Raw genomic sequence first — 72,089 nt, 5'->3', positions numbered from 1 at the left:
GAAGGTATTGTCCCCCAACAGATGACCTATCCGTAGGCTAGGAGTTCGAATCCTACCAAGGGTGGGATGCTCACGTCACCTCTTGGTCAGTAGTCGTAAATCCACGTACGGTTAAGGTGTCCCCTTCCGTGAATTGGACACGGCTCTTTGTGGAGGAGGGACAAAATCCTCCCTTGAGGACAATACCTTCCATTGTTGAGAGACTGAATCGGCATCCCCAAGAATGACACTTCAAAAATTTCTCCCGAAAGAACTGATCTCCCTCAATAATATTGTGTTTGTATTTTGTTTTCTTATGTTGTGTTATATTTTTAATCTTTTTTTCAAATCATATTTGTGTGTTTTATCCAAAATTAATAAATTATCAAATCTTGATAAGAGGGATGTCTTGGGAGACAAAGATACTAAATCTCATGCCTATACCAACCTATTGATTTTATATTTATATACGTCTCCTGTGGTAAGTGAAGATGGTCCCAATTCATTTATCTCTCTTCATTGGATTACATATCCACTTGGACTTACCCATTAATCAGTAATTTCTTTTCTCCCTAAAAGTTGATAATTATCGTCCAATATCCTAGTCCTGTGAACAAAATTATCTGATGATGATAATCAAATATGATATGCCTGATTGTAATCCAAAGTGACCCGCCCATGTTCCATGAGTTGAAGTCCTCGTTAGAAAGACCATTTCAAGTTCAGCATTGTTTCAGCAATTCAAAAGTTAATAATTAATACAAACATATAAATGCACCTGCTGTCATCAACTAACCTCATGCAGGTTCACCTGTTTCATTTACTTCACCTAGTTAGTGCTTTATATTGATCATCCCCCTCATTCTTCTCAACTCACACACCTTCCAATCTTTCATTCTTTGCTGTTGAAGTAGTAATATCTATAGCATACAGAGATGGAGAGGCAAAGAAGCAAGCAGGTTTGTTTGTTGATGTGGGTTTTGGTTGCTGCCTTGTTCTCCCACAACATGGTCATTGCAGTGACCTCCACTGGCCTTGGTGAGCAGAAAAACTACTATCCAGCTCCTGACCCTCATGCTGGAACTCCCCCTTCAGGTTTCACTCTCTTTGAGAAACTATATTCAGCTGTTGGTTCATACCAGTTGTCTGATGTTTTCCTTTTCTTGTTGCAATGACATGATGCTGACTCTATTTGGTCTAAGTGCAGGTTCACATGGCACACCACCATCTTCAGGAGGTGGATCACCTCCCTCTCATGGAACCCCATCACATGGAGGTGGTTACCACCCTTCACCAACACCATCAACGCCTTCGGGTGGAAATTGTGGAACTCCCCCACATGACCCTTCAACTCCATCAACACCATCACACACTCCTTCTCATGGTACTCCACCATCATCTGGAGGTGGTAGTCCCCCATCGTATGGAGGAGGCAGTCCCCCATCGTATGGAGGAGGCAGTCCCCCATCATACGGAGGTGGCAGTCCCCCATCATATGGAGGTGGCAGTCCCCCATCATATGGAGGTGGCAGTCCACCAACTACTCCTATTGATCCAGGAACTCCAAGCATTCCCTCACCTCCATTCTTTCCTGCTCCAACTCCACCAATTGGTGGTACATGCGAGTAAGTCATTGTAACTTCTAAATAGTTCTTTTGTCATCAAGTTAAGATACTAACAACTCACATTTGTTACTTTCAGTTTCTGGAGGAGTCACCCCACACTGATATGGGGTCTGCTTGGTTGGTGGGGCAGTGTAGGCAACGCATTTGGCGTGACCAACGCTCCTGGACTTGGAACAAGCATGAGCTTGCCCCAAGCACTTTCAAACACACGTACTGATGGACTTGGGGCGCTTTACCGGGAAGGAACAGCCTCATTTCTCAACTCCATGGTGAATAATAGGTTCCCATTCTCGACTAAGCAAGTCAGGGAGACTTTTGTTGCAGCACTTGGTTCAAACAGCGCTGCAGCAGCTCAGGCTCGTCTCTTCAAGCTTGCCAATGAAGGCCACCTCAAGCCAAGGACCTAAGCAAACACCTTTTGGTTTGTCAGTTTCTTGAAGCATTTTATCCACTAGTGTGTGCTACTTAGATTTTATGTTCCTAGTATTCGACATCTATAATGCTACAGCTTTCATTTGGATAGATACTGTGTCTAGAACTGAATGTTAAGTTTATGTTTTCTTATTTTAAATAAAATTTAAGATATTTGTTTAAATTTCCTCCTACCACATACTCTACACTGACAGAAACTGCATCAAAAGTTGGTCACTAGCTAGGCCACTGGTGAATGAAACCATAATTTCAAGCTATCTGAGACAATCAAAATAAAACATGCATCTAGCGTTTCTAGATAGACGTTCTAAACCAAGCAAATTACATGGTTAATGATTCGTGCTGATGCATCCATGTTTATGGAGCATGCGTGCATGGCGAATTCAACAAAGGGAGCGTGGTAAGAATAAATGGGAAGTGAATGCACATTAATGACCCAAATACAGAGCAGTGGAACTTGCAGATAGCCCAGTGTATTTCATTTATTATGTAGTACAGCTGTAGGAATTCCATGAACCATATTTAAGAGAGAACTGAACAGCAGAAACTAGAATATTATAAGAACAATTAATGAGTTACTTTCACAACTAAAGTAGTATTAAGGTCATCAACATAAAGAAAGACATAAATCTTCTTTTTGACAAAAAGTTCTAATGCCAATCCTGGTTCGCTACCAATTCATTGAAACAACGTCACAGTTATGGGATTCTGTCTCAAATGAAGGTAAAAGTTAGGATGGTCAACAGGAAAACAACTCTGAAGGAAACCCAAAGGAAAACATACCTTTTGCTTGTTATAATGACCAGTAAGAAATCGTTTACACAATTGATAAACAAGGAAAGTGAACAATTATTTGGGAGGCAACTTAAGCACCAGCTGATCATGAGAAATTACTGCTCCTTAGTATTCTCGACTTTCTTTCCTACGGGTTGCAATCATGATTGTATGGAAGAAGTGAAAATTGTTTTCATAGATTCCCATCCAGTGTCTGAATACCTCGTAGTACTTGCATTCATGTTATCATTGTAGCATTCAGCCAAAAATTTCCTACTCATCCATTCAAGGAATGCATATAACTGCAGCCATTTTCTAGAATTGCACTTAACTTTTGGTAGTAGTGAAATCAGATTGCAGAACCCTGCGAGGCATATCTGATTCACCACTATAGAGAGAATAATTTTGTGCCCATAGATGATTTTTCAGGACATCTCAGATGCCAACGTAAATATTTCGGTTTACCCTAGTCTTCCAGAAAATGGAAGAAGGGTAAAACAGAAAAAAGCTTAGTAGTTGCATATGCTAACAGCAAATCAACAGTAACAAACAAGCTAGTTAATGATGATACAAACAATTTCCAAAAGATGTAGCTCGAAATCTTTTATCATTTACTTCTTGTCCTACCTTAAGGAAACATTATTTTAAATATTTCAACAAGTTAATAAACATATATGGCTACCAGCCTACCACATGATCACGACAGACGCGGCAGCTCCATAAAAGCTTCACCAAGGAAGCCAGATACATAATAAAAAACAAAAGATATTTAATAAGATGTAATAGGTGGAAGATACAGCTACAATATAAAGACCATGTGAAACTAAATACTTGATAGGTGTAAGATAACACCCATTGATGCTCCCCTCTATGTGTAGCTCAACATGAACTTACAGTGAACAACCTCACTGAGGATCGTCAGTTTCACATGGTTTAGGCAGGAAGAACTTAACAAACACTTGGGCTCTATATCATGTTAAGAATACAACCTAAAACCATATATAACACGCCTTGACAATTTTCATGTGTAAATTTATCCATCCATTGGTAAGAGAATTTCAATTAGAACATATCTATGTTCTTTTGAACATTTTCAAAATTTTTTTTACATAGTTACAAATAGATCAAGGGTTACCAGTTTGCAAGACAATAGAAGAGTTAAAATCAATGCAAAAAATAAAGGCATACCAACCCATATTCGGTTAAATAGAACGCGGGTATGATCTCTGCAAGGCAAGAAAAATTACCGTAAAAGGCCAAGTCAAAATGGCATTTTAGTAACTTGAAACTATGTTGTTTCGACTCTTTTTTTTTTTCCTGAAGTACTCATGTCTGGTAACCATATCAAATGTATATCCGGAAAAGGGTATAGGGATATGGTCCTCTAAGAACTCTGAAAATACATGGAAATCTTGGAAAAGTTTGAATAAACACGTGTCCGACAAGTCTTAGTAACATAGACTTGAAAACATTTACATTAAGAAAAAAGAAAATGCTTGCTGAAAGTTTATTGATGCACAAGCAGAATTAGCACATGAGCTTATGTAATTTTATTTTAATTTTCAAAGTATGATGAGGTGAGATGGTGCATTAATCAGGTTGGGTATCTCATGTAAATTGAAGAGCACCACGAACATCGAGCATGGAGTTGCTGATACTTCCTTCAAGATCTACTTAACTCTTTGAACCTTTAAACCTCTTTAGATGGTTTTTTGATGCAGACACCAGACTGGACTGAGCTGTAAATATAAAATGCTTGAATAAATGAAGGCAGCAACCAAAATTCACTATGACTCCCAGAGCAACATAATTCCAGTGACCTAATTCTAGGTGCATTTTTAATGCCAAAAAACTCTAGAAGTCTAAAGGAAGAAACAGAACGGAGAGATCGTGGAAAGGGATGTCAGATGGTAGTCCAAAACATAAGTTCAAACTTAAAAGTGGAAGCCATTGTCTCACTTAACATCTATTAACAACTCAATATGGAAATTAGTATCAAGACCAAGGTAGCAGACAATTTATACGTACTCAAAGGGTCCAATATAATTTTATAAGCTTTCAAGGTACACAGACAACAAATATAACTACCTGCATCAAGCTGGCACAAAAATTCACGTATTAAATCTCTCTGTCCTATCTTAAAAGGCAAAATAGAAAAGGAAAGGATTCTTATCGTATCTTTTCTCACCAGATTCATGTAGCGACTGCAATGGTTGCATCAAACTGTAATGAAATTTCCAAGAAATTAGAACAAACAAATGCCGTTTGCTGAGTGAGTAGTAAGTTTCTTTAGTTGCTTTCTTAAACAAGACAGAACTTCATAGGATATTTATTATCAAAACAAAAAGGAAGGTTTTATATATATAAAATTAAACCATCACTGGCATTGACTTGATAATTTATAGATCAGAGTTGCACTTTCATCCTGATAATAAATATCCAATGAGCAAAGACATCTCAATCTTCTCCGATAACACAAGCTTCAGAATGTAAGTTTGGGACATATGCAGTCTGCAAACACACTTTTACATGCTCTACAAATTTTAGGGAGAGATGAAGTGTAGCACAATAAAGTATTTATATGCAGAATGTTGAAATTCTCTTGGAGCTCAAGCAGCATGGACAGAGTAAAAAATTGACAGTGACTAGCAAATCATTTCTCATATTTAGAGTAATAAGACCTTGCACTCAAGTAAGATTCAATTCTATCCATTTTCAGAGATCAACCATCCCCATATTACGTATTAATTGATAAAATCAATTGACAGTTGAATGCATAGCAGTCTTAGTATGTTTTTTTCCTGAAAGAAGTTTTAGTATCTTCAAGCAGACTAAAAATATCATTACCATTTGATCAGTGTGTCTTGCATTGTACTTTGGTGATTAGAAACGTCTGGAATGTGTAATAGAAAAAACCTTGGAAAGAAAAAGTACCTAATAATATTGAGTTATTAAACACAACACCAATAAGCAAGCTCAATCGCATACTTATGCAACGACTATAGCATATATATATAATCCCATATGTTACTCATAAAACATGAACTTTCCACTCTCCATGGAAGTTTTGCACTTTTGTTCAGAAATACATATCTAAAGACTCTAGGTTCCCTTTTCACTTCCAACACAAAGTTAATGCTTGCTTGGGTGCTTGAAGTGTTAGCTACTGCATTTTCATTTTCTAATCGTTAGCATGGATTAAGTTCTAACCCAAAGTCCTACAATCCGGACTACATTCATCTATGATTTGTAACATAGTAAGTTGATTCTTGCAACTTGGGAAAGGATAAGTTAGTAGCTGTTTTCCCCTTTCATGTCTGGGTTTCTTGTCTTTATTTTTTTTCAAAACTCCAGAATAGATAATCTACAGATGCCCTAGTAAGGAGAAAATGGCAAATCAAAAAGTAAATAGATAACAAAAAGATAATTCATTCAAAGCAAGCACAAACAGACCCCTTAAAGGAAACAAGGGATACTTTGCAATTGCAGATTTATATAATTATATGTAATATAATAGTATAGTGATCAAATTTGAATGTTTTCTTTCCAACACACAGCTAAATTTACCTAATACATAGTGGATGTTGCAGTTTGGTTCAAGGTAGTAACTTTACATCCTAGTCTTCAGTTGTTTGAAGACAAGCTTCAAGCAATAAACAATTCAGTCCAGCTCAAATTCAGGGATTGTTACGATGAGTTGTATGTACGATCACTTTTGACAGTCAGTACTTTGGTCAAACAGAAAGAAAGGAGAATGTGGCACAATTGAGTACTGTTCAGGCCATATGAGACTCAAACCATTTAAAAATCTCTTCAGATTGCAAACTAGTCATTTCATGATAGGCAAATGCAAGATTTAGCTCCTCCTCAACGGGATGCACCAAATCCTTTTCTAGCAAATTAGGCTTACTATCCTGGAGAGCATCTTTCCAACGTGTCGCACGCCCATCCCGTTTCATATACCCATTCTCGTCGACAAAGCCTTTCTCCCTGAATAAGTTGAACAAAGTAGCAGAAATAGTCTGATCAAGACCTGGGATTCTATCAAACAAAAAAGTTGGTGACAGAGGCAACTCCATGCATTCAATCTCTGCAACATCAACCCCTTTATTTCTCAAAACTTCAATGAATTCAGTTATTTTTTGTTGCCTGCGTAAATCTTTAGGCATGTGCACAAAAAGGGTCGGTGGATAGTCCTCTCTAATGTCCATGTGATCAAATAATCCTTCAGCAATCACAAGTGTAATACTACTAAACTTCAAATCATTAGCAATTGCAGATACAAAATACCCACCAGAAGAGGCCCCCAAAGCCACAAGAGGAAGCTTTCCAAGGTTCTGTCTCTTAACCCACCATGTTATAATATCTTCAACAATCAACCTTTCTTCCCCAAATGCCCAGCACCTCCCTGCACTTGATATAGTCAAGACAGCAAATTTACGAGCAAGAGCATGAAGCACAAGCAGCCTTTCCTCAGGCAAACCAACACATTCAGGACATTTAGGAGACTTATCCCAAAAATTAACAGCTCTACCACTACATCCATGAGCTAGAAAAAGAACAGCCTTAGGCGAATCGGGTATTTGCCATATCAAATCCGTCCCATTCCGGAATTCTCTTTTTGGATTAAACTGCACCAAAGACTCAAACCTATTCCATTTTCTCTCCGGTGGCAGTCCGTATGCCTGAATCCGTTTTTCATCATTTCTGTGGAAAAGGAACACTAATGCTACTGAGACTGATACCACAAACATAACTGGGACCACAACCGGGTATTTTTTTTGTCCATGCCATGCCTTTAACTTTGTTCCACGATTCAGCATTGCTGACAACAGATTAACAATAACAGGCTTGAACACTTGTAAGCCTAAAGTCTAATTGAAACAATTCACTAATAAATTGAATCTAAGAATAGTCTAAAGTCTCAAAAAGGGTGGGTGTAATATAGATATTAAAGGTTGGACATTCCAAGATGTTATTTGTAGATCGCAAAAGATAGAATGATAGTTGAAGAAGTGAAGAAGTCAAGACCTGGAAAATATTTGGGAGGGTAGTTGGAGATCTAATCTTCTGCTTTCCGAATTTCCAGAGAGCTTAGCTTCCGTTTCCAGTTCTTGCAGCTTTTGAATGGGTTAACCTGTTATCAAAAGGTTTAGGGTAAAGTACAAAAATGTCAATAAACTATTGATTTTGTTCTATTTTAGTCACTTAACCATTAATTATTTCAATTTAATCACTAAACTTTTTGAAATTAATATTTTAGTCCCTTGTAGTTATGAGCGACAGGAAGTTGACTTGGGCTTTTTTTTTGTCTAATAACAAATTTACCCCTCAATGTTTACAAATTTTGTCATTTTAATTCATTTAAATTCTAAAATTTCAATAAATTTAACCATCAACATTTACAACATGGCAAATTTGAGTCCAAAGTCTCAATTAATTAATCATCATAGTTGTATTGAACGAGGCAATTAAATCTATTTCCTCATATTCTAATACGATATTTTAACAAAATTAGAATTAGGTTGAGAAAATAATTTAATGGAGTTAATTAATTAATTAATATTTTAAGAATAGAAAATTAGCTATTAGGTTGGTTAAATGATATATGTTGGTTAGAAGTCCAAATAATACATATAATTATACCAGTACATGAGACGAGCCCAATATATCCATCTCAAATGAAAGGGGCAGCAAACCCTAGTATCCATTAGGGTATGCCATCGCCCCTTAATATTTCATATAAAGGAATATTGTATTTTTCTATTAAAATATCATTATTTAATAACATATTGTTCAAGTAAAACTTTTGTAGATTTTTTCTTATAAATAGAAACTATGAAATAACTTAATTAACACACCATTTAGGGGTTATTACTCTATAGGAAAATAATGACAATTTATTCACAAAATAAATTCTATTTTCTACTAAGGTCAAAAGGTTTTCTAATTTCTCATAGAGAAGTTAACTTTCCCACTTAATTAAAGTTTTTATCATGTGTATTCAATTGGCGTTGTGTGAACCCACACTTAAAGTAATCCAAAGTTCAAGAAAAGCAAAGAATTGGAATGTTTTTGTCCAAATAGGCAATTATATAGTGCCTTGCCAAATTCGAGATTGTCATCACTAAACAACCTCTACTTCATCATAAGTACTGCAACATGGTATCAAAGCTGAGTAATGATTTACCTAGAAGCTTGGTCAGTTGGTTTTATGACTCAAACACATGCAGAAATTAGTAGTGTGCATCTAACGTTTATGCCTCAAGACCAGGCTAAAAAGGATGACCAAAACCCTATTGTTATTGATGAACATGGTAAGTACTCAAACCATAAACAAATTGGTATAATGATATTTCCTTGAAAGGCTCACTAAATTGCCTGATGGTATTTTACAACAAAGTTGGCATGATCAATTCTGCCTAGAAATTGTTCGACAAAATGCTAGAACTAAAATGTCGTCCTACTATATTAAATTGTAGAACTAAAATGCTAGAACTAAAATGCCAGAAATTGTTCGGCATTTACCCCTTCTTTACTAGTCACATTACAGAAAACAAAAGCATAAAAAATCAACATTGTAACAACAAATGAGAGGTGAATTCATTCTAAAAGTCGAAATGTAAAGAGATTTTGAATGGGAGAAGAAATAAAAATGTGGGTTTTGAATAGGAGAAAAAAATCTTCCAAAGAGAAGCACCGATGGTGGAGAAGAGGAGGAAATATACAGAAAAAATAATGATAAAAATTAATCCCATAATAAAAAAACAAAAATATACAGAAGAAGAGAAGAAAAAGATAAACTCACCGGTGGTGGAGAAGAGGAACAAAGAACTAGAGACTTCTTCAATGGAGAAGAGGAACAAAGAACCAGTGATGAAGAGGAACAAAGAACCAGTAGAGGAACAAAGAACCAGCGATGAATAGATGAAAGCAAAGTGCTTTCTAGATGAAAACAAAGAACCAGCATTGTGTTTGGCTAAAAAAGTAAAATACCAGCCTAAAAGCACTTTTTGGCTGAAAAAGCTGAAAAATTCTGCTTTTTCATCTGCCCAAAAGCAATTCAAATAAGTTGAAAATTTACTACCACTGAAGTCTGTTCTTTATTGCTTTTCAGGGAAAAGCACTTTTACATGCAAAAGTTCATCTGGAAAGCAATAAAGAACACAACCTAAGTCATGAATCATATGGATATGGTTAAGTCGTTTCCTTTTTTATGCTTGAGCATGAAATAACTTAGTATTAGCGTCCCCATGTCAGAGCCAAATAATTTTTGACCATTGTCTCCAATAAATAGCTTCCTGTGCTAAAAATTATTAAGGGCCCGTTTGTTTACATGTTAAAAATTTTACGAAAAATATTTTTTGGTCAACGAAAAATGACTTATAGAACAATGTAAAACAAACTTTTTTTCCTGTAAAATGACTTACGCTTTTGAAAAGCGTAGGTTATTTTCCCGAAAAGAGTTCCTCTATAGGTAATTTTATTTTTATATAAAAATCAACTTAAATCAAGCTTAATATTATTATATTGAAAATAGTTTTTATTTTTATTTTAAAAAATATTTAAAATATTAATATAAAATATTATATTTTCAATATCATTAAACATACATAATTATTTATTTATATTTAGTCATATAATAAATTATTAATATAATTAATATATTTATTATTTTAATAAATTATTTAATATTTTAATTTTATTTTAATAATAAATTTAAAAATAATAATTTTAAATAATATTCTTTTGAAAATATTCAATATTAATATTTTAATAAATATTTCTTACAATTATAAATATATTAATAATAAATGTTTGGTAGTATAAAAGTTCAAATATGTGATAAGTCTATGTACTCTTCACAAATTTTTAATTTAGTTTCGTACTTTTATTTTCAAGAATTTAGTCCCTCTACTTTTTAGATTTGAAAATCAAGTCCAATTGTTGACATTGTTAATTTTTTTTCAATTTTGTTGATGTCATATTTTTAAATTAAAAATACTCGCTTGGTAGTTGTCGAAACCTTTTTTATTTTTGAAATCGACTTAACACGATCCCACCATGTGTAATGATGTTTTTAATTAAAATCACTTAAATAAATTAAAACATGTGTAAGAGACCTTCTCATCTCGAGGTAACCAAACAAAAAGGTCATGTCCCATCAGTTGGGACACGACATCTCGAATCCTCAAAAATAAGCTTGCTCATTATTTAATTATTATTTAAATCTCATGTGTTTTAGTTTTAAAAAGGATGTTCGATTATTTAGATTCAAAGAGAAGGTCAAACCCCGTAAGTTAGGGCACAACTTCTTGAATCTCCAAATACCGAACATTGCCTTGATTTTAAAATTTTCCTTTTTTATGCATCGAGTAAAAACAAACGTAACATTTAAAGCAATATGCATTTAACTTATTTGGGCATAGTATAAAAATGGATAAGTATATTTAAATACGGTTCATGGAGATTGGCCAAATGAAGTAATATAGTGGCGAGTAAAAAAAATAATGATATTAACATGATAGATGAATAAATAAATGAACAAATAAAATAAAAAAAATGTCATGCTAATTAGTAATGATAATGAAAATATAATAGAAGTAAAACATCAATTTATGGTAATAACAACGATATTAAGGTCATGATTACTACCATAACATTAATATAAATGATAATAATAATAATAATAATAATAATAATAATAATAATAATAATAATAATAATAATAATAAAAAAGGGATAAAATAAAATGCATAATAAAATAAATAAATAACAAAGATTTTGAATGTTAAAATAAAAGATATAGTAAATAAATATGCAATATTAAATACATGAGGGATTAAATCAAAATTTAAACGAAACATAAAGCATAAATTATAAATAAATAAGAAAAAAGGAAATAAAAGACTAAATTAAAAATATAATAAAATTTATCGCCTAAATTACAAAGAAACAGAATATAAAGGATTAAATCAAAATAAAATTTAAATTATGGGGCAAAATTTAAAAAATAAAAATAAATAGGACTAAATTAAAAAGATGAAAAAAGTAGGGGGCCAAATCTATAAATAAACCCCCTTTAGAAAACGCACGGATCCTAAGGGGGTCGGGTCAGGTTGGCAGATTATGCTCAAAACGACTCCGTTTTGGAGTTTATGGAACCAGGCCAAAACGACACCGTTCCAATACCTTATTTAAGTTAAAATTTTCCCCAAAAAATCATTTTTACTTTGTTTAAAAAAAAACCCCTTCCTCCTTTTTTTTTCCTCTGAAGTTTTTTCTTAGGCTGGCCATAGGGACTATCATTTTCGGTGACTGAAAAATCACCAAAAAATCCTCCTTTTAACCCCCTTTTTATAAGGAACCCCATTTTGGGGTTAAAAACACTAAAATCTCGACAAAATTGGGTCGAAAGTAAAGAGAACTTTCAGTTTCTTCTTCCCTCCAACAAGGCCCTCAAACGGAGCCCTAGAGGGACTCCAAGGCTTCTTGAGCCGGAGACGATTCTCACTAACGGTCGAAATAGGTAAAAAACTCCTTTTATTAATTTTCTATTTGTTTCGAAAAATAAATAAAAATAAATCAAAAGAATCACCTTTTTTGTATTCGATTTTTGTATTTTTGATTGCTTGTCTGTAAAAAATAAATACATGGTTGCCATGGCTTTTATAGCCGAATATGTTACACTTAAACTGTTGTTTTTTATTGTTTTTCTATTGTTCTTTGCGTGTTTGTGTCTCTGTCCTTGTGTTTCCTTTTTGCAGGTGTCCATGGTCAACGGCGACAACGAGAGGTGCTCCTTTGCCATTGTGGTGCAATGGCGGCAGGGGTGCATCAAGCCTCGGGTGACGAGCACACCGACGTGACATGAGGAGCGATGCCAAATGAGACTAGGGTTTTAGGTTTTTTGAAAAAAGTTTAGGTTTTTGGGCCACTGGGCCTCCCTTTGTATTTGGGCTTGTAATAATTTTTTGGGGCTTTCGAGCCTTGTAAATGGGCTGTTATTATTACATTTTTTTACTGTTGTTTTATTATTGGGCTTGGGCAAAATTGGGCTCTTACAGCTGCCTCTCTTTGCTAATTGTCGTGTAACGGGAATGGAGTAAAGACTTTAAGAAGGGCCAATTTTGTCTGGTCTTATCGAATCTCGACTTCTTTGGTGCTTCTCTTTTTCAAGTAGCCTCATTCTAACCCACTACAACTTAAGGGGTATAGGAATTGTAATTTCAATCTACCCCGCTGCAACTTCAGGGAGATGAGATTCGTAGCTTCAATCTGCTCCACTACAACTTCAGGGAGATAAGATTTGTAGCTTGTAGCTTTAATTTGTTCTACTACAACTTCAGGGAAATAAGACTCGCTATGGTAGATTTAATCCGACCCACTACAACTTAAGAGGTATAGGATTTGTCACTTCAATCTGCTCCACTACAACTTTAGTGAGATAAGATTTGTAGCTTTAATCTGCTCCACTGCAACTTCAGGAAGATAAGATTTGTAGCTTCAATCTGCTCCACTGCAACTTCAAAGAGATAAGATTTGTAGCTTTAATCTGCTCTCCAACACTTCATAGGCCGTTCTCTTAAGTAGATGTATATGAATGATATTTGTATGAATGCAAAATGTCATTTTCAAGAATGATCCCCTTTTTAGTGCTTAGGTTGACATTGTTCGTTCTTCATCAATGTTCTATCACTGACGTGTTACAATACCTTCTTGTTCAGATCTGGTATCTTTGACAAAAAACCCGAAGAAGTGATCACAATTTAGGCTATTCGTTCCCAGATATTTTCAACCCTTAGATTTGGTTAGTTCTAACTAGTAGTCCTGTTTCAGATCCTTATACTATTTAGAAACCTTTTAGAGCAATATGCAAAAATCCTTTTACTTGAATATTGTTAGTCTATTAATCGTTATTTCAATGTAAAAATGCTTGAAAAGGTTGTAACAATGGACAAGATTAAAATCTATTGGGAGCAAAGCTCGAAATAAATAGATTAATCAAAATAGAAAACATTATTAAAATACAAAATGAGTAAGATGAAAATAGGTGCCCTAAATATCGCAGCATGAGCTTTTCTACACAAACTTCTTGAAGACCATTTTGAGCCTGATATGTGTTTAAGAGATCTAGAGTATTTTGTTGATGCCCCAAGATGTAACGTTTCTCCTTCCAAGAAGAGACAACTACCACATGCCCAATCTTCGATCCAAATTTGAGTTGCCCTTTCCTGGGTTTTCAACTCAAAACCCCTTTGGTATCAAGACTCCTTTTGTGAGTTTTCGCATTCGCCTCTTTTTTTTCAGGTGAAGTATTTCTTGACTGAATCTGAATTCACAGGATTAGGCAGGTTCTTGCCATCCATCTAGGTTAAAATCAGTGCTCCCCCAGAAAAGGTTTTCTTTACCACATAAGGTCCTTCCCAATTTGGCATTCATTTCCCTCTGAAGTCCTTTTGTATGGGCAGGATCTTTTTCAAAACTAGGTCTCCCTCATGGAATTCTCTAGGGCGAACCTTTTTTTCATAAGCTTGTATCATTCGTTTTGGTACATCTGACCGTAACGGATAGCTTTCAACCTCTTCTCTTCAATCAAGTTTAACTGATCATATCGAGATTGGATCTATTTTGCTTCATCTAACTTCAACTCTGGCAAAACTTGGAGAGAAGGAATCTTGACTTTTAATAGGTAAAACCACCTCCATTCCATAAACCAATGAGAAAGGTGTTGCCCCAGTGGAGGTTCTAACATATGTTCGATAAGAATAGAGGAAAATGGTAATTTCTCATGCCAATCTATATAAGTCTCTGTCATTTTCCCCACGATCTTCTTAATGTTCTTATTGGTTGCCTCTACAGCACCATTCATTTTTGGACGATATGGTGATGAGTTGTGATGTTTGATCTTGAATTGACTACAGACCTCTGCTATCGTGCTATTGTTTAAATTTAATGTATTGTCAGATATAATCCTTTTTGACATCCCATACCGACATATGATCTCTTTCTTCAAGAATTTACTGATTGCTAACTTCGTGACATTGGCATAAGAAGTGGCTTCCACCCACTTAGTGAAGTATTGATAACCACAAAGATGAATCGATGCCTATTAGAAGCTTTTGGCGAGATCGGCCCAATAACATCTATGCCCCACATAGAGAAAGACCATGGAGAAGTCATAACATGAAGAGGTGAAGAGGTACATGAATTTTGTCTTCATAAATTTGGGATTTATGACATCTTTTGGCATAACTGATACAATCCCCTTCCACGGTGGACCAATAATATCCGGATCTCATGATTTGGGTGACCATTGTAAAACCATTAACATGTGTTCCACAAACATCCTCATGGACTTCTTCCAAGATTTTCTTGGCCTTAACAACGTCCACACATCTTAATAGTACTTTATCCTTTCTTCTTTTATATAGGATCTCCCCATCTAAGACATAGTCATTGGCCAGTCTCCTCAATGTCCTTTTATCATTCTCGGTTACCTGATCAGGGTATTCATGATTCTTTACATATCGCAGTATAACGGGGTACTAAGGGTGACCATCATTTTCTTCTTCCTCGATGTTGTAACAATGGGTCGGAGCCTCATAAATACTCATCTAGATAGGTTTTACATCCTCTTGTTTGTTCACTTTGACCATGGAAGCTAAGGTAGCTATGGCGGTAGCCATTTGATTTTCATCTTGTAGAAGGTAACAGAAGGTGATGTCATCAAACTCCTTAATTAACTCAAGGACCAACCTTCGATAATTGATCAACTTGGGGTTTCTCGTCACTCATTCTCCTTTGAGTTGATATATCACTAGTGTAGAATCTTCATATACCCCCAGTACCTTGATCTTACATTCTATGGCTGCACGGATACCCATGATGCATGCTTCGTATTCTGCTATGTTATTTGTGTAATCAAAATCAAGTTTGTTGGTAAGAGGATAATGATCTCCGTCTGGAGATACTATAATTGCCCCGATTTCGTTACCTATAACATTTGAGGCTCAGTCAAAATTTAGTTTCCAAGGATATTCTTCTTGAGCATCTTCTTCGGTGGTTGCAACATACATCAGATCCTCATTTGGGAAATTAAAATTCAAAGGCTCGTAATCTTCTAGAGCTCTACTGGCTAGAAAATCTGCTATTGCATTTGCTTTTACTGCCTTCTGGTTCACATAAATTATATCAAATTCAAAGTAGAATTTGATACATCACTCCCGCATTTTTCAGTCCGAATGACATCACTTTATAGCAAAATGTTCCCTACATGGTTACGAATGTGACCTTTTCCATGTCTTCTTGATGTATCTTTATCTGGTTGTATCCAGAAAAACCATCCATAAAGGAGAACAGTGAATAACCTATTGTGTTGTCCATTAAGGTATCGATGTGAGGCAACGAGAAATTGTCCTTTGGGCTGGCTTTATTTAAATCCCTGTAGTCTACACACATTCATACTTTTCCATCTTTCTTAGGGATGGGGACTATATTGGCTACCCACTCCGAGTATTTAACTACTTGTAGGAAACTAGCGTCGAATTATTTCTTGACCTCTTCTTTTATTTTTAACAGGACATCAGCCATCATCCTTCGAAGTTTCTATTGAACCGGCTTGTATTCTTCCTTTTTGGAGAGCTAGTGTACCATAATATCAGTGCTTAGACCAGGTATATCTTGATATGACCATGTGAAGACATCTTTGAATTCTTGGAGTAACTCAATGAGGCATTGCTTTGTCTCTGCAGTGATGCAAGCTCCGATCTTCACCTTTCTCTTTTCTTATTTGTCTCCCAAGCTCAACTTCTACTGACTCTTTGTAAGGTAAGATTTGTTTCTCATCTTGTTCTACTATCCTTAACAAATCAGGAGATAGGTAACAATCTCGATCATCTTCAAAGTCCTAAGGTTCCTCTAGACACATATCTTGCTCAAAAGGAGATTCTGAGTTAGTAGCAGGGTCACTCATGTCATTAATATTTGGAGACATGTTATAGGAATGAAAGAAGATCCAAAGAACAAATAAATCTAAAAATAATTATCTATGTGGTATGAATATGAATGAAATGAAAAAAAATAGAAGAATATTTTCCAAATGGGACACAAAGATCATTTTGTTGAAATAAAAAAGTGGACATATGCCTTTTTCACAAAAGGATTCTTGTTGCTCCCAGGTTTAAAGCAATAAGTGTGTTTTGAATATTACTCTGAATTAGTTCTAAAAATTACAGGGATCTCTTCTGCAATCCAATTATTCAGAACACTTCCGGGGATATAAGGACAAATGCCTGATAGATTTTTTTCCCCAATTCCTTCTTTGGACATGGCATTGATGCTCAGATTTCCTAATATTCCTTCCACAATTTTGGTTAACAAGCTCTCTTTTTCTGCCATCTTTCGTTTAAGATAAATGATTTCTCCTAACATGAACATTTTAGATATATGGGGAAAGATCATCAGTTTCCATATGATCTCTCCCCCTCTTAGTCATGCTCTTCTTCTTTCTTGCTTCTTTTTTATCTCCTTCTTCTTTTGTCTCGCATTTGACTTGTACCCTAAGCCATTGGTGCTTCGATCTTTCTTGAAGGTATTTTTTGAGTCCTCTTCCAGGTAAAGCTCCTTTCTCAACTGTTAACTACAGACCCATCCTCGTGGTTCTGGATATTTTTGGCACTGGGATCTTGTTTCCTAACGAATGATTCTAATCCTCTGTCAATTCATTTCCTAACGAATGATTCTAATCCTCTCCCATGTTCCCAAGTAAACTAAAACTCGATTACTGGAATTTCTATAATCTTACAATCAAGAATGTTGTTTTGAAACCCACCCAACCAAGCAATTAGATAGTTACCACCTCCCTATTTATCACTCACTAAAAGTAGGTTGTTGAAATCATCAAGGCAAACCTAAGGTAAAGTACAAGCTCGAGAAAGAAACCGAAGCAACTCTCAACTATCTTGTTTTTATGCAGCCTCAAGATACCCATAAAAACCAGTAAGCGAAAAATTGTCACCTTCACCATCAATATGATTTCTAGAAAAAACTAGTAATTGAAACATTATAATCCTTATTCCAAATGAAGGCTAAGCCACCACTCTGCCCAACTTTTCGACATAGAAAAAATAGTTAAAATTTAAGCTAACATGAAGTTCTTCCAATTTATTAGACAACACAGGAGTTTCAGATAAAAATAAAAAATCAAGCTTATTCAACTGTACAAGGTCCCTAAGGGACAAAGTTGCTTGAGGATTGCCCAATCCTTGACAGTCCCAAGTAAAACAAACCATTGCTCCTAGCGGGCCCCGGGAAAGGGACCGAGCGATTCAAAATAAGTGGAGATAATTGATGGAGACAACTAGTGAGCTTTTCCTTCAACAGAAACCTAGTCATCTACATCAACAATGTTTCCTCTTTAGGTCTTTTTTTAATAGCCTCGACATCCATCAAACTATCCTCTAAAGGGATGTCACTTTGCATGGGAAAGTTGCATGAGCCATGCAAATTAGTTCCACTAATATTAGATGAGGGCCCACACCACTACTTGAGTTTATGATCTGTCATAATTTGATATGTCAAATTAGGCTCCTAGTGTCACTTAACGAGCTTATTCTTAAGGAATTTAAGGGTATTTTTTTATTAGTTTAGCTTAATTTTAGATTTCCAATTTAATAAGTGTAAATACATCTTTTTACTCATTTTTTTATACTCAAATTGGTCAATTGTGTCATTGGGGACCCTAATGTCTATTTGAGTGTTGTAGGTACTTAACGGTGGCTCGAAATTATGCAAAAACATTATTGAAAAAAAGGGTATCATGACATCGGAGTATAAGAATCGCAACACCTTTAACAGGCTTGGGATGAAGACCACCTACAGTGGTATCGCAATATTCACCTTCCAAGGGACACCCCATTTTAATACTGATTATAGTGTCGCAATATCTTACCTTGGGTATCACAATATCCACGTCATGTATGGGACAAAAAATAACCCCAGGGGTAGTCTTTGTCCAACTGAAGCACCAATTAGATAAAGATCGTTCAAGGGCATTTTGGTCACAACATAGGATAAGATTTTGCTACTTAAAACAATCAATTTTGGTTGAGGAGAGAGGACACAACTTGTAGGTTTAGTTTAACTTAGTTTCTTTTAGGTTTTCTTCTTCATTTATAGGGTTTTTTATTCTTCATCTTTTTTAGCTGTAGAGTTTATTTTTCTGCAATCTTTTTTCTTTTTCCTGTAACTCTTTAAGTTAGTTAAGTTAGTTATCATTGTATATAGAGTTTATTTGCACTTTTAGTCTATTTCCTTTGCTTGTAATGACATTTCAACTTTTAGTTTAATGTATTTTAGTTTCCTTTAGTTTCAGTTGTTAAAAACTTTATCTTTTTGTTTTTTTTTTTTGTTCTTGATTTTACTGTTGAATGTTCATCTTTACTTTGTTTTTAAGTTTTCTAGATTAAAAATCTCAAGTGCCATATTTTTCTTAAGCTTTATGTTAATGGCTACCATTTCCTTTTATTTCATGTTTATTAGCTTAGTTTTTGGTAGGGTAACTAAACTCTAAGGGGGTTGGTTGATGGAGATGTGGGTAAGCTGATTTTTGGATGAAGGACTAAGTTGTAATAAATTAGACTAAATTGAATAAACCTAAAAACTTAGGTTATGATTGATACCCCTAAGGGAATATCTAGGAAAGTGAGACTGAGAGGTAATCTTGTTGAGCATCAATTCGTTAGTCACGAGTTAGCTGGTGAGATCGAGAGATAAACCAAACTAATTGGTTTAATTTGGTAAAATTGAGATTGAGAGGTAAAACGAAACCACTTTAGGAGTTTAAGCAATTTAGATCCCTAATTCGAAGATTAGTGAACCACATCAAAGTCAATCAACCACTATTTGTTATTCATTGGTTAATTTAGTAACTTTACATATTTTACAATATAGTCCTCGCGGTAATTAGTTGGCAAATTAGTATAATTATTCTTGATTTTATGGCTTGCCGTACTATAGTGTTTAGAAATTAGTTAGTTAGACTCTTAATTTTGCATGCTTGTAGCTAGAATTTGCTCAATCGTTGACTCTCTTGGGTTCGATCCTTAGAGTACTCCGTACCTTTTTGTGCAATTATATTACAACTAACCTGTCACACTTGCAGACACCGGACGTTATTATATTCTGATTATTCGATTGTTTTCTTTAATTGTTGATTTCCTCTTGTCATTTGTGAGGGCAACGAGAGGGCGGTTAGTTGACCACGACAACATTAAAAAATGATATGGTGAAGTGATTGAATCTGTTTGGGATACGACTCTCCCCACATCTTGCATTTGAAATTCTAATTTCTTGAAAATCAATCCCCAAATCTCAATCTCCCAAACTTTTCCATTCACGTCATCGCTATGAAGTCGAGGCTCTCGATTAACACCTAACATTTGCCAAATCTCCTCCGACCATCCTTGAACCACCTCACCCTTAGGAGCCTCAAGCAACTTACCACAATAATATTCACTATGCCCAATAATTCCGGATATATAGCAAACCAATGGTATATATTTGTAGTTAAAAGACACCTCAAAAGAAGTTATCACCCTGAGCAGGAATCTTCTTCCTGTTCATAAGCAATCCCTTTAAATTAAGACGAAATCGAATTTGTAGAAAAATGTTCATAAAATTTCGATAGTTGTTGACGACGAAATCAAGAAACTGACCATGAGATTTCCTAGATTCTTAGCCAAACCCTATGAATCGTAGCCCGACAGCAAATCATAGACTTGAACCCAAAAATTGGCAAATGAAAAATCAACTTGCTCTGGATTCTCTCCCCTCGCAAGTTGGTGTACGAAAAGAATGCGATTGCATTAATTATTGTTGAAGTTTGGGCTTTAAGCATCTTACACATGATTCTTTCTTTTGATTACTCTTCTTGGCCGAAGCCTAAAACCTTGGGTAGCTAGGGTGAGGTGAAGGCAACTATATTAATTATATATATGTATTCACATTTTTTTGTTGCGCTCATGTTATTTTTCAAAGTTTTATACCCAACTACTAAATTTTATGTATATTTTGGTGTGATGTTCATGTTTTTCATTTTAATTATTTAAGTTGTGTATGCTATGCCCCAATTCATCCATATTTAACTGTATGTATATTTTAGCACGTTGTGCTTGTGTGTCATGTTTATGTTACTTTCGTTTTGTAATATTTTATATACTTTGTCATAATGATTCAATTTAGATAAATTAAATTTTTATTCGTATTATGTATCAATTTATATCATATTTTACATAATTTATCATACAGATTCAACTTGTAGAAAAACTATCTATAAATGTATACATGTTAATGATATTTGTGTCATATACATATATATTTTATGACATCATGAGCATGTGCTTTAATAATTTTACGCTTTTTATTATGTCTTAAATTATGTCATATTTTCCATAGTCGTGCATAATATTTTAATTTTAATTTTAAATTCATTTAATTAAAATTACATCATATATATGATTAAATGCTTAAATAAAACATAATCCCTCAATCACAATAATACACACTTAAGTATGTTTAAACTCACATTAACATAAATATTATATTCAAAACTTTAATAATGATACAATTACTTAGCATATAACTTTTTATTGTCTTTTTATTATGTGTATTTTAGTAAAAGATTGAATTCTTTTATATTTGTCTTTTACCATTTTATTTTTAATTGTTCATTATTTTCATTTTTAATTTTAAATATTTTGATTTGGAGATATTTTATGAATTACTACCCCATTACAAATGTGTAAAACATTATTTCTTTTCATTATTATTATTATTATTATTATTATTATTATTATTATTATTATTATTTTAACTCACATAATGTCAAATTTAACCCTTAATATTATTTTTTGTTAATTTGTCTCTCTTTTTTTAACTAAATTCGACCCTTAACATTTTAAAAGGAGTGGAATTCACCATCAACATTTTATAAAAAGTTGAATTTAACGAAAATACTCACTAAAATGTTAAAATTTTAGACACGAGTATAGCAATCCACATGTACTTCATGCTAATTTTGTTTGAATTTTTACGAAGTTTTATAGTTTTTTTATTTTTAATTTTTAATTTTTAAATTTTCTTTAATAATTTTTAACTTATTTGTTGATATAAGACAAATAGTGCCAAATTAGCGTGAAGTATACGGGAACTGTCATGCGGATTACCATGCCAACATTATTAAAAGTTATTTTAGGTTGTGTTTGCTTCACTGAAAACAACTTCTGGAAAATGATTTTTGGAAAATGAATTGATTTTATGGAAAAGCTGATATTTTATAATGTTTGGATGATTGTACGTAAAATATTTTCCATTTTTACTAAATTTCCTTAAATAATTTTCTGAAGTTATTCTTAGTGAAACAAACACAACATAAATTATATTTGTTACAAATTATTATAGTATGATTTCTTTTTGACAATCAAAATTTATTTTATGATAAGATAATATTTTATAATAATTAATATAATATAATATAATATAATATAATATAATATTTAAACTTAATAATAAAAATGCTTAATTAAAACTTAATTTAAATTACATATATTATTTATATATTTATTATTAAAATATTATTATTAAAATAAAGTTGTAATATTAAATAATTTATTAAAATAATAATTTATATTAATTATATTAATAAATTATTATATTACTAAATATAAATAATTAAATATGCATGTATAATAATATTAAACATTTTAATATTTTTACAAATTTTAAAATTAAAACAAAAAATTATTATTAATATAATAATATTAGACTTCATTCTAGTTAATTTTTATATAAAAATAAAACTACTTATAGATGAGTTCTTTTCCGAAAAGTGACTTATGCGTTTCAAAAGGGTAAGTCAATTTATAAGAAAAGAGGTTTATTTTTGGTTGACCTATAAGCCATTTTTCGTTGACCAATTTATTTTTCATGAACTAGACACAATAAAATGTAGAAAACATTTTTCGCAAATCATTTCCCGTGGAACAAACACACCAAAAATTAAAAAAAGTATAATGCCAAATTTAACTCTCAATGTTTACATCTTCTATTAGTTTGGTCCTAGTTCTTTTCTTTTTCTTTTTTAAATTAAATTTAACCATTAACCTTTTAAAAAGAGTCAAATTGTTTTTTTAATCATTTCAAGGAAATGATGGCTAAAATTAACATATCATCGACATGTTTGGTGTTTTGTTCAAGATATGAATTGTCACGCCCCGAAATATAGGGGGTTAATCGTAATAGATTAATAAGAAATATGCTTAGGTCTAATAGTTAAAAGCTTGCTTCCCTCCCTTGTGAACTTGAGCCATTTCATCTCCTTTTATTTTTAAGAAACATAGGGTAAAAGCCACATTTGGAATATCTATGATCAGAAGTTAAGATTCAATAAGAAATGGGTGATAGCCTAACGATTAAGAATTAGTCTGTATGCTAAAGGTCTTAGGTTTGAGCCGCCTTCCTTTTATTTCTTTTAATTTTCAGCAAAGCCTTGTTTAAATGCCCAAATTGCCGCCCTGAAATTTACATGTGGTAGGTGTCTAGATTAAGCAAGAAATTAGCTATGGGCCCAATGGTTAAAACACTAGAGCCCCTCCAAACCCAAGTTTGAGTCCATTCCTTCCCTTTTTATTTCGTAATTTTGCCAAATACGCCCAAAATATATATATGCATATGATTAAGCGTCAAAATTAAATAAAAAAAATGAGCAATAGGCTCAATGGTTAAAGCATTAGTACTCTTTGAAGCCAAGGTTCGAGCATTTTCCTCCTTTCCCTATTCATTTTAATTTCAAGTTCGGCGGAACTTTGAAAAATTGCATGTGACGTCACACTAGGAATTTAATCAATTCCTTTTCCTAATTAGAATTCATATATTGTCTTACCTCAAAATTCCAATAGAATTAAATTCCACCATCTTTTTCTCTTCTTTTCCTAATTAGATTTTCATATTGCCCATTTTCAAATTCTAATAGAATTTGCTCTCCATCTTTCTATTTATTCTCTTTTTCTTTTCTTTGCCTTTTCTTTACATTGTATTTTTCACCCTAATTGTTGATAATTATTTTGCTTACTTGAATCAAATCAATCCTCTGTTTAATCGTTTTTCTATTGGTTTTGTAATTGCCGTTAATAGCATCCTGATCTTTGTCAAGAAACAAACCTGATTTAAGTGAATCAGATCAAATTTGATCATGAGGAATGTCGATCAAACTCCCGGTGAAAGGTGTGTGTTCTTTTACAAGTTAATCGAGGCAAACTATGTAGGTTGAGGGCCACACAGTCTCTCACACGGTCATGTGGACCACATGGCCATGTGCCCTTGTAAACCTTAGGTTAGTTCATGACCCACACGGCTTGTCACACGGCCGTATTCCCCCTGTAGGTTATTTTTTTTTTAAATTGTCACATGGCTACAATTTGTTACACGGCCTGACCACACGATCGTGTAACCCCCTGTTTTACTGTTTTTCCAAAAAATTTGTGAATTGTTTTGTTTAGTCCCTATACAATCCCGAACTATATTTAGAGTTTTATTACTCACATTTGAACCCCTGATAATATGAATAATTGAAAGCTATGATCTGAATGACTAGATTATTACTGTTATATGCATAATATGTGAACAATACATGCCTATTGTCTCTATATTACTGATTGTATGTTCAACATGCCTTTTAATACCATTAAACCGAGTACATGTTAAGCATGACTTTGCTACCGTATTAACTTGAACTACAGACTCGACATACAGATAACCCCCCATGTTAGGACGCGAACTCAACATACAAAGGGCTCAGCTCTACTTAATTTCTATTAAGAAGAATTTCAGATTTACTATTTGAAATTTCTGTTATTTTGAAACTATATTGCTTTATTAATTTGTGGCATGATTCTTAAGCTTAGGGTTTATTTAGCATGCATGATATTTGATTTGAAGTTAGGATGTTGAAACATGGAATTAGGATTAATTACGCATATAATAATTCTGATTTTACTTAATTAAAACTAAGTATAATATTACTTTTCTGCTGCTAAATTATAAATAAATTTTGATGAATAAATAAAAAAATTAACTAAGTTTTCAAAAGTAGTCACTTGTTATAAGGAAAATGTTTTACTTAATCAGTTTTGTTAACTCGTGAGTTTTTCTAAAAATAGGTTAAGTTTTCTTCTAAGATAAATAAATGTTTTAAAAAGTCTGTTTTATAAACTTCGATAGTCAACTGGGTCATTTCGATGATCAATGTAATCTTCCAAACTCGAGCCAGGTTGGGGAGGTTATATGAATGTTAAGGCCCTTTATAATTGTTTAAGAAATAATTTTCATTGATTTGGCTAGGATTTTATTTTAAGTAAGGTAAGTTAATTAAAAAATTATAATTTATTAAGAGAGTATTTTAAGATTATCTATCTTAGTTTATTTTCTTTATTAAAGAAACATGTTAATTTTTTTATAAATTTATAAATTTAAAATGTGAAAAAGATATTTGTTTTTTCATTGTTGTTTTGATTTTTTAATTCTTAATTATTATATTATTGGTATTTTTAGTGTTTTGACCAACATAACCTATAATTACTCCTTATATATTCTGGTTATGATTGTATTTTAGCTAAGTTAATAGATAATTTTATAATTTATTGAGATACTGCTTTAAGATAGTAAATCTTAATCTATTTTCTTTATTATTATTTTATTAAAATAGTATTTTAAGTTAGTAAATATTGATTTATTTTTACTTTTATTTATTAATTTTTAAAGAAACAGGTTAAGTTTTTATATTTTAATATATTGAAAAAAATCTCTTCTTACTTATTTAAAATTTTTAATTATTTATGAAGATTGTATTTAAAAATATGATTTTAAAATTTTAATTACTTATAGATATATATTTTTGAAAATTTCATTTAAGTAATTTTCAATTTAATTACTCTCAAAGGGTTATATTACAAATTTAAAATTATAAATACTGGGTTAGAATTTTACTTTACAACTTTAGTAATAGAAAAACTTTTATTAATTTTTAATTTTTTTATGACATGTAATTTCAATACTTTAAAATTTAAAATTTAAAATAATATAAAATTAACCTTTTTTTTTTTGGTGAAAAAAGAAACTTACAAACCTAAGTTACTGAATTGGAAAATATCGTTCTTTTCTCCAAAAGCTAGTTAGGCTATAAGATTAGCACTTTAATTTTGCTCCTTAGGAATGTAGCGTAGTAGCCAACTGCTTTTTTGGAATAGGTTTATTTAGACGCATTTAACTAAGATAAAATATTCCTATACATTACAAATAAATTAATAAAAAATTAAGCATGTAAAGATTAGGATTATATTTGAAAATTTTTATCCAAATAATTTTCAAAATAAGATAATAAAATTTTATTTTTGATTTCCTTTATATATATTTGTAAAATATTGTTTTTTTATTTTTTTATTTTTACTTCCAAAGTTTCGGATTGTCCCTCCCAACAATACTAATTGAAAATATTGAAAACAATTCTATCCAATTTCAGAAATCATCCATTCTCATATCAAGTATTAATTGATAAAATCAGTGGAAAGTTATACATTTATGATTTGTAACATAATAACTTAATTCCAGCAGCTTGGGTATAAATAGATCAGCTGCTGCACTAGAAAGGAGAAAACAGCAAATCAAAAAGTATATATAGATAATACATAAAGATCATTCATTCAAAGCAAGCAAGCAAACAATGGACATTTTGCAATTCAAAACATAAAGTGAATAATAGTATTCAGTGTAATGAAGATTGGTTTGTTTCCCACATACAGTAAAATTTACCTAATACATAATGGATCCTGCAGCTTTACATCTTAGTCTTTGGTTATTTAAAGACAAACTTCAAACATTAAACAAATTTGTCCAGCTCAAGTTGAGGTATTGTTACTATGAACAGTGTATCACCCATCACCTTTCACACAGTCAGTACTGTGGTACAATAGACGGCTGCTCAGGTCATATGAGATTCGAACCATTTAAGAATATCTTCGGATTGCAAACTAGTCATTTCGTGATACGCAAATGCAAGATTTAGCTCCTCCTGAACAGGATGCACCAAATGGTTTTCCAGCAAATTAGGCTTACTATCCTGGATAGCATCTTCCCAACCTGTTGCACGTCCGTCCCGTTTCATATATCCATTCTTGTCGACAAAGCCTTTCTCCCTGAACAAATCGAACAACATAGCCGAAATAGTCTGACCAACACCTGGGATTCTATCAGACAAAAAGGTTGGTGACAGAGGCAACTCCATGCATTTAATCTCTGCAACATCAACCCTTTTACTTCTCAAGACTTGCATAAATTCAGTTATTTTTTGTTGCCTATGTGTATCTTTTGGCATGTGCACAAAAAGGGTAGGTGGATAGTCCTCTTTGATGTCCATGCGATCAAATAAGCCTTCAGCGATCATAAGTGTAATACTACTAAACTTCAAATCATTAGCAATTGCAGATACAAAATACCCACCAGAAGAAGCCCCCAAAGCCACAAGAGGAAGCTTTCCAAGGTTCTGTCTCTTAACCCACCATGTTAAAATATCTTCAACAATCAACCTTTCCTTCCCAAATGTCCAGCATTCCCCTACACTTGATATAGTCAACACAGCGAATTTACGAGCAAGAGCATGAAGCACAAGCAGCCTATCCTCAGGCAAACCAACGCATTCAGGACATTTAGGAGACTTATCCCAGAAATTAACAGCTCTACAACTACATCCATGAGCTAGAAAAAGAACAGCCTCAGGCGAATCGGGTATTTGCCATATCAAATCCGTCCCATTCCGGAATTCTCTCTTCGGATTAAATTGCACCAAAGACTCAAACCTATTCCATTTTCTATCCGATGGCAGTCCAGGTACCGGAATTGGGTTTTCTTCATATTTGTTGAAAAGGAATACCAAAGCAACTGAGACTGATACCACAAACATAACTAGGACTACAACAGGGTATTTCTTATGCCCATGCCATGCCTTTAACTTTGTTCCAAGGTTAAGCATTACTGACAACACACAAAAAATAACTTCTAGGAAATATAAAAATCCCTAAGTTGGAATTGAAACGATTCACTAATAAACTGAGCCTAGGATTAGTCTAAGAGATCTTAAACGTTAAGGCATTCCAATATCTTCATTATAGAAGGTAAAAAATGAATATTTCAAATCGAAAACGATAGGATGATAGTTCCAGTAGTGAAGTAAAATACCTGGAAAATAATTTGTTGGGTTCTGTAATTTCGGGATTTCCAGAGATCTTCGGCTTCCGTTTTCCTTTTTTGCAGCTTGGAAACGGGTTAAGGCGTTTAAACTAGAAATCAACGTATTAAAATTTGCAATTAGTCCCTCTACTCTTCAGATTTTAAGTTCAACAATTAACACTGTTAAAATTATTTTGTTAACATCTCTATGTTTTAGTTACATGCTTACAAAGCGAGTATTCTTTTTTATTTCAAAATATCATACTAACAAATTTAACAAAACAATTAGCAGTGTTAATTCCTAGAATTAAAATTAAAATGATTAATTTCCAAATTTACTGAAGAGTACAAAGACCTATCGTGTATTTTAATTGTATTCTTTTTAAACATAAGTTGGTATTTTAAAGGTATAACGATAAATTGGTTAAAATATTTTATTAGTCTCTATACTTTCACAAAATTTAAGATTTAATCCTTGTACTTAAAAACGTTAAAATAAAGTCTTCTTGCTTTTTCCATTTTAAAAATCTCAACCTAGTCACTAAAATTGTAAGTATTTGTTGTCAACTTGAAATTTTGATTAAGTTGTCCTTATATGACATGGCATATGATTGATAGAAAATAAACATGGTAAGTGATAAATTTTAATGAAATTACCAACGACAATAATGATTGGGTTAGAATTTTAAATTGAAAAGTAGGAAGATTGAATTTTAACTTTTAAAATACATGGACTAGATCTCAAATTCTATACAAGTATAGGGACTAATAACATATTTTAACCCAATAAATTTATCTCTAAACGTTTACCTCTTCACTTTGGCCTTAATTTCTTTTTTATCATTTTGATCCTCAACTTTCAAAATATTTTTTAAATGGAACAGTAAAAATTTTAACAATCCTAACTTGACTTCATAAAAATTCTAAAAATAAAATTTATTAGAAAATTCAATAAAAATTAATAAAATCCATAATTTTAGTTTAAAAAATTATTGAAGTAAATTTTCACGGTTGTGCCGCAGTTGTTGGCTTGGTACCCGCCTGAGTAGTTTTTCGATCTAGATTTTGGTGGTTGTCGGAGCTTTGTTGTTGATGGGTCCTTTAGTGGGGGAGGAGTGGATACCGGTTCTGACAACTTGCTACTGCGCCTTGGGTTCTTGTTTTAGTCCTAACGTGTCATCATTCTTAGGCCGAATGAGAATGGTTAATATCTACTTTCCTGTTTGAACTTGTTTAAAGTATATAATTGATGTTTATATTTTTTTTAGAATTTATATTCTATCAATTACATTGGTATTTCCGTACTAGCACTATTACTTTGCGATGATGTGATATTATTAATCAATTTGGTAATGGCACGGAATATAAAGTAAAAGCTACAAAAAATCTTTAAAAATATATAAATTAATAAAATAAGTATATATATATATATATTTTTTTTTTTACATTAAGAATGAGCTTAAATAAATAGTTATCCATATACATCTAAATCTAGACATCAACTTGTCCAAATTTATTCTAGATGTATTTTATAATTTGTAGTAGTTTATATATTTTTAAGTTTTTAAATAAAATATCAGTTGTTAGTTATTATTATTTTTATAAATATATAATTTATAAAAATATCTACAATTAAAAATATATAAAAGCTTTTATAATATATATATATATATATATAAAAGGCTATAATTTGAAAAATATATAAAATTTATAATATATAATATATAAATAAAAGTTAAAATTTATAAATTTATGAAAATATATAAATATATAAAAAACTAAAAATTTATAAATTTTCTAAAAAAAATATAAATATATAAAAGAATTAAAAATCTCATATATAATGAATCTGGGCAAATGGTTGTCAAGATGCATTTGAATTTGAATTTATATATGCCATATTTCATACTAATAGGCTACCACGTATCACCACTGGATTGACTAATAGTGTTACATTTAAGTACCTACTAGTGTTACGGGTAATACGATTATGTGGGCAATTCGAAGCCAAGAATTGTGAATCAAGAGAATTCTGTTCGAAGTAAGTTAGAATGTGGGCAAGAGAGAGACACAACTTCTTGCCACCAAGATGTACCAATGAGTGGGACAGTTCGAGTTAAGAAGCGACGTAAGCTGAGATAAAAGTTCCAAAAGAAGGGAAAAGCTAAGGCATCGAGACGAGATCGAGGTGAATCAAGTCAGTGCCATTCCGAAGGCGCAAAGAGGGTGTTGCGAGAATGGGTGTAACGCCCCAAAAATCCAAGTATTTATTTTTGCATGTTTGTAACACAACTAGTTGTTTGCTTTAGTGGTTAAGTGATTTGGGTGTGCTTGGGAGTGTCTAAGAAGTCTTGAGTTCAAGACTGGGCTTGTGCAAAAAATTTTGTTTTTAAGGAAGGAAACCCTTGCCTATAGTTAGTAGGTTTTTAAATTTTTGTGGGTAACGCATAACATAAAAAGCCTGTTGGTCTAGGGGGTAAATGGCGTGTTACTTATGCTAGTGGTCTAAGGTTCAAATCTTGCTGGAGGCAAGGGAGTGTTTATTTTGCTGCTTTGCCGTGGAGGGTGTTGGAGTCTGACTAAAACATTGAAGTGGTTGAAGAGAATTCAAATTGAGTGGTTGAGGGGAGGTGTGATCAGGTGGAGAGATTTAATGAGGGGATTTTAGAAGAAAATCAAGGGAAGTGAGGGGAGAGGGAGTGTTGTGCCGAATGGGGCTCTGAGGCACTCAAGAATTTGGCTAGAGGGGTACTTCTCATTTCAGTCCTGCTTTGTTTTTTCTCTCTGCCAAAACCTCTTCTCCCCTAAACTGTTTCTCTTCTTCCTTTCCCTCAAGTTTTGTGTTGTCGATTCCCAATTCTGATCATTGCCGAAACCATTCCTCTCATTGCCTCTTCTTTGTTTCTTTTTCCAAATATTTTTGACGATTGCTGTTGTTTCTCCCTTGCCGATTCTTTTTTCTTTTTACCCTTATTGTGCCGATTCTGTTCTTACTGCTTCCTACCGATCAGTATTCCTGTGTTCCCTCTCTCTGGACTTCCCAGGAATATTAATCTTCTAAAAAAGCCGACTGTTTTTCCCGTCTCTATTGTTCTGATTATCATTCTCTATTTGCCGATAAGTCTTACACTTCGTAGTTGGTACTCTTCTCGCGTTACTGGTAAGTGAAGATACTAAATTGTTATTTTGTTGCTGATCGATTGAGTGCTTACCCATTTTTGGTTTGTGCCTAGGAACCATTCGAAGAGTTGAAGGTTTGTAATCAACAGTTGGGTAGGCGAAACTTCCCTCTATACTTGGAAACACGAAAATTTATGTGTTTTTACATGCCCTTTTTAACTTAAAATCATGCTATTTCGGTTAAATTCTTGTCAAAAAATAATTAAATATTATAAAATAATTAAATTATGTTAAAAATATGAACATGATGAATTTTAATTAAATTTATAGTTTGTAATAAGCCCAATTGTCCAGGCCCACATACTAACCCAATACAACAAAACAAAAAAAAACCTAAGTAAAACTCTAGCCCTTTTTGCCTCTGCGCCCACAACACCCACGCCTCAATGAGGTTCCAGCGCCAGACGTCTCTGGCCTCCTCTCCACGCACACACTTAATGACCACCAAACACAGTGAAAAAGAGGCGTACAAACACGACAAAAGGCGGAGAATAACAAAAATCGGAGAAGATGCCAAATGAATAGATCTTTAGTGATTTTGATTTTTTCCTTTTCTATTTCGCTATTTAAAGCCGTGAAAGATCGATGAATCGGGGATTTTTCGTGTAAAGGAATACACATAGAAACACCGAAAAATACAGAGAAAAAAAGAAAGAAAGATACAAATTTTTTGAATATAAAGGTTTTTTCTTCCTGTTCATTATTTTTCATGTTTATTGTTGATTTATAAAGAGAAAAGAGCGAAGAGGAGTTTACCTCGTGTTCGGACGCCGCTTGCTACCATCTCCGCCGCAATCGGAGATCCGGTTCAAAAGGCCGAATGAGCGACACAGCAGAAAGAAAATTTTGAAGAAACCCTAGCAGACCATTTTTTAAAAAGAAAGAAAGAACAAAATGTTTTTTCCTTTTTTCCCAGATTTGCTCTCCTTAAAGCGAAACAAACAACACTTTGGGGAGAGGGGTCCGCGTTCGGACCTTAAATGGTCTAATTTCGCTTTGGTCCCCTTATTTCTGCAGATGTTTTTAATTAGATTTCTTAAGTCTTTTAAATTTTAACGCACACCTTATTGTTTGCTTTCGATTTGGTCCCTAGATGCGCAGATATTTTGAGAGGATGGATTAATTTCCACTTGGGTCCTCCTTCATTGCGACTTTAATTGGGTCCATTCACGTATTTTCTAATTTTAAATTCGCCCTCAAAATTCTTTTATTTCGATTTAATCCTTCATTTGACATTTTAGTTTTTTTATATTGTTAATGTTATTATTGCATTTTACTATTATATTATTTATTATTTTGTCATCATTATCATTTTCATTATTTTTATACATTTTCACGCATCTTACATATATACCTTTTATAGTTGCATGTGCATTCTCTCTCTCTCTCTCTATATATATTCTATTATTATTTTATTTTCATTACCTCCTATACATATATATACGCATAGATTTTTATATAGTGTACATACGTTTTTATAGTATACGTTTATATATATATATATATATATATAGAAATATTTTTTCCTCTTTTTTGAAAATATGTATATACGTTTTTATCCTTCACAAACATTTTTTACAAATATATGTATATGTACACATGCACGTTTGAAATACACATGGTTTTCAATATACACATTTTTTATAATAGATTTATATACTTATACATTTTATTTTGTGAACATATGCATATACATATCCTTTTCTCACCCGATTTTTAAATACATACATAGGCATTTTCTTATTCTTGCTCACATATACGCTTTTAGAGATTACTAAATTTTGTCTTTTATGTACACTTATATGTATGCATTAAATATATGCGTCGCATACTTGTAAATTTATTCGTATATTATACCTACTTGTATATATTTGTAAATATTTATTCATATATGTTTGAAATTAGAGTATCTGTTTCATGTTATACCTTAACCCTTTTTAGCATCCCTTTTAAAAATATACATTCGGATTTTCTCAAAATATTTAAATCATCCTATTTTATAAATTCCAAAATATTTGGCATTCCTGATTCTCGTGAAAGATCGTGTCCTAACTTACTGGATCGCGATTATTTTTCGATGAGTTTAGAAAGCCAAGTATTCGTTTTGCAATAAAGTCACAATTTTTAAATAAAAGCTTATTCTCGGGAATTCAAAATGTTGGGTCCTAACTTACTGGTCATGACATTTTCTTCTCGAAATAAGAATTTTCAAAAGCAGAAGGAAATATTCGGGTATTTTGAAGATTTAAAAACATTGTGCCCTAACTCACTGGGTGTGGTGTTTTATTTCTTTGAAATAAGAATGTCTTATTATTTTAATTCATTCATGAAATAAAGAGTTTCCTTTTAAAATCTTTTTAAATTTTCGACACCAAGACATTAACAAAAATCAATTTGGTACCAATTTTGGGCGTTACAAGGGTGCTAATCCTTCCTCGTGCGTAACTGACTCCCGAAACTGTTTTCTCAAATTTCGCAAACCAAAATTATTTTTTAAGGTGGGCCGATTACACCTTTATAAAGGATCGGTGGCGACTCTTGTTTTGTTTTTAAAGTCGACAACTAAATTTTTGTTTTCAAAAAACGGTTTCGACAGCTTGGCGACTCCGCTGGGGACCTTTAGAGAGTCGAGCCATGAATTGGTTATGTTTGTCTTCTTGTCGAAAATCAAAAGTTTTTAAAAAAAAATGATTTCTCTTCGCATTCATTGATTTTTGGGTTTGCATGATTGGATCAAGTTGGTAACTTTGCATTTGCATTTTGCATTTTACCTTTAAGTGGAAGCGAGAAACTAGTCCTTCGTGAGGTTTTCACCTCCGTGCAGGGTAGTGGACCGCTTTCGGGATACATCCGTACCTATGTCTTCGTGAGATTTTCATCTCCGTGCAGCTATAGGGAAATGTGTCCCCCTGAACTGAACTCGGTCCATATGAGCCTATAATGGGTGAGGATCGAGGAATCTGTTGGTTCGGGTACCCTTACTCTAGAAACTAAACCTCATATAGTGAGCTTTAAGAACTTGCCCTAGGTAGAGCTATACCAAACCTTAGAGGATTCCTGAATAAATGTTCTGGCTATTTCATGTTTGTATTGGATTATATCTTTTTGGTGGGATACTGACTTGGGTTTATTTTGTTTTGATTGCATGACATCATTATTGCATTGCATTTGCATCTTAGAAAAAAGATGTTGATTCGAGTTCGATTACTAAATAGAGAGCTTGTCATAAGAAAATGGGTTTCTTGATAAAGTGGATGACAATATGGTTGTCCGAATATGGTCCAAGAAAACGTGATAAGAGAAGGGTAATGGAGGAATACATAACTTTACTTCGTGCCTCAAGGTCAAGCTGATTATTCAAGAGTTTCTGACATTCCAACTACCTTAAAGAAGTTGAGGAGCATTACGGGGATGGGCAGACGTTGGATTATAACCAGGATCAAGTAAAAAAAGAGGTAGAGGAGATACCCCTTTTGAAGAACTCACAAGATTTATCTTAGCATCCAGATGAAGAAGGAGAAGATGTCCTCGCTTGGAGTATGAGGGCAAAGCCGTATATATATATCCGCTTTATGTAAATAAATTTGTCTTCTAGAAAAGTTTTCTAAATGGAATTGAATCAGAATCAACGTTTTTTTTGCATTCATCTCATGCATTTGCATTACATAGCATCATATGCATTAAAATCCATTGAAAGAGCCTAATTGAGTAAAATTATTTCAGTTAAATTGGAAAACCAACACCCTCACGGCACCCAAGCAAAGGCTAAAGAAATAGACCAAAGGTTGGAGAAATTAGAGCAAATGCAAGTGCGGATACAAGAACAATTGACCAAATTTCAGCAAGATATGAGAGATCAGCTATTAGAATTCCAAAGAGATATGATGAGCCAATTAACCCAGTTATTGGGTAAATGGTTAGAAAAAGGGAAAAATCCAGCGGTTCACTTTGGGGATAATAATGAAGACCCTGCCTATCCCTCAAAATTTATCCCAATAAGTGTTCAGATCCAGCCAGATGCACACTCACGAGGGGCACTCTTTACTATCAGGCCTCAACAATATCAGACTGGTACATCGACACTGATAAATCACTCGACAGACCCAGGTTGTAATCTAAGAGGCAATCTAACCAGTCCTATTGCCCTTAATGACCCAGCAGAAACAAAGCAGGCAAGAGTAGAGCACCTAGATACTGTAAAGGCCCCAAGGAATAAGGGGAATAAGGTGGATAATGCAAGTAGGTACAATAGGGGCTACTCAAAACCAACTCTTGTGGGCGACCAAAGACAAAGACCACCAACCATCGGCCCTTTAAAGCAAGAACCTTGCATGAGAACAAATACAGAAGGCTTCATTCACACCCATACCGATGTCGTATAGAGAGTTATATCAAGGCTTATTTGATGAACACGTTGTTTCCCCTTTTCATGTGAAGCCTCTACAACCTCCGTATCCCGAATGGTATAATGCGAACGCACAATGTGACTACCATGCGGGAATTACTGGACATTCAATAGAGAATTGCACTGCCTTCAAGAAGCTGGTTGAGAGACTCATCAACATGGGTGTTGTCAAGTTTGGTGACTCATCGAGTGCAGAAAATCCACTACCCAATCACATTGATATTAGGATGAATACGACATATGAAGAAGAGTTGGAAAGCGTTCATATCAATGCCGTATATGAAGACACACTTGAAAAGGGACCTTGTTAGGTATCCACCCTTATAAACTTGAGAGCGTCTAAATAATCGGATTGTAAAATAGATTTCTGTAGCATCTAGGGTTTACTTAGAGTAATGTTCAGAACACACTTCTTGCTTTCAGCCTAGAAGCAATAAGAATTTCTTTGTGAGATAGGCTCACGTCTAAACATTATTATTTTAATGAAATACATTATTGCAATCATCTTTGAGCAAATGTTCTTTCATTCTTTACGATTTTTTTCCATTATTTTGGATTTTTTCTGCCAAACCATTCATTCGTTCATTCATATTATTCATACATTCTTTGTATATCCTTTAGCACCTACAATAGGTCCTTGGATATCAATGACATGAGTGACGCTGCTACAGACTCAAAATTGCTTTTTGAGTGAAACATGTGTTTAGAGAGATCTCATGACTTTGAAGATGTCATAAATTGTAGCTTATCTCTTAACTTGTTGAGGATGGTAATGCAATAAGAGAAACAAATGAGACAATAGAGACTGGGACCTTGAGGGAACATGCATGACTGAAAAAATAAAGTAAAACGTTGTTGAGTTACTTCAAGCATTCAAAGATGCCTTCGGATGGTCATACCAGGATGTGCCCGGTTTAAGCGCTGTCATTGCAATCTGAACAATAGCACGATACCAGAAATTTGCAGTATGTTCAAGGTGAATGAAAACTCTACCGGGGCAATGCCACTCTTTCCAGTTTATCACGATTTTTTTATTGAAGTTGAAATTCTTTCTCTTCGAGTTTTGGTTGAGCTGAAGTAGGATGAAGATCCAATCCCAATACGATTAGTTGAACCTAATTGAAGAAAAAGGCTAGAAACTATTCATCGTGGTCAGATGTACCAAGAAATGAATGATGTGAGCCTATAGCAAAAGGTTTGTCCCAGAGAATTCCACGATGGCGACCTAATACTGAAGAAGATCCTCACTCGATAAAAAATATAACGGAGGCCAAATTGGGAAGAACCTTATGTTATAGAGAAGGTCTTTTCCAAAGGAGCTTTGATTTTGAGCAAGATGGATGATAAACCTGCAAAGTCCTGTAAACTCAGGTTCAGTCAGGAAATACTCCGCTAAAAGAAGGAGATGGCCAAGGTAAAAACCCGCAAAGGGCAGTTTGAATCCAAAAAAAAAAGAAGAAGAAGAAAAAGAAGTGATGTGAAAAAATAAAAAGATGAAAATGAAAAAATGAAAAAGTAAAAATGGAGAGGCTAAGGTGAAAACTCGCAAAGGGCGCCTTAGACCAAAGGGGATTTGAGTTGAAAACCCAAAAAGTGCGGCTCAAATGTTGATCAAAATGGCGTTTGAAATTTTCAGAGCAGCTTAAATACTGATCAGAATGGGGGCATGCAGTGGTCCTGCTATACCGGAATCAACAAGAAAGGGTAGGCGACATCTTGGAGCATCGACAAAGTACTCCTAAACACATGTTAAACTCAGAATGGTCTTCAGAAAGTCTGTACAGTAAAGTTCAAGCTGCGATATCTGGGGCATCTAATCCTTATACTATTTTTGTTATTCTTGGAACACTTTATTCATTTCCAAGATACGCATTCCTAAGTCAATGTCTTTGTTATCCATCTTTATTATCTCTGATAATTTATTCATTTCGAGTTATGCTCAGAACCAATTCAATTTTATCCATCATTTTGTTCTCTTTGCAAGTGTGTCGCATTAGAGTAATGATTAATAGACTAATAAAACTTTCATAAGGGAAGTTTTGCATATTACTTTAGAAGCTTCTAAATAATACAGGAACCTGAAACAAGACTATTGTTTAGAACGCACTGGGTTGGAAATCGAATAAGGAAGAGTCTAAATTAAGACTATCCTTTTGAGTTTTGTTGTCTAAAACATTGATTGAAGAACGGCGAGATGTCGTGTTGGTGACAAAGGCTCAATGAACAAGCAAGCAAAGATCACCGAATAATAAGAAGAAGTTGTTCTTGGAGAAGGATATTCTTCATTTGTGCATGAACATTTGGTATGATTCCCTAGAAATGGTGAAAATGACAAATGAGCTTCACATTCTACATCCCTGTGTTGTGATAGCAGATGATTAAGAAAAGGCCAAATATTTTTACTCTTGGGTTACAACGGGAGAAAGATGGTACAAATTTTGCATCCCAGTGGATCAAACTTGGAGGTTTACAGTGGGGGCAATCTGGTCAAGTGTTTCTTTGGAGACGCTAGTTGAGCAAGAAGGTGTTATAACACATTAGTGATGAAACCTTAATAAAATTGGAGTAATAATAACTCAAGCGTTAAAATATCATTTTCATGACATTCTGCATTCATTCAAATGTCATTCATACATGTCTAGTTAGGAGCATTGTATTTATTATGATCATGACATCCTAATCACTAGGCATAATTAGGTTCATTATACAGGTCATGTTCTCCAGAGAACAGATCAGTAATGATAACAGATATTGTCTTCCTGCATCGACAGTAAAGCAGATCGAAGACACCAACCTCGCCTCCCTCGGAGACAGTGGAGCAGGTTGAAGATTTCAGATCTTGTCTCCCTAAGCAGTAGTGGAGCAGATCGATGATGGCAGATTTTACCTCCCTGTGGTTACAGTGTAGTACATTGAAGCCAGTAATTCTACTTCCCTGGACAGCAGCGGAATAGATTGAAGATTTCAAATCTTGTCTCCCTAAGCAGTAGTGAAGCAGATCGATGATGGCAGATTTTACCTCCCTGTGGTTACAGTGGAGTACATTGAAGCCAGTAATTCTACTTCCCTGGACAGCAGCAGAATAGATTGAAGATTTTAGATCTTGTCTCCCTAAGCAGTAGTGGAGCAGATCAATGATGGCAGATTTTACCTCCCTATGGTTACAGTGGAGTACATTGAAGCCAGAAATTATACTTCCCTGGGCAGCAGCGGAATAGATTGAAGATTTCAGATCTTGTCTCCTTAAGCAGTAGTGGAGCAGATCGATGATGGCAGATTTTACCTCCCTGTGGTTACAGTGGAGTACATTGAAGCCAGTAATTCTACTTCCCTGGGCAGCAGCGGAATAGATTGAAGATTTCAGATCTTACCTCCTTAGCAGTGCAGTGAACAGATTGAAGCTACGACGGCGGATCTGGATTCCCTGATATTGCAATTAAAAAGATTGAAGCCACAACGGCGGATCTTACTTCCTTAGCAGTGCAGTGGAACAGATTGAAGCTACGACGGCGGATCTGGTTTCCTTAATATTACAATTAAAAACATTGAAGCCACAGCGGCGGATCTTACTTCCTTAGCAGTGCAGTGGAACAGATTGAAGCTACGACGGCGGATCTGGTTTCCCTGATATTGCAATTAAAAAGATTAAAGCCACAACGGCGGATCTTACTTCCTTAGCAGTGCAGTGGAACAGATTGAAGCTACGACGGCGGATCTGGTTTCCCTGATATTGCAATTAAAACGATTGAAGCCACAGTGGCGGATCTTACTTTCTTAGCAGTGCAGTGGAACAGGTTGAAGCTACGACGGCGGATCTGGTTTCCCTGATATTGCAATTAAAAAAGATTGAAGCCACAACGGCGGATCTTACTTCCTTAGCGGTGCGATGGAGCAGTTGAAGCTACGACGGCGGATCTGGTTTCCACGATATTGCAATTAAAAGATTGAAGCCACAACGGCGGATCTTACTTCCTTAGCAGTGCAGTGGAACAGATTGAAGCTACGACGGCGGATCTGGTTTCCCTGATATTGCAATTAAAAAGATTGAAGCCACAACGGCGGATCTTACTTCCTTAGCGGTCAGCGATGGAGCAGTTGAAGCTACGACGGCGGATCTGGTTTCCTTGATATTGCAATTAAAAGATTGAAGCCACAATGGCGGATCTTACTTCCTTAGCGATGCGATGGAGCAGTTGAAGCTACGACGGCGGATCTGGTTTCCCTGATATTACAATTAAAAAGATTGAAGCCACAGCGGCTGATCTTACTTCCCTGACGGTGCGGTGGAACAGATTGAAGCTACGACGGCGGATCTGGTTTCCCCGACATTGCAGTTGAACAAATTGAAGCTACAAGTCTTATCTCCTCGAAGTTGCAGTGGAGCAGATTAAAGATAGCAAATTTTGAAGCTACAGCATGCGAATCCTATCTCCTAGACATTCCGGTGGAGTAGATTGGAGCACCAGTTCCTATACCTCTGAAGATGCAGTAGGAAGGAATGAGGCTATTTGAAGAAGAGAAGCATTGAAGAAGTCAAGGCTCAGTAAGACCAGACAATTGGGCCTTATAGTCTTTGCTCTATTCCTGTTACACGACAACGAGCAAAGAGGGGCAGCTGTAATAAGCCCAATTGTCCAGGCCCACATACTAACCCAATACAACAAAACAAAAAAAAACCTAAGTAAAACTCTAGCCCTTTTTTGCCTCTGCGCCACAACACCCACGCCTCCAGCGAGGTTCCAGGCGCCGTACGTCTCGGGCCTCCTCTCCACGCACACACTTAACAGCCACCAAACCTGTGAAAAAGAGGCGTACAAACACGACAAAAGGCAGGAGAATAACAAAAAATCGGAGAAGATGCCAAACAGAATAGATCTTTAGTGATTTTGATTTTTTTTCCTTTTCTATTTCGCTATTTAAAGCCGTGAAAGATCGATGAATCGGGGATTTTTCTTGTAAAGGAATACACATAGAAACACCGAAAATACAGAGAAAAAGAAAGAAAGATACAAATTTTTTGAATATAAAGGTTTTTTCTTCCTGTTCATTATTTTTCATGTTTATTGTTGATTTATAAAGAGAAAAGAGCGAAGAGGAGTTTACCTCGTGTTCGACGCCGTTTGCTACCATCTCCGCCGCAATCGGAGATCCGGTTCAAAAAGGCCGAATGAGCGACCACAGAAAAGAAAATTTTGAAGAAACCCTAGCAGACCATTTTTTAAAAAGAAAGAAAGAACAAAATGTTTTTTCCTTTTTTCCCAGATTTGCTCTCCTTAAAGCGAAACAAACAACACTTTGGGGAGAGGGGTCCGCGCGTTCGGACCTTAAATGGTCTAATTTCGCTTTGGTCCCTTATTTCTGCAGTGTTTTAATTAGATTTCTTAAGTCTTTTAAATTTTAACGCACACCTTATTCTTTGCTTCGATTTGGTCCCTAGATGCGCAGATTTTGAGAGGATGGATTAATTTCCACTTGGGTCCTCCTTCATTGTCGCGACTTTAATTGGGTCCATTCACGTATTTTCTAATTTTAAATTCGACCCTCAAAATTCTTTTATTTCGATTTAATCCTTCATTTGACATTTTAGTTTTTTATATTGTTAATGTTATTATTGCATTTTACTATTATATTATTTATTATTTTGTCATCATTATCATTTTCATTATTTTTATACATTTTCACGCATCTTACATATATACCTTTTATAGTTGCATGTGCATTCTCTCTCTCTCTCTCTATATATATTCTATTATTATTTTATTTTCATTACCTCCTATACATATATATACGCATAGATTTTTATATAGTGTACATACGTTTTTATAGTATACGTTTATATATATATATATATATATATATAGAAATATTTTTCCTCTTTTTTGAAAATATGTATATACGTTTTTATCCTTCACAAACATTTTTTACAAATATATGTATATGTACACATGCACGTTTGAAATACACATGGTTTTCAATATACACATTTTTTATAATAGATTTATATACTTATACATTTTATTTTGTGAACATATGCATATACATATCCTTTTCTCACCCGATTTTTAAATACATACATAGGCATTTTTCTTATTCTTGCTCACATATACGCTTTTAGAGATTACTAAATTTTGTCTTTTATGTACACTTATATGTATGCATTAAATATATGCGTCGCATACTTGTAAATTTATTCGTATATTATACCTACTTGTATATATTTGTAAATATTTATTCATATATGTTTGAAATTAGAGTATCTGTTTCATGTTATACCTTAACCCTTTTTAGCATCCCTTTTAAAAATATACATTCGGATTTTCTCAAAATATTTAAATCATCCTATTTTATAAATTCCAAAATATTTGGCATTCCTGATTCTCATGAAAGATCGTGTCCTAACTTACTGGATCGCGATTATTTTTCGATGAGTTTAGAAAGCCAAGTATTCGTTTTGCAATAAAGTCACAATTTTTAAATAAAAGCTTATTCTCGGGAATTCAAAATGTTGGGTCCTAACTTACTGGTCATGACATTTTCTTCTCGAAATAAGAATTTTCAAAAGCAGAAGGCAATATTCGGGTATTTTGAAGATTTAAAAACATTGTGCCCTAACTCACTGGGTGTGGTGTTTTATTTCTTTGAAATAAGAATGTCTTATTATTTTAATTCATTCATGAAATAAAGAGTTTCCTTTTAAAATCTTTTCAAATTTTCGACACCAAGACATTAACAAAAATCAATTTGGTACCAATTTTGGGCGTTACAAGGGTGCTAATCCTTCCTCGTGCGTAACTGACTCCCGAAACTATTTTCTCAAATTTCTCAAACCAAAATTATTTTTTAGGGTGGGCCGATTACACCTTTATAAAGGATCGGTGGCGACTCCTGTTTTGTTTTTAAAGTCGACAACTAAATTTTTGTTTTCAAAAAACGGTTTCGACTTAGGTAATTTTGATTAATTTTGACTATTTTCGACAGATTCGCACAAAGGGCAAAAATTGACTCGGTAGATAATGCTCGAAGAATAAAACTGAGAAGCAATTTGAAACATCGAGGAAATTGTATTTGTAGCCTAAGATGGTCCAAAAATGTGTGTTAATTCATAATATAATTAATTTTAATTTATTCCCAATTTAATTTGGGCTAAATAAATTATTATTAATTAATTATGGAAATGGTCCAGTTAAACCGCATTGGTTGAATCGAATCTAGTGAACCGAACCAGCCACCAATTGGGTTGCCCAGAACCGTACATATGCTGACCCAAATCAGCATTTTAGCTAACTAAATAAGCTTGCAAAGAAGCCCTTGAAGAACTTGCAACCTTGCATTCAAACCCCTCCAAAAAATGTGGCTTTAAGGATTTGCCCCAGGCTATTTTTAGCAAAGTTGAATCTCTCAACTTTGCCATGTGTGTGGCCAGCCAAGGGGGGTCTCTTTGGCTGATGGAAATTTCTATTTTTAGCAGCCACAATAAGCTATAAAAGCTACCCCTTGCTGATCATTCAAGTCATCCTTCACACTCTCATTCTCTCTTCTCATCTCTTACTTTCTCTCAACTTTTCCTTCCCATTTTCCCTTTTGTTCAAGTGCCGATTTCTTCTCTTGGGAAAGAGGTCCTCATCAACCATTGTTGAACATTAATTAAAGTGTTCATAAGCCACCTTGATAGCCGAGGACAATGGAGAATGAAGAACGGAGAACTCAGTCAAACCACGGAGAAACACCAGATTTGCTTCTTGTTCCCTATCTCTTTAAATTTCGTTGTTTTTTTGACAAACATGTTTATAAACATTTATGCTATTGAAATGGTTATTTTAATCAATCTAGCTTGAATTTAATCCGTGTTGGGTTGATTATATTTTTCCTACTTGAATTATTGAAATTGTGTTTGTGCTGTTATAGGCCTCGGTGAGATGCTTGATTAAGTAAAAACATGCCTAAGTTATTCTTGTAATATTAATTGTTAGATAACAAATGAATTAATTATTAAATCGTATTGAAATTGTAATTAGTCGACACAATACTTAATTAGTGCATGTTTATTCTTCTAAGGTAGCTAAAGTTAATTTAGCATTGTATTTGGCGATACATATGCCTTGCATAACTTGCAAGATTATTGTGATTAAACTGTTTCAAGAGATTTTATATGCTTGTGAAGATTGATTAATCGCTTGGATTGACATTGAAAAATGTTCAAGAGATTGATTAATCTAATAAGTATGTATGAGCAGTAGGTAGCAAATTACCGAGTTGCCATGAATTTGTTCGTAGCAGTATAAACATAAGTTTAATACTTCTAAGTTAAAGGAATGTAATTAATCCAACACAATTATATCATCTTGATTAAACCTTATTTGAAATCATGCATTAGAACCTTTTTATTTTTAAATTTTTTTATTTAGTTTTTAACCCTTAGTTTTTAATCATCTGTAAACCAAAATATTTTCCATCACCAAAGTGTTTTAACATTAAGTTCATAAATATTATTTTTTACAGTCCCTGTGGGTACGATAACTCGACATTTACTTGTTACTTTATTACTTGTTGCGATTGTGTACACTTGCACATTTTCGTCGTTCCAATACTCGATCGAAGGTATTGTGGTGTGAGTTCAACGATTGGGATCTTGAGTGTATTCGATTAAGTATATGTTTAATTGATTAATTGGGAATTGTTGGTTAAGTGTAGGTTTCAAAGGTGGGGGCAGTTTTCTCAAAAAATAAAAATCAGGTGTGTAAACACTACCCAAATCGTAAACCGACAAAAGCCAGAAAATATGACAATTGACGCTACACGAGCGTGCACTTGCTCGTGTGATAATTCAAACGCATAAAACGTGAGCGTTAGACTGTTGAGGCCACCATGAGCGAATCGTGGTCTTTGGCCGTTTTAGGCCATGTTGGGCCAAAATGGGCCTTGTGGGCCTAATGGGCCTGTGGGCCTCACATGGGTAACCACACGAACATGAGGAGATTATTGGGATAAACTGTGTGATTTTCATGAACGAGACCAATTCTGGGCTATGTGAGCCACACGGGTGTGGGCCCGCATTATGGGCCTTAGGCCCAATTTCACTGTTGGACTGTTAAGGTTGCACGGGTCGCCCGAGATGACTGTGTACCTATTGATGGTTCGATAAGTAGACCTAGACTCCCAAACTGATATAAAATGACTGTTATGCCCCCACGTGGTAAAATGACTGTTATGCCCCTATGTTATAAAATGACTGTATATAAACATGCCACAATATATATATGTTGCATACATGTATGATATGTTGCATGAGAATGGGGTTATTATTGGAGGATCTGTATTGTACTGGCAGCTCTGCTGCATATACTGTTTAGTGTCGCAACCGGTGCTAATTTTAGAGTGTAAGGATGAGTGGGTGATATTATCCCCACATGGAGTGTTGGGCTGGACGGAGTGGAGTGTAGAGGTTGGTTGGGTAGGACTTCTGATTGCATGTCTAAACTGTTACTGATACTATAATGGGCTAAGGCCCAACTGAACTGAACTATTATTGAATTGGGCTTAGGCCCATACTGTACTTGCCTAGGGCCTGTTTGGCCATTTTACTTATATGGGGTTACACATTGAGTTTTCGTAAACTCACCCCTCTTTTTATTTTACAGGTAATCCCCAGTCTTAAGGACCGGTGCTACGAGAGACTCGGAGGTGGCCACACAACTGTACCTACTTCTATACTGGATTTTTACTGATAATAATTAAATTTGGGTATTTGATTGTAATAAGGCCTCTTTGAATTATTAGCTTTTAATTTGGGATTTTAACTATTTAAAATCTTACTGATAGTAGTAGGACGCGGATTTTCAAAAGATGATACTTTTCAAGACACCACGTTTTCGTAAAATACTGTAAAAGCTTCCGCATCAAACAATATTTTAAATATAGTAACAAACTAATATGAATAACAAACTACTAAAGACAACTTGAGTTTTCAATAGAAGAGCATTAAAATAGAACGGGTTTCTTTTATTGAATGTATGTTTTCGAAAAACACTTCAATGTGATATCGCCAGACTCGGCCATAACGTTTAGGTCGGGTTTGGGGTGTTACAATGGATGGGGGAGAATGTCACGGGTCGCAGCTCAAAGCCCATGACCATCGTACCAATACGTCCAATGGAGGTCTATTGTTTAGATGGGGATTATTTGGCCTACAATAATTGACCGATTCAGTAAGCTGTTGGAGAAGCCTATTAGATTGAAGCTTGAGTGGCCCAATGATGAAGATATGACAACGCAGGCTATCTTGGTAACCAATCTTAAGAGATTGATAGGAATCATATCTTGTTAAGATTAGATTTGATATGGTATATTTTGTAAATCCCATAATTTAATGGATATGATTAATCTCGTCCATCGATATAACTTAATCTTGACCGTCGGTTTTGGGAGAGCTCAACTATAAATAGAGATCCTACCCCTCACTTGTAAATCACTTCATTCCATTGTTTCATTATTTTTTGTGAATAATAGAATATTGAGAGTATTTACTCAAACACCTTTTGTGTATTCTTTTCTGTGGCTTTTTGTTGTTCTTTTATGGCTTCTTTTGGCATAAATTGCTTCCGCTATACAAATTGGTGTCTTGGAGGAATTCCAAAGGAATTATCACTTGTGGTGTTAAGGCTAACTTAGGCGAGTTTGGAACGAACGGATTGCCTAAGGCCATACGGATCATGAGACGAAAGATCTAGCCTTGCGACAAGTGGTATCCGAGCTATTGGTTGCGAAGGCACTGTTGGGTGTCAAAAGAAGAGTTCAAATAGAGGTGGGCCAGAAAATCAATCTCTTTGATGAAAATGTTGTCGGTAGTAGAGGAACACGTGGGTAAACTTAAGGAGTCCATAAAGGACGCGAATGAGTCACACAATGTATTTGGTGAAAACATAGATGACTTGTGGGAGTAGTCTAGGGACTTTGCGACTATGTGTTTAACTTCTAATAGTGATAATGTACAATAGTTGTTAGATTCCCAAAGGAAGAAGCTGGCGGAGAGGAACAATGCTCTTCGGCCATGGTGATGGCTTTGAAGGAGGAAATAATGGCTATGACAATAGCTTTGAACACAAGAATAGAGCAGCTTGAGGTCGAGCAGCCGTGGGGAAAAAAGTGTCAAATGTAGCACTCAATTGCGAGGATGTCCCAAAGCCGAAAGAGTTTGTGGGGACAAGGTCTGCATACAATATGGATAATTTCTTGTGGAGGATGGAAAACTACTTCCATGCCAAATGTATCATGGACAGTGCAGTTAAGGTAAATACTGCTTCAATGTTTCTTACTGATATTGCACTTTTATGGTGGTGAGGCAGGTCCACAAATAAAAGGAAAAATGAGATTGGGACGTGGTAAGAGTTCCAATATGAGTTTAAGGGCAGTTTTACCCAGAAATTGTCGAGAACGAAGCTCAAGCAAATTTTCAATGGCTAACGCAACGAGGCACAATGAGGAAGTATGTTCAAGAGTTCAAAAAACTCATGCTCCAAATTTCATATGTAACCGAGAAAGAGGCGTTACTTTCTTTCAAGAATGGATTGAAGCCGTAGATCAGACAGGAAGTGGAACAAAAAGGTGTCTAAGAGCTATCGAAAGCCATAACGATAGCGGAGTCCATGGTCAAGCTTGATCTAGGGAAAGACAAGCTTGAGTCTTCCAAGTTCGAGGATAGGGACGTATATGAAAAGGATCACAAGGTAGATGATGATGGCAAGGGCAATGGTGAAAATTGTGGTAATGGGAAACCACGAGTTGAGAAGAAGAAACCCAATAAAAAGAGGGACAAGTTGAAGTGCTTTCTTTGGATGGTCTGCATATGTTGAAGAAATGTTTGAAGAAATCTGCATTTTCTAAGAAGGAGAAGCCGGTAGGTAAGGCCTTGATACTTGGTTTGGGTACAAGGGGTATCGAAGCCAAAGAGGCCAAAAGCGAGAAGAAGCCAGTGGAGTGTTTCTTGTGTCATGGTCTGCATAAGTTGCGAAAATGCTCGAAAAAATCTGTCATCGAAGGGGACGATGGAGCAAACAATGAGCCCAAGAAGCTTGGTTCAAGCAAGGGAAAAGTCGAAGCCAAAAGGGCAAAGAGGAGAAAAAAGAAGCAACAAGTAAAGTGCTTCTTGTACCGTGATCCGCATGAGTTGCGAAACTGTCCAAAGCAATCCAAGTCAGTTGTGGTCAAAGTAAAGGCAATATCGGAGCTTGTTGAGTCATTGGAGGGGATTTCACACAAGAAAGATGTGAGTTTGTCATCGAACTTAAGGGGAAAAGGTTACGATGAAAATAGTAAAATTGGGACCAATGTGACTCAATTCGAGTAAAGCGACGAAGTTGGCCGAGTTGTTGACGAGGCTTTCACCTATGAAAGACGTGAGTTTGACATCGGACTTAGAGGAAGAAACCGCAATGCAAACTTTAAAGCTAGGATTAATGAGGCTCATTTCTGTTGACACATCAGAGGAGCTACCACCTTTGGGAGAGGTGGGTTGTACATCAAACTTCGGGAAAGTGGTAATGCAAGTTGGACGTTGACTCGAGTAAATACAACGAGGAAGGTACATTCTGAACACTCTGATAGTGTTTTGTATTCTAACTTCTTGACTTGGCAAGAACGTAGGGGCCCTTTCGAAGTTCTTAAGCAAGGAGGCAAAGGGACTGTGAGCAATTCGAAGCCAAGTATTGTGAATCAAGAGGATTCTGTTCAAAGCAAATTAGAATATGGGCAAGAGAGAGACACAACTTCTTGCCACCAAGATGCACCAACGAGTGGGATAGTTTGAGTTAAGAAGCAACCTAAGCCGAGGTAAAAGTTCCGAAAGAAGGGAAAAGCTAAGGAGTCGAGATGAGATCGAGATGAATCAAGTCAATGCCATTTCGAAAGTGCAACGAGGGCGTTGCAAGATTGGGTGAGGGAGAATGTCACGAGTCGCAGTTCAAAGCCCATGACCATCGCACCAAATGCGTCCAATGGAGGTCATTGTTTAGATGGGGATCATTTGGCCCACAAGAACTGGCCCGATTCGGTAAGCTATTGGAGAAGCCTGTCAGATTGAAGCCTGAGTGGCCCAATGATAAAGATATGGCAACATAGGCTATCTTGGCAACTAATCTTAAGAGATTGATAGGAATCATATCTTGTTAAGATCAGATTAGATTAGATTTGATATGGTATATCTTGTAAATCCCATAATTTAAGGGATATGATTAATCTCGTCCATTGATGTAACTTAATCTTGACCGTCGGTTTTGGAGGAGCTCAACTATAAATAGAGAGCCTATCCATCACTTGTAAATCACTTCATTTCATTTTTTTCATTATTCTTTGTGAATAATAGAATATTGAGAGCATTTACTCAAACACCTCTCGTGTATTTTTTTTCTGTGGCTTTTTGTTGTTCTTTTGTGGCTTCTTTTAGCATAAATTGCTTCCGCTATATAAATTGGTGCCTTGGAGGAATTCTAAAGGAATCCTCACTTGTGGTGTTAAGGCTGACTGAGGCGAGTTTGGAACGAACGGATCGCCTAAAGCCGCACGGATCACGAGACGAAAGATCTAGCCCCATGACACTAGGTCTAGAAAAAATATTTAAGTACCTACTAGGTCCAACCAACTAAATAATTTTGGATAAATTTAGAGGGAAATTACATATTAACCCTTATTTGAACAAAAAAAAAATAGTTTATTAGGTGAACCTGCTGGTTGTACATTCGACCTTGCCACTTAAAGAGTTCTTTATATAAAATGTGTACCCAAATATTGTTTTGTTATTAAGGTTTTGCTTCTTGATTTTAACGAGTCTTGATAGGTATATAGAGTGAAATTGTGTAAATAGATAAACTGTACAAAATTAAAGAACTTGCATACAATTAAAGTGATTAAGTTAAGTGGTAGCATTCTCCCCCGTAAATGACACATATGTCAAGTTCAATCATACATAAAATTTTCAATTTTTACAATTTTATCTATTTAAATATTTCAAAACAATCGCAATCCACTGGACTCATAATAGAGGAAGAAGACAAAACCACAAGGTAACAATACCCAACATGTGACTTGTTCAAGATCCAGCTTGTAAGAGACCCTACCCAAAGTAGACTTTACTTGGATCTTATTCATATTCTTTTTTCCTTCGTCTTATAATCACGTTTAAGTTATTATATATGAATTTTGATAAATACATCTCATATAATCCTATGGCGGAAGGTAGGATGAATGACCCACCAAAGCAACCAGCTTTGCCCGTGAATAAGACAGATAGGGACACTGTCAAATCAGCAAACTGGACTGGAGCCAACTAATGTTTATGAAATTGCCACAAATGTGAGAATCGGTACATAAATTTCCAAGAATCTTAATACACAAAAACGTCTTTTCCATGGAATGCACTGCCTCATCATCTTCCCAAGTGGAACATCAAAACCATATGATATCCTTGGATTTTTATTTTTGGTCCAATTCTATAAAAGATTCTTCCACTTTTTATTAAATCTAAAATACATTGTCAATGTTGATATGTGATGATGTGACAGATGCACATTAGTAATTTTTTGTATAATTAAACAAATTCATTGCACATTTTAAAAAGATAAAAAATATTTGTTGAAGTGTACAAAAATGTGAAAAAAAGTTGATTAGAGAAATTAAAATAATAATAATAATAAAGAAACTAAATTCACCAAAACACAATAAACTAATTTGAACTTTTAAGCCTTTTTTAATCAGAAAAACAAATAAAATAAAATACAGTAAAAAAATGAAAAAGAATAATAATAAGCATAAACATATGGAAAAGATGAGACGTAGCACATTGACATAATAAGTAGATCATTCTCATGTTCCACCAAAAAAAGAACAAAAATATCCTTTTCATTTCGACATCAATCATGGCACATTTTAAATTCTTCAAAGTTGCAAAATACAAAATTACCCAACCGGATATCCTAACGCCACCGGCGATCAAAGAGAAACAATTATACCTACCAAATACCATATTAAGCAACTTGCTCGCCCGCCCATCTATTCTGGGGATCACATTCTTCAATGTCTACCAGCTCAAGTGTTTCGTGTATGCTCATTATCTTCAGCAAAATGTTGGAAACCAATATTTCAAAAAAAGGTTGTACCTACATGCAATGCAGGCAGCAGGGCACCCCTTCTTCCCGCAGCTACAATTTCTGGTGGAGCGGCCCCTTTTGAACCACGATGGACCTTGTCTAGCAAACAAAACATGTAATCAATAAATCAGTGAATCTTATATATTCATAAACCCAAATAAACACCGTATATATATATATATATATATATATATCATGAGTTTAATATAATGACTTGTTAATTTACGTCGTCCACGCGCGAAACACACATACAAAGCTTTGAAAAAGCACAAATGCAGTGCGTGTCGCGCGTGGACAACAAAAATTCAACAGTCATTTTTGCTTCATCGACCAACTATGGTGTTTGTTCAGCTGTCCTCCTTTGTTACCTAAACTCTTTATATATACCAAAAGGAACTGTGCTATCCCTATTTTTCATACTCATATCTCAATCATAGTGAATGACTTTAAACGTGCACTTCTTGCCATCGACATCTAAACCCAAGTGCAATTATATATACTACCAGCCTTAAGCTTTGAGGTCCCCATTTTTATAGACCGAAATCCAAGGTCGAGTCAAAATTTTTATCTCGAAGGTCAAGAGAAAATATATATTATATATTGAATTCTAATTTATTTTTTATAAAATTATTTTTTATTACCATTTTTATGTGTAAAAATACTAAAATTGTAAAAAATTTGATACCAAGGAAAATAGCCACACAAACTACAATCCTTTTATGAGTTTTGTTTTATCACGAGCACACAATTTATGACTAAGATGTGGGAGTCATTATCAAGTGCCGTATTTAGCAAATTTTTTTTTTCTAAATTTCCAATTGAAAGAATTTGAAGTGATATTGTAAGAATGGAGGAGCAACGCCACGAATAATGACATAGGTAGTGGGCACTACGAGTGTAACTGTGATAAATAAAGATGAACACGAGGAAATTGTTTTCGTAACTTATTTTCCTTATGTTTGTGGGACCTTATTTAAAGAGATAATTAATTACTTTTCAAGCTCATACAATAAATAATTTAGGATATCAAGGATGGGATCTAGACTAAAAATCGTTCTTGAATATCCTTGATATACTGAGCCATCATGATTTGAGCCATTTCTTGGAATATAATCTCCCCTCAATTGAATTAAATCATATCAGCAATCTTCCTCAATAGAGTAGCCATTTTCTTTGTAACAATATGCCTTTGAATATTTGGAATCCAATTTCTAGTAGCTATTCCAAATAGTGTGGCATATGTTGTATGCAAAGGTGAGGCATGAATTTCACCTTCTAGTTCCACATCAAAAACACGATGGAAATAGAAGATTTTTCTAATCTCTTTTAAGGCAAAATGAATACCATTTGTCTTTAGAAAATACTTAAGATACAACTTGCTCTAAGGATAATTAAAACTCCTCAAGAGATTTGCATAAAACTCCAACACAATCTAAAGTATACAAGGCTTAACAAAATAGATAGTTCCCACAAGGCCATTATTTTTTTAAAAAAATATCAATTTCGTGATTTGCAAAACTTTTTTCATCTATATTTTGTTCTTCACTAAAGCATTTTTTAGCGAAGGCTAAGTTTCCGTTGGTGCAAGTAAGAGTAAGGAAAGTTTGTTGTTTCATCTTCAGAAGAACAACTTCTTCCTCTCTTGCTTTAGCAATGGCTTCATCAAGCACTGATGGTACCCTAGCTTCCTTTAATCATTTGTTCCTTTGCTTGCTTGGAAGTGAGAGGAATACTGAGCCCTTTTGTTTTAAGCATTCCACAAAAGACAACCTTTTTAGTGGGTCATTCTCATCTTAGCTTTTATCAAATTCGGTGGTAGAGGAATCTGAGTTAGTTTCCCACTTTGTTCATACTCTCTTAGAGGTTCGTGGAATAACTAATGCTTTGCCTTTATTAGGCTTTTGTGAAGCTTTGCTTTGGAACCCCTTCAAAGTGGTATGTTGCTATTCAATTTCCTTGGTTACAAAGGAACGAGTACTCCTACGCACCACAAGATCTTCTTTATTTATTTAAGGAATGAAAAACTCACCAACAACTGGCTCAAAACTAGGGTTGTTAGAGAAATCAAGAGTTGGTTCAATAATGTTAGTTAAAAATTCAGATACATCATGATCAGGACTCCCAGACATAGTTGTTTCAACTGTAACAACATTGACTATAGAATATGAATCGAAGTATCAAGAGTAGGTTTAATATTACCTTGATAGGTAATGACATTAATTGATGAGTCGTGAGCTAACTAAAAATTTGAATAAGGCAAGTGCACCTATCAATTAATAGTATAGCTATGGTGAGCAAAGATATCGTTCCCACGAAGACTAAAAGTACTAGTAATTATCGTCTTTCTATTATTTAACAAAATAATTCAAGTAATTGATTAAAAACTAAAATTAACTAAATTAATTACTAACGATACCTCAAATAACAAATCAAGAAAATAATTGATTAATAGCCAAGAAGTGAAACAATACCCAGGAAAGAATTCACCTACATTTCATCTATCACTATCAATCTAAATTACACAAATATCTCTTTCAAGCATAAGAGCATCTGACTCTAAGTTGATTAATTGAAATTTCTTTCTAGTTAAAACCCCTATTATCGCATTAACTTGTGCTATGAATTCCACTATTAGATTGACTCTAATCCGGTAGATTTATATTGTCTTATTTCTAGGATTGCATGCAACTCCACTCAATTAAGCAATGTCTACTCTTAAATAGGTTCTATTCAACCACCGATTTAAGCACATCAAACATGGATCAATAGTCTAGAAATATTAAACAAAGAACTAAGCACACACAATTGAGAACAAGAAACTAAGTATTTATTTCGTAAAATAAAATCAAACGATAGAATCCATCATAGGGTTCATCTCCCCAGGTATTTAGAAAATTAGTTCATGTTTGAAAGTAAAAACATCCAAGAAACAGTACAACTGAAAGAAACAAATAAACTTATAATAGTCTCCTAAGAAATAAAATGAGAATCTTCAATCCTGATGGAAATCTGCTTCATAATCAGCTTCAATGGTAATTTTCGAGTTGTTTTCTTGAATATCCTATGACGACACCCTCCTATCTTCTTATTTTTTTTATATATATGTCTCAGAATGCCCGAAAAAACCTAAAAATCTTGATTTTCTGCTGTTTCGTATGCAATTCCATAAAAACAACTTGGCCTACCACACGTCCGCGTGGCCAGGTTGTGTGGAATGGGTAAACCCGTATGGATTCTATAGCTTGCTCTGATTTTTTGATTTTCTGGTTTTCACTCCTTTTGCTCCCAAGTGCTCTATTAAGCATCAAACATTAATTTAAAGGATTAAGAACATAAAATTCATAATTGAAATCGAATAAGCACCTAAAAATGCATTGAGAATGAGGTTAAAACATGTTACTTTTAGCACTTATCATTAATCAAAGCTTCCAACTTGTCTTGTAGCATTAGAGTATGTTTTGGCAACGGTGGGTTATCCAACAATTGATCGATCTCCATCACGGCTGTGTGGGTGGTCACATAACTCATTGTTCATTGATTTGGGGCCACACGGGTAAGGCACACAGGCGTGTGTTAAGGCGTGTGTGGCCAAATTAGTGTAAATTTTGGACTCTCCGGACTTTTGGACTATTGTTTTAAATTTTTGGATTTGGATGCGTTTATGATTTCTAAATTGCGATGATTGACAAAAACCTGATTTTACAAAAACAAATGTTTTCTAAAAATAAGAGCTGGGTTTTCAAAAAATAATAACGGCTTTTAAGATTTCCACTGCAAATTATGTTTTAGTAATGAATATGTTAGTGAATATATTTTGCAAAACTCGGATTCTTTTTAACAAGTAACTACAAGGTTTTTATCGAAGTGACAATAGTTTTGAAACCCTTCTTCGTAACACTCCCTGATTCGACCATAACGTCTAGGCCAGGTTTGGGGTGTTGCAACCAATCTGTATGGATTCGACCCTACTTATTGCTATCTACAAGTTTATTTTTTAAGTAGGAATTTATTTTTGCGGTCTCGACGATCATACATTACAATAAATTTAAAAAATATATTTTTAATGAATTTATAAAAAATTATAACTTATAAAAAAATTTAAAAAATGTATTTTAATGAATTTATAAAATTTTATATTTTTATAATTTGGTAAAGAAGTATTTGGGTAATTATTATTTGATTTTCATTAAAAAGAAAAGAAAAATTGTTCATAAGGACCTCACATAACTGGTCAATAGTCAACAGATAGCCACGTGGTAGCCCTTGATTGGACAAAGCACCACGTCAGCAAAAAAAATTGGAGAAGTTAGGGTCAGGGACTACATTAGTAAACGAAAATAAAGTGCATGGGCCTAATTGAAAATCTTGAAAGTTTAGGAGCCACATTAGAAAAAAACACCAAAGTATGGGGGCGAATGGTGCTATTATCCCAAAAAATGAAAACATAATTTGAAACTTGACATACAACCTTTGAAATGTCCTTATGTGACTATTTTGAAAGGTTTGATTTTTATTTAAGTATTTATGAAAATATTTATCATTTATTTGACAATTTTAAAAGTTTGACCTTTATATTAACAACTTCCCAAGGATTTGATCCTACTTAGAACATTTAGGCTATGTTTGGTTTGTGAATTTTATTTTCAATATTATAGAAATTGAAAACATGTTTGGCAAATAGAAATAAAAATTTGTTTTTAATAATGAAAATATGAGAACATGTTTGGTAATTATTTTTTATAATAGAAACATGAAAAATAAAATAAATAATTTTAAATTCATATGGATTTAATATAAAAAAAAAGAATATTTTTGCTTTTATAGAAGTTTGAACCAGTTTTTCTCATTTTTAGTTTTAAAAAGCATTTTTAGTGCTATTTTTTAATTTTCACATATTTTCATAAAATATATATTTTTATTTCTCAAAGTATCTATCGGAGCGAACTCAGTAATAATTAATATTCTGCATTCTGTAGGCCCATTAAGGGGGTAGATGTTGAAAACGAATTTTAAAGCTGCTTCATACCTAAGGCGAGGATCGGACTCTCGACCACTGGTTAAGGTAGAAGAGACTCTTATCATCTCATCTAACTCCCGTGGTTTTTCAAAAAATATTTATTAAATATTAATGTTAAAGTAGTGTTTTAAGGAGTAGAAGAATCCTTCTTTAGAATATTTATATCAACGTAGTCATTTAAGTTTCTTAAGAAAGGAAAAATGTTTTAAAAATCACCAAAACTGTTGATTTGGGTAAATGCGTGTGGGGGAGGTTGTCGTTGTAGAAAGTTCAGAAAATAAAAAAGTATGCGTCGACGGTTGAAAGTGTCTTACAATTGACTCCCATCACCACATTCACATGGAGCTACCCAACCTGTCTCTGTTCTGCAGTACCCATTTATCTTCACTTTGGCTTGTCCTTTTCATTTTAGGGCATGGACACATCTACTGCACAAATAAGATACATGCTTTTCTCTCTATTCAAACAGCTGTTTTGCTTTTTTGTTCAATGGAGATCCAGAAGAAAATGAAAGTTCCTCAACTTCTCTTTCATTTTGTTCTTTTTAATCAAGATAATAAAAAATATCAATTTATTATCAAGCTGTCTCGATTTTGATTCTTGAACAACCTCTGCCCTTATTTCATAATAAAATCGAATCCATCTTATTTGAAAAGTTGTTTTATGTAAGTGAGATGTGTCACAACCTAACATTCACATGCTACTGACCTTTCATTTGCCAAAGCCTACCAATCCAATATTTTATTGTTGTAAAATTTAATTTCTGTTTTAAAACTAACTATTCCTAGAAATATTAAAATTTAGCAATTTCATAAATTTTAAATTAAAGCAAATGATAGATTCAAATATCTGGCAAATAATGGATATCTAAATCCTTCAAGAAGTTTATTTCTTGTTTTAGTCCCTTTACTTGAATATGAGATTCTTAGTCGGATTAAATTGATAATGCTTACCTACTTTTTATCCTATATATTATAGGAATAGGATTTGAAATGGTAACATGTTGTAGACCATTAATGATTATTTGCTTATCAAATAATGATGATAATCATCTCATGTTTTGCATGAGTTTCAATTAGTTTAATCATATATATATATATATATATTTAAATCAATTAATAAAAGATAACCTATAAATGTTTTCAATTAAATGTAAAAACAATAATACCTTTAAACAAATTAAAGATTATGTAATTAGAATAAAAATAATAATAAATGAAATAAGCATATAATTACTTAGCTTATTATCTTATTTATTCATTATGAAAAGTAAAATTTATAATAAGAAAAATTGTATAAAGCTGAGATACCATGTCATTTGAATCTCTTTCCAATAAGAGCATGCCACTTCAGCATTGTCATCCTGAAAAAAATCAAATCCAACATGATCTGTTGAAATTTAAGATAAAAATACTGAAGTGACATGCTCTTATTGGAAAGGGATACAAATGACATGGTATCCTAGTTTTATACAATCCTTTCCCAATTTACGATATACATAAAAGTATAAGTTTGAAAAAACTTTTAAAGCTAGCGAGAATACGCTTTAATATTCAATATATTGCTAAATTGAAATTGAAATTGAAATAAAAATTTATTTATATATTACTAATTATTACATGAAAATAACAACAATATTATTAATCAATAATTAATCCATTGAATATAATTATATAAAATAAAAATAATAAAAAATCCTAAGATAAACGATACATAAGTAATCTAACTATGCATGCAATTTTTCAATTTCATATTTATTTTCAAATAAATGTGATAAAAGGTTAATAATATAAAATAACAATAATGATAATTATTTTGCTTACAAATACTTTGTCTTATCTTGGTTTAAGTTGATTTAATCCATGAATAAATCTAATTACAAAACGGAAAAAATAACTAAGGTATCAAATAAAACATGAATAAAATATAATATAATATAAAAATATAAAGGTGTTTAGATTTATATAAAATATAAACGACCAATAAATAAAAATTATATAAATATAACCCTTTAAATATAATTATGTAATCTCCTTAACCTAACCTACACGTTATGACTGGATCTTGAAGGCTACATTGACCACCTTGAAATGGTCTAGAAAATTGTCGAATTTATAAAATTGTCATTTAAAATGTTTGTTTATTTTTAGGAAAAGCTTAGTAGATTTCTAATTTATTTGTTACTAAAAATTCATTCATTATATTACAATGAAAAAGTGATAATCGATTGGGTTTTAATTTAAAAACCAAATTTAATGCATATTTAATTAAATTTTAAGATTCAATAACCTAATCAACTTAAATGTTATACATGTCAATAGTTAACCCTAAAATTTAAATCACATGTCATAGTTTATATAAAACATTACAGTCCCAAATATCAGAAATTATAATAAACAAGTCTAAATACTTTTAACGGAATTTAATCTAAGCCGAGACCCTCAAATGCTGAATTCGCATCCTAACCTTGCGGGTTATCTATGATGATTGAAATAAGAGGGGTGAGCTTAAAGGCTTAGTGTTAGTATAAACACAAGTAAATCAGTGTAAAATAGTAGTCAGGGCATAAAAAACAATAGTTCTTAGATAAAATCACAATCGTACAACAATATAGAGAACATGGCATACAAAATATCAGCTTTTCAGTTCAATACGTCACGTCAGTATAGCATTTTAGAATTTTCAGTTTGTTTGTACATGCTTTATGAATGAAAATGAAATTTCAGTTTATCAGAAAAGATCCTACCCAACTCCACTACACACCATAGTAAGAGTTCCCTAGAACTCATACATCCCTACACACCGCATTGTGGATAAATCACCAATAATTTGTGATAAATTGCCCGTAAAAATTGTGGGTAAACCACCATTATTTTTAGATAAACTACCAGTAAAAATTGTGGGTAAACCATCATTATTTTCAGATAAAAAGTTTGCAGATAAACTGCCAGTAAGTCGTGGATGAACCACTAGTGTTTGTAGATTATTAAACTACCAATACTTCCTCCATTCATATTACCCCGCCCCATGCAATGCAATATGACATGCTTGTAATAGAACAATGCGGATACAGTAGGCATGCTTAACATGTATTTAGTACAATATTAGTAGTAGACATGCTTAACATGTACTTAGTGGGGTAGGAGCAATAATAATAGTAACAATTTATCAGAAATACCGTGACAGTAGGCATTTAACAATTTCATATAATACATTATAACAGTAGTAATTTAGTCATTAAATCACAAATTCCAAAATATACATAATATCAAGGACTCAATTGAATGAATAAAAACTCTAAAAATAATTCAGGGACTATACAATGACTAAATTGAACAATTCACAAATTTTTGGAAAAAATCACAAAATAGAGGTCAACGACCATGTGGAAGGTTGATGTTGTGTGAGAAAGGGTACACGATCATGTAACAGCTTGAGGCTGTGTGAAAAATGATAAATTACCTTATAATAAAGACACAGCCGTGTGGCAAGCCATGTAACAGGCTGAGGCTGTGTGGTTCATGAACTACCTTAAAGTTTACATGTACACATGGTCGTGTGGTCCACCCATGTGGGAGACTATGTGGCCCTAAAATTATACATTATCAGTACCGATTCACTAAGAAAAGACACACACCTTTTACCACGGGTCAGATTGATGTTTCTCAAGATCGATTTTGATCTGATTCACCTAGATTCGATCCTTCACAAATACACACAATTAATAATTGGTTCCAAGATTTGGGCAAGATTCAAAAAAGATTGATTAATCGAATGAAAGATTTACATCAGATATTTGTACAATGAAAATACGAAATCTAACCATTGAGACGAAGTGTACTTACTGGCCTTTGGCAAATATTACAGATGCTATTGATGGAAATTCTAAACTCAAATAGAAAACGATTGAATGTGGAACGATTCGATTTGAGAAAGTAAAAGAATCAACAACCCAATGATGAAAAATATGGTGTAAGAAGAAGGACAGAAAAGGAAAAAAAGGTGGAGAGCAATTTCATTAGAATTTTGAAAAGAGGCAATCCCAATCAAAATAGGAAAAGAATGATTAAATAACTAGAGTTTGAAAAAAACTATGGGTGGCACCTGCAATTATACCATGTTGCCAAATAAGAAATTGAAAGGGGAATGAGGGGCTTAAACCTAGGATCTCTAGGAAGAGGCATTAACATTTAACCATCAAGCCTATAATTCATTTCTTGCTTAATTTTGACTCTTAACTATATATATTTTAAGGTGTAACAAGTCATAATATTAAGAAATAATACTAAGACTTATGATGGATGGACATAGTGGTTAAACCAAGAGAAAAGGAAAAGGAAAAAGAATAATATACTATGTTAGGGAACATAAATTTAAGGATTTAGATTTAGATTGTGAAAATGTCTAACTTATAAGACATTTTTTGTGGATTTTATAATTGATGTTGTAGTAGTGAATTAAGACAATAGAAAAAACAAAAGATAAAGAAAATAGATGAGGCATGAGATTGTTTATGTAATTTGATTTTCAAATTTACATCTACAGGGTCTTGCTAGATAGTGAATTTACTATACAAATTTTGTTACATCCCAAAAACCGGGTTAGTAGAAATTGGGTTAGTGAAACCAAGAGTGGTCTCGTCCTGATTTTGAGTTAAGATTGTGAAAATTATGTCAAGTGTAGTGATCTAGTTCAGTGGATAGGTGTTGTGCTTGTGTGTATGAGGTTCTAGGTTTGAATCCTTCCCTTGAATTTTTATTATTTTTGTCCTAATCCCTATCCTTGATCATCTGGCATAAATAATATTTTTACTTTTAATTAATAACAAGAATGAGTTTGCTGGTTTGTTGGCAAGCTTTTAGCTTACCCAAAGATTTTGTGTTCAAATTTTAGGTCTGGGAAGAGAAAATATTTTTGTTGTTCTCTACTTGTGTAGGGTATGTGCTCATAATTTGAATTAAAATACAAATTATGGATATTTGATAGGGTTGGATAAATAAGTTTTTATTTTATTTTTGTTTTAAAAATATGTTTTGGCATTATCCCCCAAAATTTTCTCCCTAAAATTGTCCATTAGTTCTCTCTCTTCCCTCTCCACTCTCACGTTTGTTTTGTTCCGTACTGTAAGTTCCAGTTTTGGTTTCTTCCCTTTTCTTTTCGATTCAATTTGTTTTCACAAGACTTCCTCTTGTTGTTCCTCTTCTTTTGTTACGCTCTTCTTTGCTTTTGAGATTTTGTGTATCAACGTTTCCTTTTGTATCGTTGTCGGTCGTGTGCGGTAAGGTTGTGAATTTATGTTTTGTATTTGGTTTTGGAGATTGTCATGTTTTGAGTTATGATTTTTTCGCTATAGTTTTAACCATGTGAAATCTCGTTTAAGTGAAGATTTAGTAACAATTAACCCTCCGGCAAACTGAGGAATTCGTTTGGCTGTTGTTTCTTTCAAGGGTAAGTGAGTTTTTGCTCTTTTTTTAGGGTCGGTTGGTGTTTTTATTTGATATATTGTTGTGGAATATGTTCGTTATTAACCAATTGATTTCGGGAGTAAAGTTGTGTGATTGATTGTTTTTTGGTGTCATTTAGGTAAACTCATTTTCATCCCAGCAACTGGACATCCAAGTTGACATTTAAAACCCATTTGGATTGCCACATAGGACTACCGTTAGGGAGGTAACGGAGTTTAATAGTAGAGTGACCACTTCGTAACAAAACGATAACGTAAGTGGCTAAAACGTAACATTTCAAACATAAGTGACTAAAATGTAATCTGAGGCAAACAAAAGTGACTATTTTTGTAGTTTACCCATTAATAAAATACGATGATTTACGTTAACTTTTCTGGACTTTTGGACTGTAAATATGTTTTTAGATTTTTTTTTCATTCTGTCCATCAGTTTTTTGTATTTTTAACGTAAAACTACAAAATCGTACGAAGTGCCAAATTAAAAATCAGTTTTCAAAACTAAAACTCTGAAGATTTCTGTTGCAAAATTAAGTGTCAAATTAAGTGCTTTTCTATAAAAATAAATAAATTCTACAAGTGTGCTTTTCTGAATAACATGTAAGAGTATTCAAAAATAATATTTTTGTCACATGATCCTTTTTTTAATTAAATTTCAAATTAATTTTTTTATATTTTAAATAAACTAATGTAATTTCTTCAGATTCGACCGTAACATCTAGACCGAATTTGTGTGTTACAAATTTCTCAATACAACTCTTGGTAACAACTTAACTTTATCAAAATTCACCATCGAAAATTGTAACGTCAAAGTCATACAATTTGTATGCATTCATTCTTCATTCAACCTTTTATAGAAGACTGTAAAACATACTAACAAAATGTCAAGTGAACTGTAAAATGGTCCTGCCTTGAGCTGGTTTTAACTTTCTTCACCCCTTTCAACACAAAGGACATAAATTTCTTCTGTAGGCAAGTAAAACTAACTACACATATCTCCAAAATATCTGCAGCATATCCTCCAAATAAATGCATGATTTTATCAATATCCAAATCACTTAATCACCTCCCAATCCTTCAATTAAAAGTATCATGATTACCTCATTTTAGGAAAGTAAAAACCCACTTTATATGGATTTTAAGAATACATTTCATGTATTTAGTTCATTTTTACAAGTAAATCCTAGTATTTGTTTCATTCTCTTAAAATAAACATACTATCATTGTGCATTGTTATATGTCATGTTGTGTAACAATGCAAGTAACCCTATAAATGTTCCAACAATCTTTTCGGACAAAATTTTGCAACAAATATGCTAAATATCTCATACCAATAAACTAAAAAGAAACTAGCATTTAGTATTGAGTCCAATAAGAAGTCATTTTTAGATGCATCATCGGAGTTATCAAGCATAAATATATCACATTAAAGTATAATCAAAACTACCACTATGTTGATGCATAATCAAAATTATCTCAAAATATCAAACTAATAAAATGCCCAAGCATACAACTACAACACCATCTCCTTTCTTCTTCTTTTTCATCAAAAATAGTCCAAAGAAAAAAGAACTCTCTCCCTCATGTGTTGCATCCCTACGAACATGTCTAGCATCAAAAATAGGAATATGAGTAGCAGAAAGATATAGCATAAGAAACTATTAGCAACACTAAAAACCAACAACATAGCAGTCTTTTTGTCAAAGAGGCCAAGGCAATAACTCCCTTTTATAAAGGCAATATATATTTTTAAAAACACACAAAAATTAAGTAGTAATTATAAAGACAATAAATAAAAATCTATACCCACAATTAAAACATAAAATGCCAAACATCAAAGAGACTAAGGACGTTATATATATACCTATACAGTATATAATAACTCTCCAAACACATGAAAAACTTAAAAAAAAAAGACATGAGTACAAGCAAACAATGCACACTAAAAGTATCAGAAAATAACATCAGTGATTAAGGACATTAATAGTAACATTAATAGTAACATCATGGCTAGCTAGACTCTGCGCTTATTTGAATGTGCAAGCTGTGCGACACCCTTTCATGCCCAATTGCTACAATACCAAAGATATACTTCCAGATAATGTATTTTTATGGAACTATTCGCTTTTATTTTTAAGATAGCACCAAAGTATCTAATTAAAGTAGATGAATCAATGCAAAAAAATAATTAATATGAACCACAAAAAATCAAAACATAGTGTACTTTATAGGCATGAGCATATCAAAGTGTTAATTCTTGAGCACATTAAGGTGAAATGACATCAGCATTGACCACAAAAGATAAAAGAAACAAAGAAGCATATGCACAAAGTCACAGGGATAGAGAATGAGTAGGATGTTGGCAAAAAGATAGTAATCAGCAATCAAAAAAGCCACACCTCGATTATAATTGGTTTTCCATCTTTCATTGCATTTTTTAGATCCCCATTCAACCCTAGGAAATAAGCAGCACAAAACAAAATCAATAGTGAATATACCTTTACAAAAAAATACAAATAAAACATATAAGAAGCTATTTGGGTCTTATATGTCTCTAGGCAATTCCTGCTTTTACATTTATAAGGAAAGAACAAAATTTCATCATAGCTAGCTGGATATTTTAGAAACTACCTTTGTTAACTATCCTGCATTCTCGACAAAATTCTGTAATCAACTCCTCGGAGGAACTGAAATCTCGTTCCCATAAAAGAGTGGATGCCAATGGTGCACTGAAACAAATAAGATAAGTAAGCATTTTTAAACATATCCATTTGGTATGGATGAGCTCTTAGCCATTTAGGGTTATAGAGTTCGGTCTCTAGACATGGTTGATTTAGTAGCAAAAATCAATAGAAGGTACCATCTTAGCAGCAAAAACCAATAGAAGGTACCATCTTAGCTGCAAAAACCAATTAAAATCCAAAACCTAAATTCATGTTTTTTTTTGAATTTCTTTTTTGAGATTTTATACTACTCTTACGAACCCCAAAACCTAAATTCATGATTTCTGTCATTCAAATCTTGAAAAACATAGTCTCATAAAAATCCAATTAAAATCGAATTCATTACTTGGAAATGTAATCATCATAAACTTGTAACAACTTTTTTTTATCAATTAATAAAATAAAACCTAAATTACACATCAAATTTTCATACTAAAAAAAACAAGAACATAATTTCATCGACACCAATAGAAAAGAAATGAAAGCATAACATTTACTCCAAATTGTCGTCACCAACAACATAACATTTACTCCAAACCAATGAAAGCATTCCCAATATAAAAGAAGTGAAAGCATTACAGTACCTTCACGACGATGAAGAAAAATGAAACGATCAAAAACCCTATACACAGAGAAGACGGTTTCAAGACATTTCAGGGTCATCAACAAATAACAAACAAAAAATTAACAAAGACAAGAAAACCCAATGTTTAAATGCGCAGAATTGGGAAATCGAACCTTAAATACCGATTCCCCCGATGACAGAATCTGAATGTTTGGCCACCTTCTCCGTCTTCTTTGTGTGGGTTATGTAAGTTTGCAAGAAATCGAAACAATGAAGCTTTTCCTTATAAGTTTGCAAGAAACCGAAACACCGAAACACTGAAGCTTTTCAATTGAAGAATTGCATGTAAGAAATCGCAGATAAAAAAAAGAATTAGGGATTTCGACAGATAGGGGATTTGGGGCTGGGAGCGGGGATATAGTCCAAAACTGATTATATGTTTCAAACGACGCCGTTTTCTATTTCAATTTTTGCGGTGCTTACAGGAAACGCCACTAATTTTACAATTTTTACGGCGTTTGGAGATAAAATGCCACTAATATTTAATTCGTCAATGAAACGACGCCGTTTTGTTCAATTTTTATTATATTCTTCGCGGCGTTTATTGACAAAATGCCACTAATATTTAATTCGTCAATGAAACGGCGTCGTTTTGTTCAATTTTAATTATATTATTTGCGGCGTTTATTGACAAAACGCCACTAATATTTAATTCATCAATGAAACGGCGCCGTTTTGTTCAATTTTTATTATTTTCTTTACGGCGTTTATTGACAAAACGCCACTAATTATTCACTTTTTAAATATATATTAATAAGTTTATAATTTTTCAAATTTTGAATAGATTTATGAATTTGATACATTAATATGACATTATTAATATTATTTCAATAATATTATTTAAAATATGATATTTTTAATTGTTAAAATTTAATAAATTTTATAAATCTTAAAGAGTGTATAATTTAAATATTATCAACATTCAAATTTATAAATTATTAATATTATTCAAATAATGTATTTCAATTTTAAATTTATGCTCTATTTTTAAGTTAATAAACGAATGCAAATAACACAATTAATTTGTTTCATTATAACATATATGCCACGACGAGTCAATAAACTAAGCATTCGTGTCACTTAGAACCCTAATAACATAATAAAAAGTAAAAAACAAAAAGTATTTGTATTTTTTTTGAATTTGGTATCACAATTAAGTAATTAAACCCTAAAATTTGTAACACTAAATACTAAACCCTAAACCTTAAATCTTAAACCCTAAACCCTAAATCCAAAACCCAACACCATGCATTGTAAACCTTAAATCATTAACACTAAACCGTAAACCATAAACATCAAGCCCTAAAACACTAAACTTCTATATCTTATAAGCCGTAAACACTAACCTGATCTTAACATTAAAACATAAACCCTAAACCTTAAATCCCAAACCCCAAACCCCAAGCCCTAAACATACACCATAAATCCTGAACTCAAAAGTCTAATCCTAAAATAATAAACATTATGTCATGAACCCTAAAACCCTAAACCGTATACGATAAACCTAAAATAATAATCCCTAAGTTAACCCTAAAAGCCCCGAGCATTAGCGGCGCTTTCTAAAAATGCCGCTAAAGCCTAGAGAATTAGCGGCGCTTTCTAAAAAAACGCGCTAAAACCCAAAGCAATAGCGGCGCTTTCTAGAAAACGCCGCTAAAGCCCAGAGAATTAGCGACGTTTCCTCAAAAACGCCGCTAAATCCCCCAGCATTAGCGACGTTTCTTCAAAAACGCCGCTAAATCCCCCAACATTAGCGACGCTTCTTCAAAAACGCAGCTAAAGTCCCCAAAGCCTCAGTAAACGCCGTTGGGCTTGGGTTTTTTGCGGCGCTTCCTTATAAACGCCGTTAATGCTCTATTTTTAGCGGCATTTTTCAAAAAGCGCCGCTAATGCTCGATTTTTAGCGGCATTTTTTATCTGAACGCCGCTAAAAATACCGCTAAAAGCCTATTTTGGTGTAGTGTTAATAAGATGCCCTTTTCAATCTATAAAACTAAGTGCAATATGTGGAGTAACATCCACACCAACATAAATAGGAAAGCCTTTATACAAAAAAGCGGCAATGTTATCAAAATCTAAAGAATCCTCTACACTCTCTTAATAAGAAGCCTTTTTTCTTGGAAAATTAAACTTAGCTCTATTGTTTTGTTTATAGACATGTTCAAGGTCTCAGCCAAATCGTGACTTAAATTTAATAAATTAATCTAAATAACTATTCCTTAAAATATTAAAAATAAAAAATATTTATATTATATATTATAATAAAAATATTAAAGCAATTGTTGTATACATAGTAAGTTTCATACGTGAATTTAGGAGATCGTCATGTGTTCTTACATAAATAAATAAAAATAAAAAAAAGACACGTAACAATATATTAAATTCGCTTGTGGAGCTTCTTTTTCTTTTGCATAACCACTACTCATCTGTTTTACGGTCTGAGCTTAATATTGTTCGAGTCGAATGTGGTATTCAAATAAAACCCTCCAACAAATAGTAACTTCAAACTTCAATCTTCAGAAAGAAATCCACTTTGCTTCTTACTTCTTCTAACCATCTCTTGGTTCGCTTGTGGGGTTTTTCTATTCCACGTAAAATAATTCAAATATTAATGAATAATTTAAATTGAATTATACCCACACAAATTAAGAAAAAAAAAATCTTATATAAAAAGCTGGATAGCGTATGACAAGTCTACCTCTTAGTTTCAGCCCTTTTAAATTGTTGAAGTCATTATTTTGCCTTTCATTTAGCCAATTTGAAGATTTGATTTTGGGCTTTTCAGTTCATGATTGGGCCTTCCACCTAATATAAAGTTTGGTTTGCTAATTATCTCTGTGGGTAAACTACATCATAGGCCACTCAACTATGGGTCATTTTCTTTTTGGATCTCCCAACTATAGATTTGTTTCTTTTTTGTCACCCTACTATGAATTTTTTAAATTGGTCACCCAGCTAATCAAGATTATTTTTTTGGTCCATTTCTGTTAATTGCACTAATAGGAGGGTGACATGGTAGTTAAAAAGTTAGTATAATAATAAATTTAGCCCTCAACTTTTACAAATTATATCGATTTAGTCATAATTTTTAAAAATAACCCTCAAAATTTACAAATGGTCTCAATTTGATCCTAATTTTAAAATTTTAAAATAAATATATAAAAATACATAAATATTTTCAAAAATATAATTATAAATTTAAAGAATATATAAAAATAAAAATGATTGTTGAAAAGAAATAATAATATATAAAATTTTAAAATATATAAAATTATAGCATCCTTAATACCCTTAAAATGAAAACAATGTCAATTCAGGTTGACACGTGTTAGAATTTTCGAAGTAGATAAAATAGTAATTATTATTAGTGTAAAAAGACAATTAGATATTAGAAGAAATTAACAAGATTTTTGAATTTAGGGAAATTAATTTAAGAAATGGACTAAATTGTAAAAGTGTGAGAATTTTTGGGTAATAGTGTAAAAATTAGAAATAAGAAATGATTGGATTTGATGCATGGTAAAAAGGGGAAGGCCTTGAACAGTAATTTGACAATGAAAGTACAAAAAAGGAGTGGATGAGAATGGGAGTGAATAGGAACCATGTGTGGCATAGTGATGATTTGATTTTTATTAATTAAATATTATTAATAAAATAAAATAAAGAAAAGATGAATAAATATTTTGTAAGGAAAGATGTACAAGAAAGAAGAGAAAAAGTTAACTTTTGTCATTTCTTTCCCATGTCTCTCTCATTTCCCTTTTTATTTCATTTTTCATTTTCTTTCAATTCAGTCTCTCCTACCATTTTCACCTCCTTTAAGCTTTAACTTTCAAATTTCCACCATAGATTTTAAGTGAAATCAATAGAACAACTCCATTGTAAGCTCATTTTCTTGTAAAGGTAGCTAATATTCATTTTGTAAGAGAAAGAAAAGTGAAGAAAAGTTAAGGATTTTGAAAAAGGTTAAGGTAAAAATGATAAGTTTTCTTATAGGACTTCATGTTTATCTCATCAAATGCATGGAAATATTATGTGATTTTTATTTTGATATTGAAGATTGTATATGTGTTGTGTAAATGAAGAGAAGGAGAAGAGGAGTGAACATCAAATTGGTGACAAGGGCAAAGAAATAACAGAGGAGTGAAGGAAAAAGGAAGGATTCATTCCAAACATTTTGTTATAAGTATATTAAGAATTTTACTTATTTAATTAAACTTTAAATGAAAATTTGGGTAAATTGGTTTAGTATTATACATGGGATTTATTTGTATATGAAAATGATAATTTGTTTTATGGAATTTATTTTGAATGAGAAATTGTATTCTTATTATGAATTGAAAAGTGTATGTGTAGTGAAACCGGTGAAATGGATTAAATTGCAGAGAATGTAAAATTTAGATAGGTGAAATAGATGATGATATGAAGTAATTAATGAAATGTTAAATGTTGATAAAATAGATGTCAAGTGAAAAATTGATGATAGTTGATTCTATATGGATAAAGACTAAATTGTAAAATATCGTAAAGGTTGAATTGTTTTATTTGTTGAGAAAATGTAAATGAATTGTATAGTTTAAATGCCCAATTAGACAAAATGAGAACTAGTATGATATAAATGGCATGCCATTAGGAAAAATTTCTATTCGCGAAACTGATAATGGCACTACGGTGCAAGTAAAAATGGCACTACGGTGCAGGTGCTAGTGACACTTCAGTGCAAAGTGACATCCGCACACCCATGCAAATGATAGTGGCACTTCGATGCAAATTATCGACATTTACACATATCCTATATGTTCTATTAAGTCTACAATTGGACAATAGAATTACAAGGTAAGTGAACTTAAAAATGACATTGGTATGTACCTTGTAACTTGTTGGATTGGTACCTTACTATAGTTATTATTGAAACAAATTTGTGTATGATGATAGTGATTCATGATAGTTACGTAAATATATGTTAGTATATGTATATGTGTAATGAATTAATTTCAAATGCAAAGTTAAATTCTTGATATGCTTACTAAACTTTCGTGAGCTTAACGCATTTCTTTTCAAACGCGTGAGGGCTTGTTTTAAAGCTCTAAAGGGAAGGTTGATCTCTACTCATCTCATCACATATCAAGATTGGAAGAGAGTATTAATCTAAATTTTTGGCATTAGCTTTTGGCATGTACATAGGAATGTATGTTTAAAAAATTTTATGGATGAATTCAATGGAAGCTTTAGTGCTTTAAGTCCACTTGATGTGAGTCTCAAGACCCAATTTTAGGCTCATGGATGTGATGGGCTTACACTATCTCAAGGCTTAATCACGAGATCCAAATTCAAGCAGTTGAAGTCAAAACTCAACTCAGTCGTTCAAGACTTTATCACGAAGAAATTTCGAGAAGAAGAGTTGAAGCTTCAAGATGATGGACTTTAGAGTTCAATACGGAGCAATGATAAATTAGAAAGGACCAATTTTATTCGTGGACTTAAAACTCTATCCATGATGACAAGTCCTTGTGGAAGATGTTAACTATTGGAAAAAATCCGATTTAAAAATGGCTTTCTTGCACAGTGAAAATTTAAAATTTTGAAAACTGACCTGATTTGTGATATTTATAGCATTAAACCTTAAACCGAAATCATACATGTGTTTTCAGATAAGTGGATCCTTGACGTTTTCCAAATTTCAACCAAACGATCTTCTGTTATTCTCGTACCACGAACTGCTTTGAGTGCGGGCTCGAACCAATTGAATCAAAACACAGAACTAGAAAAGTTTTCCTTTATCTTTGGGGTGAAAACGAAAATTCTCTCTTCTTTAATAGATACCAGTAGAATTGTTATTTTAGAAAAATATATTTAATAGTTGAGAATAAATTCTCTTTATTTTTCGACAAAGTAAAAATTTCTTAAAGTTGTGTAAATAGCTCTACCGGTGTTATCTATTTATAGGGAGAGAAGGTAGAACCCTTGTTAAATTGTAGAAGTTTATTTCAAATAGAAAAAATAACTTCTTAGTCCAACTAGAAGAGGTAGAGGGACTAATAGGGTGTGCTTCCCCCCATATGTATTATGATGGGGATTCAGGTCTCTCATTGCAATGTGCCCAATTATATGTGCTTTCTAGACTTTTAACCCAACACTTTATAATTTAATCCAACTCAATACATATTTTTCTATTTTCCAAAATAAACATTTATTTTTCAATTAAATAATTTTCTCATCCCAATTTACCCACAGTAAAATTATGATGATTTTGCTCCTGGTAAAATTTCCAAGAAAATATTTTCAATATTTCAAAACTCAACTTGTTCACTATGACCGAATGATTTTTTTTTTTTCATTTTTGAGCTTTAAAACTGCTCAAAAACATAAAATCATTCTTTCAATCATTTTTTAGTAATCCATATATATTTTGTAACATCCCAATACCTGACCTGCTCGCCAAGATCGAGCACCAAAATGTTACATTAGTTGCCGAAAAAACTTCTGTTAAATTCAATTCATTTAATCATTTTAATCGCACTACTAAGACTAAATAGCATTTACAGCATAATTTAAAAACCTATCTTAATTCAATTCGAATTTTCGATGGCACTCGTAACAGTTTATAATTGAATCGGGTTTAAATTACAAAGTTTTTCAAAACCTTGAGCTGTCGTCACGACGGAGGGGTTCCTCATTACGATGACACTCACTGACTTGAGCTCGTCGCAACGTGGTACGTTCGACGTTGCGACATGCACCTTGTTACGTCTATTTTTTCATACTTCAAGTTTTTACCTCCTAAGTCTTGTTCAATTTACATGTTTCAAATCAATTCAACTAATGTATCATTCATATCATTCACATTTATCTATTTCCATATTGCAACACCACATAATTCTCAATCAAATTTATAAGAATAACACAACTATTAAAATTTTACAAATAAGTCCATTAAATCATCATAAAATAATTATTCACTTAATGTCTTATCAATTCATTTACACTTCTCTTATATATTAGCAATTTCATTATTTATAACAACTTTTTAATATTACGCTCTTATCTATTATTTTTCTTCCTCCTCCTCTCCATTCCACATCCTATAAGTGCATATATATATTTATACGAGTAAATATAACTTCTAGTATAGCATGCTTATATGCAACATTAATTATGTTTCACTAATTACATATTTTTAGCAAGACTATCAACTAGAATAGCAATCCTTTGAATTATTTATATCTTATCTACATAATTCAAAATTAAAATCCACTTTTGTTTTTGAAACTAGACTCAATGAAATTTGTACCATAAAAATTTTAGAATTCCTACATATGTCAATTAATACAGTTTATTCTTTTAATCCTCCAATGTTCTCTTGCTAGGCGACTCGATCCTTCTTGACTAAAATTATTAACTTTCGAAAAAGTCTCATATTAATTTTCTGTTTATTTTCCTTGAAAATAGACTC

At 33.2% G+C, this 72,089-nt stretch overlaps 3 protein-coding genes and 2 long non-coding RNA genes across 8 annotated transcripts; 1 reads left to right on the top strand and 4 right to left on the bottom strand.

Moving 5' to 3' along the window:
• The first annotated feature begins 838 nt into the window (after positions 1-838).
• Positions 839-2,199, top strand: LOC105779569 (protodermal factor 1). The gene is made up of 3 exons (XM_012603379.2): positions 839-1,074; positions 1,187-1,604; positions 1,681-2,199. The coding sequence occupies exons 1-3, from the start codon at positions 915-917 to the stop codon at positions 2,009-2,011; spliced, it is 909 nt and encodes a 302-aa protein (XP_012458833.1). The 5' UTR covers positions 839-914; the 3' UTR covers positions 2,012-2,199.
• Positions 2,075-9,738, bottom strand: LOC105779567 (uncharacterized). 4 transcript variants are annotated; one of them, XR_008195377.1, is made up of 4 exons: positions 9,619-9,738; positions 6,378-7,947; positions 4,999-5,033; positions 2,075-4,549 (listed from the first exon to the last, which is right to left on the bottom strand). XR_008195377.1 is itself a non-coding variant. In XM_012603375.2 (2 exons), exon 2 carries the CDS (start codon positions 7,631-7,633, stop codon positions 6,587-6,589), a length of 1,047 nt encoding a protein of 348 aa, XP_012458829.1. In that variant the 5' UTR covers positions 7,634-7,947; positions 9,619-9,738; the 3' UTR covers positions 6,220-6,586. The 4 variants fall into 4 exon arrangements, 1 of the variants encoding a protein (XP_012458829.1); XR_008195378.1 differs by lacking the exon at positions 4,999-5,033; XR_008195379.1 differs by lacking the exon at positions 2,075-4,549 and having other exon boundaries at positions 4,573-5,033.
• A 16,789-nt stretch (positions 9,739-26,527) lies between these two features.
• LOC105779568 (uncharacterized) lies at positions 26,528-28,197 on the bottom strand. The gene is made up of 2 exons (XM_012603378.2): positions 28,098-28,197; positions 26,528-27,893 (listed from the first exon to the last, which is right to left on the bottom strand). Exon 2 carries the CDS (start codon positions 27,889-27,891, stop codon positions 26,845-26,847), a length of 1,047 nt encoding a protein of 348 aa, XP_012458832.1. The 5' UTR covers positions 27,892-27,893; positions 28,098-28,197; the 3' UTR covers positions 26,528-26,844.
• Positions 28,198-50,531: 22,334 nt separating this feature from the next.
• On the bottom strand, positions 50,532-51,337 carry LOC105780977 (uncharacterized). Its single transcript, XR_001129452.2, has 2 exons — positions 51,179-51,337; positions 50,532-50,909 (listed from the first exon to the last, which is right to left on the bottom strand). It is a non-coding gene; the product is annotated as an uncharacterized LOC105780977 (long non-coding RNA).
• An 11,281-nt stretch (positions 51,338-62,618) lies between these two features.
• On the bottom strand, positions 62,619-64,977 carry LOC105780939 (uncharacterized). Its single transcript, XR_001129435.2, has 5 exons — positions 64,750-64,977; positions 64,596-64,633; positions 63,920-64,017; positions 63,688-63,743; positions 62,619-62,896 (listed from the first exon to the last, which is right to left on the bottom strand). It is a non-coding gene; the product is annotated as an uncharacterized LOC105780939 (long non-coding RNA).
• Positions 64,978-72,089: the final 7,112 nt, after the last annotated feature.

The sequence above is a fragment of the Gossypium raimondii genome, chromosome 4, assembly GCF_025698545.1.
Source record: "Gossypium raimondii isolate GPD5lz chromosome 4, ASM2569854v1, whole genome shotgun sequence".
NCBI classification, from domain to species: Eukaryota; Viridiplantae; Streptophyta; class Magnoliopsida; order Malvales; family Malvaceae; genus Gossypium; species Gossypium raimondii.
Note: the sequence above shows the minus strand (reverse complement) of the source record. Positions and strands in the feature narration are given on the sequence as shown.

Coding starts and splice junctions, on each gene's coding strand:
- LOC105779569 (XM_012603379.2), top strand. CDS start 915: ATGGAGAGGCAAAGAAGCAAGCAGGTTTGTTTGTTGATGTGGGTTTTG. Junction 1,075..1,186: donor TGCTGGAACTCCCCCTTCAG/GTTTCACTCTCT, acceptor GTCTAAGTGCAG/GTTCACATGGCACACCACCA. Junction 1,605..1,680: donor CCAATTGGTGGTACATGCGA/GTAAGTCATTGT, acceptor TGTTACTTTCAG/TTTCTGGAGGAGTCACCCCA.
- LOC105779567 (XM_012603375.2), bottom strand. CDS start 7,633: ATGCTGAATCGTGGAACAAAGTTAAAGGCATGGCATGGACAAAAAAAA.
- LOC105779568 (XM_012603378.2), bottom strand. CDS start 27,891: ATGCTTAACCTTGGAACAAAGTTAAAGGCATGGCATGGGCATAAGAAA.